Raw genomic sequence first — 66,031 nt, forward strand, 5'->3', positions numbered from 1 at the left:
CATCTCTGAATTCTTGGAAACATATTTCCTTATCACTTTCTACTTAATATTGTAATAGCCCCTGTGCTTTTAACCTGCTCTCAATCTACACCTTCAAAGTGCTTTCATATCCATTATTTTATTCTGTCCAACTGGTAGCTCTACCCAATAGTGTGACTGCTATTCTACAGATGAAGAAACCGAGGCTCAGAAATTCTTTTTTTTTTTTTTTAGTTGTAGATGAACACAATATCTTTCATTTTATTTTTATTTATTTTTGTGTGGTGCTGAGGATCGAACCCAGGATCCCACATGTGCTAGCCAGTGCTCCACAACCCCAGCCCCTCAGAGATTCTGGTTGAAGTCTGCAGCAGAGATCTTGTATTTTAAACATTTTCATTAAAATTTTGCCTTGTTAAATAACACTTTAACTATAAAAAGGCAGATAAAAAATAACATAAAACTTATTCAACATATCATCTTCCAGATATAACCATGGTTAACTTTTGGGTGTTGGGGGGGGTGACAGAGGGATACTGGACAGCCAACCAAGGGCCTCATGTACGCTTATCATGAACCCCACCACTAGATGCACCTCCAGCCCCATTGTTAGTGCTTTGAAGTAATGTTCCTCCAGCATTTTTTCTGTGCTTGAAGTGGCACCCCCCCCCTTTTTTTAAAGAGAATTTTTTAATATTTTTTTTTTTTTTTTTTTAGTTTTTGGCGGACACAACATCTTTGTATGTAGTGCTGAGGATCGAACCTGGGCTGCACGCATGCCAGGCCAGCGCGCTACCACTTGAGCCACATCCCCAGCCCCGAAGTGGCACCCCCTTTCTCCACAGAAAAGCCCGCTTCACCATGGCTAATTTTAGGACTGTTAGCAAAAGAGTCTCTGAGAAAGAGTTCAATGTAGATAAACTTCCTATTTTCATGTCGCCCTGTTTACTTGGCCATTGGCCGAGAAGATACCAGCACTCCAGGTGCTGGACACTCCCTTACTAGTTTTCACAAAAGTATCCAGTATAGTACTTTGTAGAAATGTACAAACAAGGCCTCTGGCCTTGAGCTGGGCTTCACAGAGATGTCTACATTTTTAAGATGAGTTACAATGGGGCTCCATGGTAACAGCTGGCAGGGGGAGGAAAGAAAGGGGAGAAGCAGCTCTCCCCTTCTCAGGTGCTGTCCTTGAAGAGTTAACTTGCCCAGAACAGTGAAAGAAGAAGCTGCTTTTATGTGAACTTCTGCAGACTGTGAACTTCTGAGCCCCTCCCCTTACACACTGGGTATAAAACTCTGAAACTACCTGAACCTGGGGTTCAGGGGATTAACTGATTACAGCAAAAGCTGTGCCCTCTGAGCCTGGCTGCAGCCAAATAAAACTGTTTCCTGCTATCTTCGATGCCTTCCCTCGTTTGTCCCTACAACATGCTGAGAGGCAGCATCAAAAGTGTTGATTGAACTCTGAAGCCTGTTCAGGATTCAGTCTTAGCTCTAGTTTCCTAACATGTAACTTCTCTATGATTCAATTGTCTTATCTGTGAAGGGGGGATTAAAAACAATACCTAACACTGAGTACCATTTAGTGTAAGGATGAACTAAATCAACCTCACTTAAGTACTCACAAGATGCCTAGCACATAGAAATCCCTGGATTACTGAATTTTTTTTTCTCTTTACAAAAATGATAAGAGCTGGGTGCAGTGACACTCACCTGTAATCACAGTGGCTTGGGAGGCCAAGGCAGGAGGATCGAAACTTCAAAGCCAGACTCAGCAAAAGCAAGGTACTAAGCAACTCAGTGAGACCCTGTCTCTAAATAAAACACAAAATAAGGCAGGGTAACATGGAGCTAATAATGTCTACTTACTGATCACAGTGGTTGAGTGCCCCTCAGTTCAATCTCCGGTACCAAAAAAAAAAAAAATGAAGAAGATAATAATAAATGGTATGAATTGTTTGTTACTTGTTTTTGTTCACTTTTGAAGCTCCATGTATTGTGAACGTTTCCATGTATACATATGTATGTGGTTGTGCACAGAACTTTCTGTTATGATTATCTGTTATTTATTTTATTATCTTCCACTATTCCAATTTTTGCTATTACATGCTAAGTGAAATATCCGTATAGATAAATCTTCATTTCTTTTTGTTGTTGCTGTTATTTCATATTATTTTATTTTTAATTAATTAATTTTTTGTTGTAATTTGTCATACATGACAGCAGAATGCATTTCAATTCATAGTACACAAATGGAGCACAATTTTTCATTTCTCTGGTTCTACACAAAGTAGAAATATTCATTTTTTTAAAATAAATTTCCTTTAAACAAATTCCCAAAGGTGACATTACTAGGTCACAAGGTAAGTAGATAAGGAAGTAGGATTTTGATAACTATTACCCAAATATGTCTTCTTCTAGAGACTACCTATCCACAGAGGTCCCCATCATCTGGGTATAAATCATGTCCCAGTTTCCGGCTTTGAGGATGCTATTCCCCTCCTTGTTATTTATTACTGCTTCTCTGACATTGGATCTGTAAGAGAAGTTGGTGAATGCGTGTTAGCCCGGCGTGGGGGTGCATACCTGCAATTCCAGCTATTTGGGAGGCTGAGGCAGAGAATCTCAAATTCAAGGTCACCCTGGGCAACTTAGACCCTGTCTCAAAATAAAAATTTAAAAGGGCTGGGAATGTAGCTTGGTGGTACAGTGCTTGTGCAAGGCCCGGGGTATAATCAGCCCCAGCACCCCCTCCCCACACACTCTCACAAGATCATGTTATACTTGGTCCTTTTATAAAATATGCCTGTGGGACAAATCTTTCTTCAGGGTAACATGGAGCTAATAATGTCTACTTACTGATCACAGTTGACAGCTTTCATAGCTGTCAATTTGGCAGTTAATGAGCCACAAACATCTGGAATTTTCCACTGACTCAGGCAGGCCAGTGTTTGTCCTCTGGCTCATTGCTTGCGTTTGGGAAGAGGCTGTGAATCAAGCTTCCATGGCCCAATGGCCTGTATTTTGTCATAGCAGAAACAAAACAAAACATATTGAGGGAGCTTTATAGATGATTAAAACCGCTCAGCCTAGTAGACACCATGGTGTGATTTCCACCCTGGGGAGTTTCCATCAGCCAACAGCTTCTAACGCACCGGGAGGTGAAGGACAGTCTGATCTCTTGATTCCAGTTCAATGGGGAAGGAGTTTTACCTGTCTCTTTGCCTTTGACCGTCATGCTTTACTTTGTTATAACTGTACTTATGCAATTCATAAGTACCGTCTTCCACATATTACAAGGTCTGCTCGTTAGATAACAGCAGTAAGTACTGAGCACTTTACTAGGGGCAAGACTAAGCAACTTGTGTGCATTCTTACCTCATTCTCACCACACGCCCCTGAGCTCAGCAGTATTGTTCTCCTCATTTAACAGATGACAAAACTGAGGTTCAGAGTGGTAGTTTCAGTGATTTACCCAATGCTATGGTTTAGATCTGAGGTGTGGAGACGATGAAACGATGAAGAACACTCAGAGGTGAAATGATTGGTTTATGAGAACCTTAACCCAATCAGTGAATTAATCCACTGGTAGAGATAAACTGAGTGGTAACAGAAGGCAGGTAGTCTGGAGGAGGTGGGTCCCTGGGGGCAGGCCTTTGGGGTACCCGTATTTTGTCTGTGTAGAGGGAGCTGTCTCTCTCTCTGCTTTCTGATCATCATGTGAGCCACTTCTCACCACCACATTCTTTTGCCATGATGTTCTGCCTCACCTGGAGCCCGAGGGATGGACCCAGCTGTCTAGGGACTGAGATCTCTGAAACTAGGAGCCCTCAAATAAACTTTTCTTCCTCTAATTGTTCTTGACAGCTCTTTTGGTCACAGTGGTGAGAAAGGTGACTAAAACACCCCAAATCACCCTTTCTTTTTTTTTTTTTTTTAATTTTTAGTGTTTATTTTTTAGTTCTCGGTGGACACAACATCTTTGTTTGTATGTGGTGCTGAGGATCGAACCCGGGCCGCACGCATGCCAGGCGAGCGCGCTACCACTTGAGCCACATCCCCAGCCCCCAAATCACCCTTTCTCTCTTCCCCTCTCTCTCTTTCCTTCTCTCTCTTTTTTCCTCTTGATTCGGGGTCTCACTGTGTTGCCCAGGCTAGCCTGGAAGCCTGGCTCAAGGGCTCCTCCCACCTTAGCCTCCTGAGTAGCGGGGACTAGAGAGACACATGCCGCTGTGCCCGGCTGTGATACTGAAATTTTTGTTCCTAACCCTTCTGCTGCCTGAGCACAATCTTCAGAGTTGCATGGCTCAGAGATGCCCAGAACACAGCTGGCTCTAGAATGAGCAAGCCACCCTCTGGGTCCAGGTTCTCATCAGCCCAGTACACATATATGCCATTGCAATCAGAAAGGCAGTAAAGGCCAGTCACCATGGCTCATGCGTCAACGATTTGGGAGGCTGCAGCAGGAAGATCACAAGTTGGAGGCCAGACTGGGCAACTTCATGAGACCCTGTCTCAAAACAAAATTTTAAAAAGTTAAATGAAAAAGACTGGGGATATGGCTCAGTGGTAGAATACCCCTGAATTCAATCCCCTGTACCACCAAAAAAAAAAAATTAAAAAGGTAAGGGAGCCTATACCTCTGGTCTGCATGTCCATCTTTAACCAGTACCACACTGTTTTGATTATTGTAGTTTGTAATATTTTTGAAATCAGGAAATAGAGGACCTCCAACTTCGGTCTTCTTTTCAAGATGGGGGTCCCTGACATTCTGTCACTTTTGCTAGACTGTATTTGCTAGAATTTAGTCACTAGGTCCACTCAAAAGGAGATTTCTTTCACAAAGGATGTGAGTCCCAGGAGACGGGGACCATTGAGAGACATTTCAGAGGCTACTTACCACTGAGCTAACATTTACTGGTGATTCAACATACTGAATCATATGGATACACACTCACGTAATCCTCACAACAACCCCATGAATCTGGAACGATTGTTATGCCTAGTTAGTCACAGAGGATATTGAAACCTAAAGAGATTCGACTATTTACCTACGGCCTTGCACCTGCAAAATGATAACACTGGGGTTCAAACCTAATCTGCCCAACTCCAAAGCTGTATTTTTGCCAGGCACAGCGGGGTGCTGTAGTAGACTCAGCTGCTTAGAAGGCTGAGGCAGGAGGATCACTGGAGCCCAGGAGTTCGAGGCCAACCTGGGTAGCATAGAGAGACCTTGTCTCCAAAAAACAAAACAAAACAAAAAAAAAAACTCTGCTTTTTAACTGTGGCACATATTGCTGCTATTCAATATGTCAGATGAACATGAACTGTTATTTGTTATAATTTAGAGCTTTGCTATACCTTTTGCAAAAGCCTCAGTTTACTGCTCGAAAGTACAATGAGCTCCTTCTGGGGAGCAATAGCATTAGTCGAATGGATTGGAGAAATCCCTCTATTTTGGTTCAGTGTCAACTTCTGGAAGTTTGCTACCCACTGTGGAAAAGGAAAGACAAAGCCACCCACACAAGCACATTGAGGGGTTCCCCTTCTTGCCACTCTGGAACTATTTATGTTTTGGGGGGGCTTCCATAAGAAGGGCCTCAGTCTGAAGGAAGCTTCCGGACCTATTGCATGGGCAGCTGCCTCTGAACTTCAAAATCTCACTCAAACTTCCCCAGAGCTTCTGGGTCAGGTCACACAAGAAAACTTTGTGAAAACAAGTTTCCACAGAGTTTTGGTTTCAAATAACTCTCCCCTCCCCCTCTCCCCTCCAGTCAGAATCTGACACTTAGAAAGTGGGAGGCCTCCTTCCCCCCCCTGAGGAATGTGTCAGGGAGGGTCCAAGGGAGCCGTCAAGGCTCTTTGCTTCTCTTTCTCCTTCTTTGGTGACCACATCTGCAAACTCTCAAGAAAGAAAATGTTGAGTTGGATTTAAAGCCCCAAATAGAAAGCTTGCATTAGAAGTGTGTCGGGAATGTTGGGAATTTTTTAAATGTGTTTTTTAAAGGTGATCTTGTTTTCAGCATGTTTTTATGAGCAGATATAATTGCCTCAGTGCTTCAACTTCAAAGAGGAATCTAGTCCATTTAAATGTTTTCCCTGAGCTCCAGTTGAGTTCTCAGCACTGGGTTAGACGTTAGCAAGGCTCAGAGGTGAATTAAGACATGGGCCTTGGGGCTGGGGACATAGCTCAGTAGGTAGAGTGCTTGCCTCACATGCACAAGGCCCTCTGTTCAATCCCCAGCACCACACACACACACACAGACATGGGCCTTGCCTTTAAGGAATTTTGCCAGAAGGATTCAAAAAAGGCCCTGCCCAGTACTGTACGGGAAATTATGAATAACCAAAAAATGTTTCCTCGCCTCTGCACACGGCCCTGCTTTCCTCTACAGAGCCTGTTCCTGGACTTGCACAATCTCTTTGGAGTTTCGACACCGGAGCTGGGGCCATGTGGTGTGGAGGGTGAGACAGCCCAGGTTTGAATCCAGCTCTGCTGTTCAGAGGATGCATCCCTGAGCATCTCTGGGGCAGCTTCCTCTTTGATACAGTGTGTGGCCTTGATTGACTAGTTATGTCTGCCATGGACAGGTAACTGCAGTGTCAGTATGTGGGCCTGGCACCGGGGTCCTGTGACACTGCATCTCTTTTCACAGGGGAGGACGCTGGGAGGCAAGCACCGCGGGGACCAGGATTTTGTCTGCTGTATTCACTGCTCTGTCCCCAGCGCCTAGCACAATGCCCACCAGGAATGAGGAGGCTCTCGGTAAATATTTGTTGACTGAAAGAGACAGAATTTAGAAGTAAATGAATCAACTCCAGGGATTTCAGATCTCCTAATTGCTGGCTGGATAATGGAAAATAAGTCCAAGGACATTTTTCCTAAGCTAAAAGCTTAGGATAAAATCATTTAAAATCCCAGGCCTCAGCCAGAGTGAAAAAAGGAACTGGCACCTGACCCCCGCCCCCACCATGGATCAGCTGACCCCAATACAATAGCCCCAGGAAATTCCCTATGAGCATTCCTGTCCCACACCCCAATACAATGAACCCCCCAAACTACTCTCCTGCCCCACCCTAAATGAAGCCTATATAACCCAGACCCTTGCTCCAGCCCCGCACCGTTTTCTGCCCTGAAAATGAGCCGTGCCAGATGTTCCACGAATCGACTCCTCTGCCCCCCTGAACACTGAACGAAGAAAAGCTTGCTGATCTGAGGTTTGCTTCCTGTCTCTCACCTTGGTCCCGTGTGCATCATTTGTGCTAACAAGTAGCATTGGGTTAGTTGCATTATTTAACCTCTCTGAGACTCACTTCGTTCCTTCATCCATTCATGTATTCATTCAACAAGTAATAGCTGAGCACCTGCTATGTACCAAGTTCTAGATACCAGAGGATACAGAAATGACTAAAACAGCCAGAGTCAGTGGCTCACACCTGTAGCCCAAGCTACTTGGGAGGCTGAGCCTCAGCACCTTAGCAAGAGCCTGTCAAAAATAAAATAAAAGATAAAAAGGGCTGGGGATATCTCTTCCTGGTAGAGCTCCCCTGGGTTCAGTCCCCCAAACAAAACAAACCAAGGTCACATGGCTGGACCAAGGCAGAGTCAAGAGTTAGAACTTTTGCCTTGGTCAGGCACAATGCACTGGGGATTTGCAGTGCAGGAGAGAGGCTGGGCTCAACCCCAGAACAGCACCAGCAATAGGAACTCACAGCCAAGAAGCAGGGTAGGGGGTCGGTGGATGGAAAGTTAGTAAACTAATGTGGGGTGGGGGGCAGGGGGTTCTGGCTGAATTGGTCTCTCAGGATCCTGCTGCAGGCCAGGGTGATGGACAGCACCTGGGCACGGGGGTGGAGGATGAAGAACCTGAGCTTCTTGGGTAATCTTGGCCGCAGTGGAGACAAACAGAGTTCCAGAAGCTCAGGCCTAGATGGAAAAGTTCACGGTATTCTGAGGACAGTTTGGTTGAGGACAGACTCTTTCCCTTCGTAGACTATGAAGTAAAACCATGAACTAATTCAAGCAACTTTCTTTTTCTGGATTTTTTTTTTCTCTTCAAGATAAACCTGTTTGCAGCTCCTCTAGCCAACTCTGGTCAGGAGTGCCCAGTCGCTTGGACCCTTGGGCATCTGTGCAGAGTGGAACCTGTAGCTGCCGAGTCCAGGTTGTTAGTCACCACTGACGCAGTCAGTGCAGCACCAGGAAGCCTCCCTCTGACCCATTCCCCTCAGCACTGTGTGGGGACTTGGATTCTGGCCTCTCTGTTCAAGAAGGTTCTTTCTGCCACTCCCTTCCCTTTGGGCCAACTTTTGTCCCCAGCCCTGTCTCTTTGTCCTTCCTCCACTTCCCTGAGTTCTTGCAGGGGTCAATGTGGGGGATATAAGGAAAAGCCACCCCTCCCCATGGTCACGCCTTGGGAGCTGCCTTCTCCTGTCCCTGTTTTCTGTGTCTTGCTCATGGTACCAACTAGGTGCCTGAGCCTCCGAACACATCTTACACCTTTTTGTCTCCCCCCAGCACCCCAGCTGCCATAAATAAATACCCCCCAGCTAAAGGGCAGCTGTGGCCAATGGAGGAAACAAACCAATGAAAATGGATTGAAAAGTGGGCTGTGTGAAGGGCAGACTTCCTGGTGGAGGAAGAACCAGTCAGGCCTGGAAGAAGTCAAGGCCAAGTAGATTGGCAGAGGGCAGAGGGCAGAGGGCACTGCAAACGGAAGGTGGGGAGGTAGAAGTAAGGCAGATCAGAACCCCAGACCTAGAGAGGAGGCCCTCCAACAAGCACTTCCAAATTCCAGTTTGTGATCCATAGGTGAATAATAAAAATTATTTCTTTGGCTTGTAATCCCACAGACTCAGGAGACTGAGGCAGGAGAATCACAAATTTAATGCCAATCTGGTCAACATAAGTGAGACTCTGTCTCAAAATAATTTTTTTAAAGGGTTGGGGATGTAGCTCAGTGGTAGAACACCCCTGGGTTCAATCCCCAGCAGAAAAGGAAGGAAGGAAAGAAAGAAATAAAGAATAAAAATATCAAGAAAGGGACTGGGGTTATGGCTCAGTGGTAAAGCACTTGCCTAGTATGTGTGAGGCACTGGGTTCGATTCTCAGCACCACATATAAATAAATAAGCAAATAAATAAATGAATAATAAAGGTCCATCAACAACTAAAAAAATATTTTAAAAAATAGCAAGGAGGGGGGCTGGGGTTGTGGCTCAGTGGTAGAGTGCTTGTTCAGAACATGTGAGGCACTGGATTTGATCCTAGCACCACATAAAAATAAATAAATAAAATAAAGGTATTGTGTCCATCTATAACTAAAAATATTAAAAATAAAAAAATAGCAAGGAAAATATAGCCTATCCCACATGGTAAGACTATTGCAGTTTCATGAAATTGATGTTACAATTTTGTAGACTATATATATATATATATATATATATATATATATATATATATATATATATAATCATTACTAAAATGAATTTCATATAAAATTTTTTTAAAATTTTAATTTTTTTCCTTGATGAAAATTTTCTTAGTTTCCTTAATTTCCTGTTCCCAGCCTGTTCATTCTCTAGACAGGGGACTGGGACTCAGAGGCAGGGTTAGGAGAGCCTAACTCTAGGGCAGGGATCACCTGGGTCTCTCCCAGGATTCTCTCTCCATTCCCTCCCACCTTTCTGCGCTAAGGGAACAGATAAGAGTGATCTCTTAAATACTATGACTTTTATTACTTATTTTTTTTGACTGTTTAAGGATACTCAGCATCTATTCATTCAACAAATATGTTCTGAGATCCTATCAAAGTTTGGATATTTGTGCCACGTACTGGGTAGGATGGAATTTTCAACAGTGATACAGGACTTACTGCCTGACATTTAGTTTTCCTTTGGTTTAATCATTAATTATTTAATTTAATTTATTTAACGTATTTAATTATTTAATTTGGTTTTAATTCTTTTGATTTAATTTGGTTTAATTAAGTCTTTGTTCAGATTGGGAATGCTGAGGAAAAATGACTCTCACCTTCTTTCTTTCTTTTTTAATGATAAGGAAGTACTGGGAACATAGCCCAGTGGTAGAGCGCTTGCCTAGCATGTGCAAGGCCCTGGGTTTGCTCCTCAGCATTATAAGAAGGAGAAGAAAAGAAGGAAAAAGAAGAAGGAAGAGGAGGAGGAGGAGGAGGAGGAGGAGGAGGAAGAGACTTTGTCGAAGGCTGTTGTAGTAGCAGAAAGACATTGGGGCTCAATTTTGAATACAGCAAGGACCAGTGGGGATTCATAGCCAAGGAGCAGAGTGAGGGATCAGTGGATGGAATTCACTAGCAGGAGACATCAGGGGTTGGGGACTCTTGCTAAAGACAGGCCAAGGATTTCTACATCAAAGGAGGGGCTTGAAGAACATGATATCATGGTGGGGAGATTGGTATGGAAAGTGCAATCCTTGTTCCTGGTACAGATCCAATAACGAGGACAAGGTTTTGGGGGGAAAAAAGAGAAGGAAGTTTTTATTGATTTGCTAGCAAAGGAGAAGGCAGCAGGCTCACGTCTCAGAGGCTGTGATTCTGTCTGGAGCAACAGTGGGTTTTTAAACATACAAAGATAAAAAGTTCCAAGTGTGCCTATCAGGAGTCATAATTGTCATCTAGAGAGTCGCCTCTGCTGGTACCAGCCCCCAGGTCTGAACTTCTTCATTCCTGAGGTTAGTGAGACAAAGGACAGATAACTCAGCCCAGGACAGAAAGATTGTTAATCTCCTTCCCCAAAGGTTAGAGACGGGGAGAGGGGAAAGAAAAAACAAAAACATCAGTTTTAAAATAAGCCACTAGTGATCAAGCAGCAAGGTTTCTATTTAAAGCATGAAGCTGACCCTGTTCCAGGATGGTTTAGCAGGATTCTTTGCTAAGATGGCTGGGGCCCGGCAGACCACGACAGGACAGAGCCAAAGTCCACACCCAGTTGAAAACACAAGGAGCCTAACTAAAGTAGAAGTGTCTGCATCTTATCTTATTTATCTTGTGTTTACATTAATCCCTGTTATCTATCTGGTGCTTTCTTTTTTCTTTTTTGACATTTAATTGCTAGACAGTATAAGTATTATGAAAACTGAGCTTTTCTTTAAGGACATTAAGTAACCCAGAAGAGAGGCCCAGACTCTTAGCCCTTGGGCTGTGTGGACTCTCAGGGCCAGAACCTATTTTGAAAATCCAAATCCAATCTTCTGCAGGGATCCACTTCATGCTTTAAATATAAACCTTGCTTGATCACTAGCGGCATATATATATATATATATTTTTTTTTAGTTGTTGATAGACATTTATTTTATTTATTTATTTTTATATGGTGCTGAGGATCCAACCCAGTGCCTCACACAGGCCAGGCAAGCGCTCTGCCACTGAGCCACAACCCCAGCCCACTAGTGGCTTATTTTAAAACTGACTTTGTTTTTTCCTTTCGTCTTTTCCCTCTCCTCCCCTCCAACCTTTGGGGAAACAAGGTTAACAATCTTTCTGTCCTGGGCTGAGTTTTCTGTGCTTTGTCTCACTAACCTCAGGAATGAAGACACCCAACCACAGACCCTTTTGGAGGGCAGGGTGCTCTGTCCTGCTGTCTGAGCCCTGTGGTGAGAGTCCAAGCTCAGAGCTCAGGTCAGCCCACGGTGTTGTCCCTGGAGCTGACCGCAGGGCTGGCGGGGCAGCACTACACCCACTGTAGTGCTTGGGCAGGTTTCAGATCCTGGAAGCCCAAAGTCTGGCTCCACACTGGGGTTCCATGGCTCAGCTCTCCAGTGGATCTCCGCCACCATCTCTCCTCTCCTCGGCCCCGACCAGCAAGCTAAGCCCTGAGCCCTAGGGCCTGAGCTCGTGGCCACCAAGAGAGACACATATAAAGCTGGCTGTGGCTAACCGCCCCTCCCCACCCGGTGCTGACAACAGGAGCCAGTTTGGGTTACTTCCTTTTATTATTTTGAAATTTCCAAAGTGTTTATAATTATTACTTCCTTATGGGGAAACTTTATTTTCTTAAGCAGACCCCTTCAGTCTAGGGCTCACCATCTTTGCACTCTGCCAGGCGCCCCCTCCGGGAACGGATTGTTTCTTTTATCTGCTGTCCTCCTACCCCCAACCCAGCTGACCCCATTTGGGATCCTTAACATCCTGGGTTTGATCCCCAGCATGGCGAAATAAATAAGTAAATAAATACATCCTTAAGAACTATGCTGTGGCCAGGCGTGGTGGCACATGCCTGAAATCCCAGGGACTTAGGATGCTGAGGCAGGAGGATCACAAGTTCAAGGCCAGCTTCAGCAATTTAGTGAGATCCTGTCTCAAAAAAAAAAAAAAAAAGGACTGGGGACATAGCTCAATGGTAAAGCACCCCTGAGTTCAAACCCAAGTACCAAAAAAAGAAAAAAAAAAGTGCTGTGAGCATTCTCTGAAGTCATTAGAGCTCTTTTGGAAAAATTCCATTTCTAATAATTTTATTATATTCCAACACGTAGGTACACCATGACTTATTAAATACATTAGATAATTCTTCTCTTATTGGGCATTTAGGCTGTTTCCTGGTCTCATTATCATAAATAATACCACTGTGAACATCTTTGGTCATACAATGAATTTCTTAAGGAAGATTTCTGGGCATCGATTACTGATTCAATGCTAGGGACATGTTTAAAACCATTCAGGGAGTGACAATAACTTTATACACATTTTCTCACGTGATACCTACATTACTCTAGAAGCTTCCCAGACAAGGAAGCTGGGGCTCAGAGGGGCCAAGGTTGCACATGTCACATAGGGACAGGGGAGCTGGTTACAAAAGGGACTTTCAGGCCCACCTCAGGCCTTGCTCAGTCTGTGACTGAAAATCACCTTGCTCTCCAGGTGATTTTGATGATGTTAAACTCAGAACCCTTGACAGTCTCCAGGTTCCTCTTTCAAGGTCCAAGAAGTGGAGAGTGAAACAAAGCTGGATTGTCCCCAGGCAGCTCAGGGCGGCTGCAGGGTGAGTTCCCTCCCAGAGGTCCATCCCATGAACGCATGTACCCGGCCTCTCTCTTGCTGGGTGCCTGTGGTCCCAGCTACTGGGGAAGCTGAGGCAGAGGATCACTTGCACCCAGGAGTTCAAGGCCAGCTCCAGCAACTCAGTCACACACACACACACACACACACACACACACCAAAGGTCTTTCTCCCCTCTTCACATACTCGCCAATATTCTTATTGTTTTCTTTTTCCTTTTTTCCTAATTGGATAAGTGAATCACCAACATTTTCTTTCTTTCTTTCTTTCTTTTTTTTACAAAGGTCTTGACATATCATGTTTTCACCAACATTTTCAAAGTGCCTTGCCAGGCCTAGTGGTGGTATGTGCCTGTTGTCTCAGCTCCTTGGGAGGCTGAGACAGGAGGATAGCAAGTTCAAGGCCAGCCTGGGCAACACAGGCAACATAGTGAGACTCAGCTTCATAAAGAAACAACAACAAAACTGGCGTATGGAGCCCCCTGGAGAGGATCTGTAGCAAAAATATGTAAAGACACACAAATCTTTTTCCATAGAAACATCCCCATGAACATCTATGTTTAGTAAATCAAGATAACTAGGAGATGGAATGGAAAGAGGTTGGTCAAGGGACATAGCATTTCAGTTAGCAGGAATTAGTTCAAGACATCTACTACACATGATGACTGTGGGTTAAAAACAATGTGTGCTGTGTTCTTGAAAATCACCCGGAGTTCCCCAATGGCTTGAGAGGCTGAGGCAGGAGGATCACAAGGTCAAAGCCAGCCTCAGCAATTTAGGGAGACCCTGTCTCAAAATTTGAAAAATTTAAAAATTAAAACATTTTTTAAAAGTGGGCTGGGGATGTGGCTCAGTGGCAAAGCGCTTGCCTAGCATGCGTGAGGCACTGGGTTCGATCCTTAGCACCGCATAAAAATAAATAAAGGCATGCTGTCCATCTACAACTACAAAAAGGAAAAAAAAAAGTATATGGGATGGGAAGTACATGAGGAGATGCATATATGTTAATTAGCTTAATTTAGCCATTCCATAATGTATATTTATTTCAAGAAAACATGCTGTACACGATGCTTCCTTTCTTAAAATAAAATTGTAATTACAAAAATTAATTAGATTTTCAAAAGAGATAACAGTATAACAGGCATTTGTTTTGTTTTGGTCCTGGGGGTTGAAGCCACAACCTCACGTATGCTGATCACATGTTCTACCACTGAACCACATCCCCAGCCCTTTTTATTTATTTATTTGTTTTTTGACGCAGGATCTTGCTAAGTTGCTTAGGGCCTTGCTAAGTGCTGAGGCAGGCCTCACATTTGCGATCCTCCTTCCTCAGCCTCCCAAATCACTGGGATTACAGGGGTGGCCACTATGCTCAGCTATATTCCAAGTTTCCCCTAGCAAGCTATCCCCTAGGCTTGCAGCCTCGTTTTGTTTTATTTTCCCAAAATAATCCAGGCATCAATATCCACAGCGGACTCCAAAGGGGTCAGATGGCCCAGACGTGAACAAGGCTGCTGCTTCCTGATAGGAAAAGTAGACCTCCCAGAACCATTCCTCCCTCAGTCAGGAACCGGCACTGGCCGCACGCTGGGCCCCGCACAGTACAGACACATCCACTAGATGGCAGCATCTCCCAGCACAAGGGCTAGTGAGGCTGGTTTTCTGCAGTTGATGAAACCAACTACTGGACCCTCACTCGCTAATGCGCCAGGGAAAAGACAAGAGGCTTCCTGCGTGGACCCATCAGCCCTGCCAGGGCACTCAGGGAACTTGGAGATCCTGGAGCACCCTCACCAGCCACACTGTCTAGCGCTGCCCAAGGTGGGTCTCAGGACCTGCGACCTCATCCAGGACCTGGTTAGGGATACAGATTCTTTGGTCTCATCCCAGAGCATCAATCAGAATCTCTGGGGGCAGGGCCCCCAGGGTGTTTTAACTGGTCAATCTCTGGTTGATTCAGTTGCTTATGGAAGTTTGAGAAGCACTTCTTATCTTCAACTTCCTCATTCTAGGAATGGGGAAACTGAGACCAAACAAAAAGAAATGACTGTCATGTGAAAACTTGACCACCCAAGGACTCAGGTTCATGGTGTTCCTTCTTTCTTCCCAAATTCATTCCTTTGCTCATCCTGCACCCAGGCTGCCAGCGCACACTTCAGACTGCGGTGGAGAGCCGGCCTTGGGGGTCCTCAACACTGTTCCTCACAGCTGGGGTGTAGGATCAGGATCTTGGAGGCTGCGATATCTGTTAGATCTCATCCCACTCATTCTGGTGTCTCCACTCTGCCGCTTCTACAGAAGTCAGACGGAGGTGCAGGAGGTCCCTAGTCCTTGTCTCCCAGCCTTCTTTGTTCTCTCTTGGCACACCAGGGCTCTCTATCCCATTCCTCAATTCCTTGCTCTTGGTAGAGGCACAAGAGCCGAGGCTATCATAATGCATTCCCCCACGGGGAGTTAATTTATCGAATTAAAAGTGCCCCCAGCACTAGGTTTGCACCAAAGGGGCCAAGGCTAGGCCTGGAGCAGGGCTTCTCAACCTTGGCATAGTAACATTTTGAGCTGGGTGAGTCTTGGCTGTATCAGGGTTCCTGCACGCTGAAGGATATTTAGAGCATTTTTGGTCTCTGCCCACTAGGCAGTAGTAGAACCCCCCCCCCCTACCAAAAATGTCTCTGAGCATGGCTAAATGCTCTGGTAGAGTCACCAAGTAACTTTCAATTTCAGATAAACAAGAAAGAACTTTTCCTTTGGGGTTTTTGTTTTTGTTTTCGGTACTGGGGATTGAATCCACGCTTAACTATTAAGCCACATCCCAGCTCTTTTTATTTTGAGACAGGGTCTTGCACTCACTTAGGGCCTTGTTAAGTTGCTGAGGCTGGCTTTGACCTTGTGATCCTCCTGCCCCAGCCTCCTGAGCCCCCGGGATTACAGGTGTGCACCACTGAGCCCGGCGAAATTTGTTTTTCATTTGATCGCATAGCGTTTTGTTTTTGATTTGGGGCACTGGGGATTGAATTTAGGGCCTCACACATACTAAGCGTGTGCTGTACCACTGAGCAGCGCCTCCCAACCCCTCACATAGCATTTTAAAAAGATTTGACTTTGTACCTGATTGTTCTAAAATTAAATTTGAAATATCTGGCAGTTGGGTACTTCCAGGTGGAGGAGCTGAGGTACCTGCTCACTTAGGCACCTGTAGTCCACTATTCCCCACAGTCCCCACCACTCCCTCTTGTCCCATGTCGGTACCCATCTCCCATTTATGGTGTCTGCCTGGCCTCTGTAGGCATTTGCACTTCTAAGCTCTGGCCTCATAGGGAGAAGGTCCTGGAGTGAAAGGCATGTCCTTTTGGGTGAATTAGGTAAGGCTGGCCCATTATCCCCATTTTGCAGATGAAGAAACTGAGCTCTGGCAGGCTAAGTGAATTGCTCAGTGTCGTGACTTCCAGGCCAGATCAGAACCCAAGTCCCTCAACTGCACAGCGTGGGCACAGGCCCCACTCCGTCCACAGTTCCTTGTGAAAAAGAACTCAACTACTGGGGCAAGAGCATTGTGGCACCAGGGACCCAGAGGGGAAGTGGTAACAGGGACGGAAGGACCTCCTCACACTCACTCATCTGTGACAAGTGCAAATGCAAGAAAAACCTGGCTGAAGGCAGCAGCTCAACGGGACCTCCGGACAGGACCCAGGACCAGGACTTGGGGGTGAACAAAAACCAGCTCCCAGGGTCCAGCCACCAGCAAACGTGAGTCACATTTTTAGCTGATTTATTTTAGACATCTTTCTCATCCCAGAAAGCCTGTGTTCTTGCCTTGCCCACTCCCTCCAGAATCAGAAGAAGCTGGGTGGGCCTGTCTGGGGCAGGGGGTGAGGTCACCTCAGGATACCTACAGGGTTGGTGGGTCCTCTCAGACAAAATCAAGAGTCGGCACGGACTTTTGTCTCACCAGACCCTCACATACAGCTGTATGGTGTGCTGGGCATGCCTCCGAGGGCCTTTCGTGGTTGGATTCATTTGATCCTCATGATTGTCCATGGTGAGCACTGTCTCTATCGCCCACTCTGCAGAGCAGGGCTACCACTTACCCAAAGTCACACAGGCATCAAATAAGGGCATCAGCGCAGTGATCCCAGCTACTTGGAGGCTGAGGCAGGAGAATTTCGAGTTGAGGCCAGCCTGGGCAACTTAGTGAGATCCTGTCTCAAAATAAAAAGGGCTGGGGGGCTGGGAATGTGGCTCAGTGGTACAGCACTTGCCTAGCACACGTGAGGCACTGGGTTCGATACTCAGCACCACATAAAAATAAATAAATAGAATAAAAAGTTATTATTTAAAAAAGGACTGGGGATATGACTCAGTGGTAGAGCACCTGGGTTCAATTCCCAGTACCAAAAAAAAAGGGTACTGATGAGTGCACCTTGGGGCCAGGGTCATGATTGAATCCTGACCTCGCCATCAGTGACTATGGTCTCAGGCAAGTCACTCTGCGACTGTCCCACTTTCTGTGAAAGATGGAACTGAGAACATCCCTCCCAGGCAGGACGTGGGGCACAGTTAAGTGATGGTGGCAGTGGGGTGGGTACCTGTGCTGGACTCGGTGATGGCTGTGGTGGAGATTTTGACCTCTCCCCATCTGCCCTTGCTGTGGATTAGAGGTGAGGATAAGATGAAGCCACCTTTCCCTAGAAGGGGTGGCAGGTAGATACCTTGAGGGCACGAAGCCCAGGACTCAGGGAGCCCAGGGAGAGGGCCTGGTCCCAGCTCTGTAACCATTTCATGGCTCAAGGGAGGTGGCCCCCTCACCTGCCCCAAGCCACAGGTTCGGTCTTTGCCAGTGAGCTGCCCCTTTTCCCTTTGGCCAGTCAGTGTGGGCAAGATGGCAGCTGGCCTCAGCCGAGCAGAGCCTCTCGCACCAGCCTCTCCTCTCTCCGCCTGTCTTACTCTTGCTCTGGGCCCTCAATGGACATCGAACCTTTTATTTATTCCAATAGAATCATGTTCAGTGGGACTCTGGGACTTCATCCTACTGGGCTAATGGGAAACTGAGCCTGGGTCTAGGCTGGACCTCCTTCTGCCCAGCCCCAGCATCAAATGCGGACCCTTGGTGGATGCCCATTGTCCTCCTGGGCTCGATCCCCTCCAGTCGGGCTGTGCCCGCTTCCCAGGCTCACTGGGGTCCCCCACTATTTGCCAAGACTTGAGACTACTTTGCTTTGTGCTTCACCTTGGAGCTGTGTCACCCAGCAACTCCTCCTGGAAGACGAGGTCCCCTCTCTTCAGGGAGCAGAGCCTGGTCCCCAACACTCAAGGGGCCCTGGCCAGTGGTCCCTCCCTGGTCTCAGGGCAATCTCTCCTTTCTCTTTGGTTGCCCTTCTCTCCCTGACCCCTGGCACGCTGGCTTGGCCCTCCCACTGAGCTCGGTCTCACCAAGGACAGGAAGAGGGTTATTTTTCAAATAGCTTCTGCTTTCACCTCCGCACCTACAAAAATGCCCCGAGACCAGAGATACAAAGGGCACTCTTTGAAGGGAGGGTGACAGCCCTATCTCATAGATAAGGGAAACCAGGCTCAGCAGCTGCGGTGACTTGGCCAGTGTCACGTGGACAGAAAAGAGAGGAGCCAGTGTGAGTGGAGACCAGCTCCCAGAGTCCAGGGCTTGTGCTGTCAACCGCTGGGTCACTCCAAGACCCCAAATGCCCTCCCCAGTTAAGTCAGGTGACCTCGGACAGGTCACATCACATTCTGAACCTCAGAGACTCCAACTCTAGAGTGAATCTCTGGGAGGAGGGCTCGTTTTCTTCTTTCATGATCATGGATGCTGGGTCTCACGGGGTCTTCCCCGCAGCCCGTCCCTGGCGAGGCGAGAAGCTCACAGGGGCTTCAGCCTCATCCGGGGCCACACAGCTGGTGGGTGCTCTGGATCCAGAGCCCTGCTGCACCGTGGTGAGAACACCTGGCAGGTGCTAAAGGTGCCATTCAGGTTCAAGGAGCAGTCACTGTCTTTACTGTCCCTTCAGACACCACAGCACTGACATCCCAAGACCCTGAGCCTAGCCTAGGAATGTGACTGGTCCTCCTCCCAGCACCGGACAGTCTCATCCCCAGGCACCTTGCGGTCTGCTCCATGCCAGGCCCTGAGGCTCTGGTCATTTGACTGAAGATCCCATGTTTCCACCAGCCGGCTGCCTGTGCTCAGGGACGACTGGCATTATCTTATTTCATCCTCACCCAGGACCTACCAGGGCATTTCCTTCTGCCCCAGACGTACACAGGGGAATTGAGGACTAGCCAGAGGGACTTTTTTGCCAAGACCAAAGAGCTAGGGCACACAGTGGGAGGCACAGCAGGGCACGGAGCCCCCACCTCCGCTCTGGGGCTAACCCAGGAGTGACCTACCAAGATCAGGGTCCCAGCGTCTGCCATCAGAGCCCAGAAAGGGCAAAAACACTTCCTTTTCCCTCCATATCCTGGGGAGAAAAAGGCTCCACCAAGTGCCCTGTCCCTACCCCATGCAGTGAAGACCTCAAATGCCAAAGACAGAAAGTGACAGGGGCGGGTCTGTGGGGCGGGTCTGTGGGGCAGATGAGAGCAGGAGGAGCCTCCTGGTGGTGCTGGAGCAAGGCTGCTGGGATCCCACACAAACAGGGAGGAGTGACTTCACGGGCTGGGTGTCCTGGGAGCTTTGTGGCTGCTCCTCTCCCCTCCTCTCCTTCCCACTTGCTCCCACTGCAGGGGAGGCCTGGGGTAGTCTACTTGCCCAGTGTACCAGAGACAATCCCCCCACACACCAAAATTGCTGCTCTTGGTGGCTCCCCTGTCTCCCTAGGGGTTGTGGCCACCCCATAGTTCTTCTTTGAGAACCGCAGCTGCATATGTGGTGTTGCCTCTGGTGGGATGCTCTGAGTCTGTCCTCTGTGCTTCCCTGTGGGTGGGTCTGGGTCCTGGGCAACCCGATAGGGCTGGAGGCCGGGTGGGGGTGGAGGAGGTGGGATCAGACCCTTGCTGAGAACCAGGAAAACTAATGCATGAGAAATGGCCACCAAAGGGGGGAGGAGCTCAGAGATCAAAGAAAGAGGTGGACAGATCCAGGACTGCCAGAGTGCAACTCATTAAGGGCTTACAGAAGCCTGGCTTGGGCGTCAGCAAGGCAAAAACGTCAACTAAGAAACAATCCAGGTGGCAGTGACCAGCACAAAACGCTCGGCTGGCTGTCTTAACAACTTCGTTTGTCCTAGAGGGTTTGGGATGGGTGCCAAGGTTACCTGGCGGACAAAATGGCAAATACAACCAAGATGGTTGTAGTCATGTCAAGACGGATCCCTACAAGGGAGGCACAGGAAGGAAGCTGCCTCCCAGCCTCTCAGTCCTCCCTCCCATGTGGCCAATCTTAATACCCACTGGACAGATGGGGCCACTCGGCTCAGAAACAACAGGCAATGACGGACCTCAGAGGAGCCCAAATCCCTTTCTCCCGTCTTTCCCACCACAGAGAGATGCTCCATAAGGTGTATATCATTCGAAGCCCACGGCACCTGTTGCCAGTGCCTAAAAAATCAGTGAATCATTATTTTAATATTTAAACATGTGGGGCGGGGCGGGGGTGTAGCTCGGTGGTAAAGTGCTTGCTTAGCCTGTGACGGGCCCTGCCATCAAAAGGTGAAAAAAAAAAGAAAGATATTTTGTCAATGTGAAAGCTTACTCACAAAAGCCACAGCTAAAGGTGACCAGGCAACTCATCGCTTCATGACTCAACCAGGCGGCTAATGATTTGCGCCCTGGAGTGGCTTTGGTTTGATCTGACCTCCCATTGTTTGTATTCTTGGTTGTTTAGCTTACACCCTTAATGAGCCAATGATTAAAGGCAGGAAGCACAAGCAGCACAGGAACTCTGAGGTTGAGAATTCCAGGAAACGAGAGGGAAAATGGCGATTCCTTTGGAAATTCGCCTCAAGAGTCATGAGTCGCACTTCTCTGATTGTATCATATCCCCGGTATCCGGACATAGCAGGGAAATTCTAGTACTTCGTGCAATTTTCAGGATTGATCTACATTTTCAAGGCACACACAGAGGTGCTCACAATTAGGGACCAAAGGCCGACTTTAATCTCTCCCTGTAACATAAAATTCTTTTTCAAAAGGTATAAATTAACTTTTTCAGCAACAGATACAAAAAAATTTTTTTGTCAAACCCTTGGGACATGAAGGAGGCCTCTCTCCTCAGTTATATTTCAGTCCACTGTAGTATACGTTTAGTCCCAAATAAAATGTCACCTTACAACTTGTCGAGCAGCCCTGCATTTTCTTCTCTTAAGAGTTTAAGTTAAACCTAACACACGTGAACCTGTAAAATGCAGAAAGGCCAAACTTTGGCTTCATAGGGCATGTATATAATTTTAAGGTTTAAAACAAATGCTGAGGAACCAGAAAGGAAAAATGCACTCATTGACACGATCACAACAGCATATCCCTTAATGACTATTAATGGAAGTGCCAGTCAGGGACAGTGCTCTGCATTTTCTATTTCTGCATTTCCATTCCATTTAATCCTCACGACAGCCCTGAGCAGAGGTACTTTCATTATGCCCATTTTGCAGATGAGGATACTGAGGCTCAAGGAGGCAAGGCCATTGGTCCAAGAGACCACAGCAGTAGTAATAAGGGGCAGAATTAGAATTCACAACTGTGCTCCAGGCTGCCTCTTAAACCTCTTGTCTACTTCTTTCTTATTCTTAGTTGATGCTTAGCTATGAACCACAGAACAGGAGGAGGAACAGGAAAGAACAGGAGCAGGAACAGCAAATTGAGATCCTGGTGTTTCAGAAACACTAGATCCCGATGTAGAGAGCCAGTCAGCGAAGGCCAAAGGGGCCATGAGACGGAGGAAAGAAGCAGACAGGTCCAAGATGGCACAAGTGCAGTTTATTAGGGACTTCCAGACAGGCGTGTGTCTTGGGTGCCAGCAAGATAGGATCCCTGTGCCCCAAGGCAGAAGGAAGAGGTTTATATTCTAAGCCTGACGAAGATGGGCCACAGCTTTCTGGAATGGACCTGGCCTTTCTCAAAAGTTATCAACAGGTTCAATATCCATTAAAAAACAGTGTAGGTGTGAATGGCCAGCACAGAACACTCAGTTGACTCTCTTTGGTTTTGGTTTCAGGGTGTGTGTGTGTGTGTGTTTTAATGGTGCTGGGGTTGTGTTCTACCATTGAGCTACCTCCCCAGCCAACAGCGAACTAGCTTAACAGCTTTGTTTGTCCTATAGGGTTTGGGATGTGTGCCAGGGTCACCTGACAGACAAAATGGCATTTCAGCCAAGATGGCTGTAGTCATGTCAGCTGGAGCCCCATACCAGGCCACCTTGCAAGGTAGTGAGACAGCTGGATCTGATCCCAAATCCCAGGCCAGAGATTGTCACAGGCTCCTTCTTCATGGTTCCAAGAACAAAAATCCAAACAGATCCACAAGTGCACATTAATTCTGTGATGAAGGGGCAGGTGGCACATGCAGGAGGACTGACTCTCACCCAGATGCCTTGCTCATCTTCCCAAGGTGTGAGCATCCACTCGAGGTTTAATTCACCCATCAACCTCTGTCCAGCGACCTGGAGCATCCTTGCTGCCCTGTCATCACCTCTCCTAGATCTTAGCTACCCAGAGCCCAGCGAACCAGCCCCTCCACTGATCCTGATTCCTCACTAGGTGGAGAACGGGAGGTGATAGCCAAACCCTCCCTGTCTTGCAGTGAAGATTTTGAGCTAGTGCACAGTGAACACTCATCCAGCTGCTACTATGTCATTGTCACCAGGCTGTTTCAGGGTGAGTCTCCCTCCAGGGCTCTGCACATGGCTTCTTCAGTGTCCACTTCTGTGGGGGGAGCCAGCCTGACTTACAACCTCCCTCCCCATGCAACCCTACAACAAAGCAGGATCGTGACTGAGGTGGGGATCTGGCCAAGCCAGGAGGAGGCAGATCAGCCTGGAGGGAAACCACAGGCCACTAAGAAAGGCCACCGCTGGGCTGGGGCTGGGGCTCAGCGGTAGAGCACTCGCCCAGCTAGTATGAGGCGCTGGGTTCAAACCTCAGCACCACATAAAAACAAAGAAATAAAATAAAGGTATTGTGTCCAACTACAACTAAAAAAGATTTTTAAAAACTTTGAGCATTCTTTTTTTTTTTTTTCCTGGTGCTGGGAATTGAGTCTGGAGTGTGCTAAGCCTACGCTCAGGCATTTTTAAAATGCATACTTTTACTCATAAACTACCTGTGCTCAGTCCTCTTTTGTCAACTTTGATAAACGTATCATAACATCACCTGGTACTCCAGAGAGATAATTATCATTTATCAATTACAAGTAAAATTTAAAAAAATTAAAGAATATATAATATAGATTTGAACAGGAGAGAAGAGAGACAAAGTGTGTAATAAGCATGTTGCAGAGGTACATGTCACAGAGGAAACTCCTGCACACAGCGGCAGATTCAATTTCTTCTTATACTTTAACCACAGCAAGAGTTGAACGCAGGGCTGGGGATGTGGCTCAAGCGGTAGCGCGCTTGCCTGGCATGCGTGCTGCCCAGGTTCGATCCTCAGCACCACATACAAACAAAGATGTTGTGTCCGCCGAGAACTAAAAAATAAATATTAAAAAAAATTCTCCTCACTCTCTCTCTCTTTCACTCTTAAAAAAAAAAAAAAAGAGTTGAACGCAGAAGCAGAATCCAGTTGCCTTCTCCTAAGCCAGGCAAGAAAGAATTTCAGAGTTATTTTCTATTAATGTATTTTTTTTTAAAAAATGTTATTTCTATTAACAGAAATAGGCTTGTTAAATGTAATTTTTTTCATTATCAATACTTATTGGGTGCCGATCATGTGCAAGGCACTATGCTAAGTGCTGGGGAAGATACAAAGATAAATCTAATAGCCTGTCCTCAAAGGGCTTACCGTCTAGCGTGGGAGCCTACAGCCTCTGGAGGAAGTAACTTAGTGTACTTAACTGCCTCCCTCAACCCCACCCCTCCGGACTTTCTAGACTTGGTTCCTTCCTTTTACTTTTAGTTCAGCAGCTTCACATAAGAAGCATTAATCTGGAAGGTTTTTAAAATGCATCCTTTTACTCATAAACAAAATTCATTTTCCTTAGAAAAAAATCCTGAATATTTATTGCGATTATGAAAATCCTCAAACATACACTTTTATGGGTCTTTTTTCCTTGTGAATCTGTAGTTTTGAAGTAAACAATTTTCCAAATTGCATGAAAACATGCCATGACTTTTTGCAATAAATCTTTTAAACCATTGGCCGTCACATGTAAATGTACACAGGCTCTCTGCTAAAAGCAAGGAAAGCTTTTGAAATGGATAGACGTTATATTTATAATCAAAGTTCACAGCTCAAGAGGTTTTTCCTCCATAAATCCATTACAAGTCAATGCAGAGTAGTATAAAATAACACCCCCATTAATTTTTGTTTTTTATTTATTTTATTTTTATTAGATACACATGACAGTACAATGATCTTGACATTTCATACGTTTGAATCAAATGGAGTATAATTTCTCATTTTTCTGATTGTACAGTTTGCAGAATCACATTGGTCATACACACCCCCATTAATTTATACACCCCAACTCCAAAGCTTTTAATTGGCTGGCCAGATCCACCAAATAACAGGAAAGGAAAATCAAAATAATCCATTTCCTATTATGCCCTTAGGACTTTTGAAAGCTTTTTGTTATTTTCCTTTCAACATAGAGAAACTAAGCGTAATCAAGTATGGAAATAAACATGCTAATTTAGCCAGTTTGTCTAGGTTAAACTGCTAAAGGATGCATGCTACATTTTAAAATTAAACCCATTTCTAACTGTAATTACTTTAAATAAGTATGCATTAATTATTCTCTTTGCTCAGAATAATCTCTAAGCTCAGACATTTCTGGTCTGAGCTCAGAGATTTTTAGGTTGTATAAGTCTGAAGCCTTGTGTCTTTGTAGAAGCTTGACGAGACCTCTTTAAAACACTGAGGCCAAGGATATGGTTATCAAACTGAACACAAGTCAAACTTTTTAAAAGTAGAATTATGGCAAACTTATAAAACTGTGCACACCCAAAAGACGAGTTCCTGAGACGCAGGTTCCTTATTCCCATGCTGGGGTATTCTTAATTCTGAGCAGTTTCCCTTAGTCGAGTAAAAATGAAAAACTTTATCCACATTATGCTGGTAGGGTCTATTTCTCTCCCTCACCAAACTCCCAAAAATTCAATGCTTGTCAAATAAACAAACTACAACTCAATTTCAATATTGATCTCTGCTAGAGTAAGAGATCCACTCACTCTAAAGGTCTAGTGCTATTAAACCAGAACCGATGTCTGGTTAATAGTTAAAGGTATTTTTAAATTACCCATTTGATTTTACAATACTGATAGGCGTAACCCACATCAAAAGCACTGGGGAATTTTAAGATGACAAAGGAGGCTGAGGCCACAGTGGGGGTTCCAGGCAATGATGCCCTCCTCTTCTCGGCCAGCTCCTCTGCTCTGGCTGACCACATCACCTCCAGACTGGCAGGACCTTCTGAGAGCTCATCAAAAAGCCCCTCCTAGAGGCACACCTGAAATTCCAGCAACCCCGGAGGCTGAGACGGGAGGATGACAAGTTTGAGGCCAGCCTTAGCAAGACCCAATTTCAAAAGGAAAAATAAAAAAGCACTGGAGAAGTCGCTCAGTGGTAGATTGAACGCAGGGGCACTTGGCCACCGAGCCACACCCCCAGCCCCATTTTGTATTTTATTTAGAGACAGAGCCTCCCTGGGTTGCTTAGCGCCTGGCTCTCCCTCAGTGGTGTAGACCCGCAGAGTCTATTGCCAATATTGGAAAGAAAGAAAATCCCGCCCTGGTGAGAAGGGACTGCTGCCCAGCCATCGGCTGTAGTTCCTCACAGGAGTGGAACTGAAGTCAGATGTGTTCTTGACCCAGGGCTCCTGTCATGATGGCAGGCGGGTGGCTGCTGACTGCGCCCCAGCTGGTCACCGCCAGGCTTCCACAGAAACAGGATTCCCTTCCTCTGCCTTCCGGTCCCAGCCTTCCCTGCTACCTCTCCTTTCCCTCTTTGACCCTCCCCCGCCCAGCCCAAGAGCACAACAGAGATGACCTGTCACTCTCACTCATTATCAACTAGCAAACAGCTTGGGACCCAGAGGAGAAACCTGTAACCAGCATGCCTTTTACAGAAGATGTCTGCAGCCGTCGCTGAGGAGGGCTCCCTGGCCCGCCCCTGTGGAAAGCATGGCACTGTCTCGATTAATCCTTGTGCCTCGCCACCACCAAGGAGGCAAGTACTGTCTCTCGGCTGTTCCCATTTTGCAGATGAGGAAACTGAGAGAAAGAGGTGAAAAAATTGAGCGACTTTACCGGAGGGTACAAAGCTAATAATACTTGTCGGAACCACGACTCCAAGGCCCAACAGCCCAGGCAGATCCTCAAGGTCAGGACTCTATTCGGCTGATGGGGATAGGACAAAAGTCTAGGGAGGCGTGAGGGAGCAAAACTGGTTAAAAGAAGAAAGAGTCAAAAAAGAGAAGAGGGATGTGACCTTCCCCTGGGAGTAAAGACAACACATGTCTGTGTCCACTGTCTGGGCCCCTCACCTGCCTCTGCACCTTAGGTTATGACAAGGTCAGAGTGCCGCTTGCTGTGGGTGTCTGGGTAAGTGACTTACCCCCTCTGAACCCCTCTGCCTGAGGAAAGGTGCTTGGTTCACTGGACAGCTGGGGTGTAAATGATCAAGTGTGATATGGTCGCAGGCTCCACTAGGCTGTTCTCTGAAAAGGAAGTTGCAGAAGCACAAAAGATAGCAGAAAGAGGAAGAAGATGTTTGAAAAGTGACAAAACCATCCTGTGGGCAGATCTTGAACCAGTGAGTCGATTCACCAAGCGTCTGTCTGGAGACAGAGAGGGGAGAATGGAGAAAAAGAATCACAGGAAGGGATCCTGGGGCTTCGGAGGAATTAAGCCCAATGATACCAGCGAGTTTCTCCATATCTCTTTTTTGTGTGTGTGTTGGGGGGGTACCAGAGATTGAACTCAGGCATTTGACCACAGAGCCACGTCCCCAGCCCTATTTTGTATTTTATTTAGAGACAGGGTCTCACTGAGTTGCTTAGTGCCTTGCTTTTGCTGAGGCTGGCTTTGAACTTGCGACCCTCCTGCCTCGGCCTCCCCAGCCGCTGGGATTACAGGCATCCACCACGGCTCTGGGTGTAAGTTTCTTTATATTTCTAGGCCCCAACTTCCCCATTTTTAAAATATGGAAAATAATAATAAGGCCTATTCGCAGGGTTGTTTTGAGGCTTACAGGAGGCAGTACGAAGACAGAGCTAATTCAATGCCCAGGACCCATCACCATAACCCTCCTGTCCTCCTTTTGGATGGCAGTGCGGGAACGAGACAGGGAAAGGGCTTCTCTGTGGAGCCACCTGGTGCCAGAGCCCAGGCTCCAACTGTGAGCCCCTGATTCCTCCTGTGGGCTCACACATTCTCTCCAGTTCAGCCAGACAGCCCCGTACTGCTCAATCATTTTAATGATTATTTAAGCTGCACGGCAAGAATGCAGGAGAAGCCAGATGCAGGGATGCAGGCTTGGGGTAGGAGGACCATGAGTTCGAGAGGAGGCTCGAGGAGAACTACTACCCGTAGAACTTTGTGCAGATTAATGCTGGAAGATTACTAAACTCACAGCAGTGTGCCTGGTTCATAGTAGGTGCCTAATGAGAGCAGGAAATGCTCACTAGAGTTACTTCATAGGATCCTCATAGGATTCTGTGCTCAAGTCATTCTGGGAACGAGGCAGATAGAAAGACCCCCACTTACTCCGGACTGACGCCCTATCACCATAGAGGCCAAACCATCAACATTTGGAAACCGATTTGACCTGCGAGAATAAGCCATCAGTAACAGATCAAGGTGACCTTCTGGACCTGCTACTCAGCAGCCCTGGATGCTGTCTATGGACAGCCCAGGAAGGGTGTCCTGGGCTTCCTTCCACCTTTTTTCTTTTGGTAGTGCTAGGGACTGAACTCAGGGCCTCAAGCATGCCAGGCAAGGACTCTCCCACTGAACTACATCCCTGGCCCCCACAGTTCATCTTCTAGTCCCCTGGTTCTTGGTTGCCCTTGATTACAGTTACAATAATTTTTTTCTGGGGTGTAGGCTGTGGTCCTTGACCCACATTTCATCCATTTTTATATCTATGTCTGTATCTGTTTCAAAGCCACCTACCTCCTCAGGCTGCAGATGTGGCTCATGGAGAGCACTTGCCTGGCATACACACAGGCCATGGTTTTGACTCAGGAGGCTGAGGTAGGAGGATCGAGAGTTTGAGGCCAGCCTCAGCAATTTAGTGAGGCCCTGTCTCAAAGTAAGATAAAAAAGGCTGAGGATGGAGCTCAGGGTTAGTGTGCTTACCTAGCATGCCTGAGGCTCTGAGTGGATCCCCGGCATTGAGAAACAAACTCAGAGCCTTCCTGAAAAATCCTGCTATTTTCCTACCAGGCCTTGGTTCATTTATTCATTCGATAAATCAATTTAAAAGTATTTAAGTGCTTGCTTTTCCCAGTCTTGCTGCTGGCTCAGGTGTTGGAAATCCCAGAAGGAGTTTATTAAAGGGATTGATTAGGAAAGCCAGCCCTGGGGCAGCTCCTCAGCTCTGTATTCAGGTTCTGTATTTGGCTTTCCATTAATACCCTCTGGGACTTATGTCACTGAAGAGATTTCAAGTTCCTTCTCCCCACGGTGCTCTCCCTCCTCCTCTGCCGGATCCACCTGAAGAGTGACTGTCCTTGTGGTCTGTCCCCAAGGCCAAAGGAGTCTGGAGAGCTGCTGACCTTCAAGGTCACGTCCTGCTTTAGAGCTCTGCTGAAGGAGGACTCCTGAGCCACAGCTGCCGTGGGCACGGGGTCCTGGAGTGGTAGCTCAGGGGCCATCTAATCACCTCACCTGGCTGGGCTGAGTTCTGCAGGCACACGGCTGCTTTGCTCTGGCCCCTCCTCAAAAGACCTCCACAAAGTCAGTGGAGGACACCTATAATCCCGTCGGCTTGGGAGGCTGAGGCAGGAGGATCACAAGTTCAAAGCCAGCCTCAGCAACTTAGCAAAGCCCCAGCAACTCATTGAGACCCCCTTTCAAAATAAAAAACAAAGAGGGTTGGGGATGTGCCTCAGTGGTTAAGTGTCCTTCGGTTCAATCCCTGGTGCTAAAAACAAAAAACAAAACAAAAGTCCTCCTCCAAGAATCAAATGAGGGCCTAACCTTGTGCTAGGCAGCATCTTTTTGGGAGAGAGGGGTATGTGACAACTTCACTTCCAGACCCAAATTGAAAGTTCAAGATCAGAACTTCATTGTCCAGAAAGCAAGGTGCAGAATGGACACAAATAATACAAAGTGGACAGAGATCCAGGGGGTAGGACTCCTCAAGCTTCGGCCAGCCGTGGGAGAAACCAGGGAAAGCTTCCTGGAGGAGGCAGGGGGCACTTTTTTTTTTTTTGCTTTGTTTTGTTTTGTTTTTGTGGTGGTGGGGAAGGAAACCAGGACCTCGTGCATACCACCACTAAGTCATTATCCGCAGATAAAAATAGATAAAATGTGGGTCAAGGACCACAGCCTATAACCCAAAACCCCAGAAAAAAAAGTATTGTAACTGTGATCAAGGGCAACCAAGAACACGGGGGACTAGAAGATGAACTGTGGGGGCCAGGGATGTAGTTCAGTGGGAGAGTCCTTGCCTGGCATGCTTGAGGCCCCGAGTTCAGTCCCTAGCACTACCAAAAGAAAAAAGGTGGAAGGAAGCCCAGGACACCCTTCCTGGGCTGTCCATAGACAGCATCCAGGGCTGCTGAGTAGCAGGTCCAGAAGGTCACCTTGATCTGTTACTGATGGCTTATTCTCGCAGGTCAAATCGGTTTCCAAATGTTGATGGTTTGGCCTCTATGGTGATAGGGCGTCAGTCCGGAGTAAGTGGGGGTCTTTCTATCTGCCTCGTTCCCAGAATGACTTGAGCACAGAATCCTATGAGGATCCTATGAAGTAACTCTAGTGAGCATTTCCTGCTCTCATTAGGCACCTACTATGAACCAGGCACACTGCTGTGAGTTTAGTAATCTTCCAGCATTAATCTGCACAAAGTTCTATGGTAGTATTTCTCCCTGTTTACAGGTGATGAAACAGAGCCTCAGAGAAATGCAGTAACTTGCCCAAGGTCACACAGCCCATTCATTGCAGAACCAAATTTGAGTCCCAGAATGTCTTGTTTCAAAGTTCATGACATTGGGATCCAACATGCTGAATTTCTAGGTGAAGACCCTAGGAGTTACCCCCCTTAACCCACCTGAGAAAAGAGAGGCTCGGAGTGTAGAAGGGACCTGCCCAAAGCCACTCAGTGACAGGGCAGGGACAGAACCCAGGAAGAGGAGACTGGGGAGAGCACATGCTCAATGTGCCACGGGCCCTGGGTTCCGTCCCCAGCACCAAAACCAAACCCAAACCCAAACCCACCCCCTCACCCCCCCGTGAGGCTGGTGCAAGGAACCTCAGCTTCCCACGGCAGGGTGGGGGTTCCAGGAGGACTTGACACACAGTCTGCAGCTGCCACCTTCTTTCACTTCACGTTTTCACTTCAGGTCAGAAAACCCCCAGGCACACCTTCTCCTGAGCGTTTCCCAGGCCTCAAGCCTCCCATGCCCAGCTCCCAAGGCTCGGCCTGCAGGAGCCCGGTCCAGGCTGCAGCCCCCAGACGGCAGGCCCAGCCTAGAAGCCCCCCTGGGGAAGGAGCGCAGGTGGTTCCTGGCCTTTGACTTTTTGTGAGTGGAGAACACACTCGGTTGGTTCTCTTTTAATCTCACATCTGTACAGCACTGGATCACAAAATGTTTTTGCATACATCAGTGGCTCTTTTTATCAGGTGTGTCTCAGGAGGGAGGGGGCTGAAGCGCCAAACCTTGGTTCTTGTGTCCTGATGAAAGAAAATTTAAAGTTCAGCAAGACACTGGGCAAGGTGGCGCATACCTGTAATCTCAGGAGGCTGAGACAGGAGGATCGTGAGTTCAAAGCCAGCCTCAGCAAAAGCAAAGTACTAACCAACTTAGTGAGAGTTGCTAAATCAAATAAGATATAAAAATAGGGCCTGGGGATGCAGCTCAGTGGGCAAGTGACCCTGGGTTCAATCTCTAGTACCACACCCTCCCCCCCGGCAAAAAAAAGTCCAACAGGAGTATTTTATCATGAGTGAAAAAGTAAGTCTCCAGCAAAGAGCTCTCTCAAGAGCGAGAGTGGGTGGCTGAGCAGAAAACAGCAGAGGAAACCGTTCTGCTTCCAAAATTATTACTGTTTGATGTTTAGCAGGAGAACTGGGGACCACCTGCTGCAGTCTTACCAATCGGGTATTCAACTCCTCCTTCACATGGGGCAGTGGAGTAGTAGCCATCTTATTCAGGGGGCTTCATCTGCAAGTCAACCCCATTTTTTTTGTACCAGGGATTGAACCCAGGGGTGCTGTTCCACGGAGCACCCTCAGCTCTTTTTATCTTTTATTTTGACAGAGGGTCTTGCTAAGTCACTTAGGGCCTTGCTAAGTTCCTGAGGCTGGCTTTGAACTTGAATCTTCCTGCCTCAGCCTCCTGAGCTGCTGGGATGAAAGGCATTCTCCACGGCGCCAGGCTCAACCCCATGTTAATGTGGGTATCGGGGTCAGTGACTGGACAGTTTGCCTTAGTGCACCTGTGCTACTAAAGAAATTTATCTTCTAAAATACGTTGAGAAACCTATGGCCTAACTCCTAGCTGTATAGTGTCCTCAGTAGACCCTGCCAGGAATCAGCCCATTGATCTTTCCTTTTTTACGTACTTCTTAACTGGCTCTCTTTGTGTCCACCTGTTTATTCTCAGGATTAGTCCACCCATTGTTCCGTGTTACCTGGTTGTTCGTGAAAGGCAATTCATGTGACCTGCTACGTTAGGGTCCCCCGTTGCTGCTCATTCCTACCTGCTTCCTAACAAGTTTCGTCTTGAAACTGCCCTGACTTGCACTGACAAAAAATACAAATCCTTTTCCTTAAAAAAAAATAAAAATAAAAAAAGCACAGATGTGTCATACACTTGGGGAGGATCAGTACCCCATCAGAGCCCACCCCTGGCCGGGGTTACAAATCATCAGTCAGCCCCAGTGACCTCCCTAAGGAGGAGGAGGCAGGTATCGCCATTGCCACTTCGTTGATGAGAAAAGAGGCTCAGAAAGCTGCAGGGATTTGCACAGGTGTGGCGGAGGTGGGACTGGCGCAGTCACCCCGTTCAGCAGGCTCTGGGCATCCAGACCCCCGTCCTTGCCTAGAGGCAGCTCCATCTAGAAGCCAGATGTTGTGACTCCGGAATTTCTATCTGCCCAAAGGGCCAGTGGACAGGGAGCTGGGTTTCCTATCACTCTGGGTGTCCTGCTGTTGCTAGATGCCGTCTTCTAAGGCCCTCCACCTGAATGCCTGTGCTTCCTGCCCTTTCCCACTCTGGATGGTAGCCACAGGTCGCCAGCCACACTGGGACTGAGCAAGGCACAGATGCCAGCCACTGCTGCCACCCCCAGCGTCTCTCTTCCAGGCTGGGCTCTGGGGGTGGGGTGGGAGGTAAACCATTCCCGGGGTGGAGGGGGCAGTTTTTCAAGGGAATGGAGAGAGAGCTCAGCTAGCACTGCTTTCTGACCTTGACCATGCTCTGTCAAGGGCATCTGTCTCTGGGCCACTTTCCAGCCTCCCTGGGTCGGGCCATCTCTGTTCCTGTGGCACAAGAGTCAGCAGGTGTGAATCCAATTCTAGCTTTGCCACTGATTTGTTGGGTGACCTTGGGCAAATCACATCCCACTGTTCTCTGTTTGCTCCATGATAAGTTGATGATGATGGATAAAATGAGGTTTTCAATCTGTTCCTTGGAGCCTGACAGTTCCACAGATGAACCTGAGCTCCCAACATAGTGGCCTGTTTTATAAATAGGGGTCCTACAATTGTCAGAGTGTTTGCTCCCTTAAAAATCTGAAAAACTACTGAATAATAAACTTTTTTTTTTAAGTGCTGGTGATGGAACCTAGGTCCTGTGCATACTGAGCAAGTTCTCCAACCACTGAGCCACGTCCCCAGCCCCAAACATAATTGCTCTTTTAAAACAAATTTATTAGTACATTATAGTGATGCAGAGTGGGGTTCATTTTGAAATACTAATATATACATGTAACATAGTTTGCCCCACCCACCTGTGAATCTTCTATCATAGGTAGATGAAATTAGATTATGGCTAGAAAAAAATATTCTGTATGGAATTTGTATGGGATCCGCCAGGGGTACAGACACACAGAGAAAGCTTCAATTGTAGGGTTTTATTTCAAGAGAGGAGAGACAGTACTAAGGTCTGGTAATTTCCCCTGGTCATGAGTATAGTATTTTTTTTTTCAGGAATTTCTTCTTTGTAGAAGATAAAAATCAGTAATCATTTAGTTTATTCTCTCTCTCTCTCTCAGCCTTTGTGGAACATTCTAGATGCAAACCATAAAAAGAGTTTAAGGTCCCGGATGTTTTTCTGGTCTTTCTGCATACCTTTCTTTTAATAGACGATGGGGTCAGGAGCTAAAGGCTTGGTTTTTTTGTCTTATGTACCTGTGGTGGTCCCTGACCATACATACTGGAAGGACAGAGTAAGGTTGGGAGTTGTGCATGTGACTGAGGGCTTGGAAGAGTCCTCACTGGGCAGGAGATGAGCCCAAATGGAAGGTCAAGAAGGAAGGTGAGGGCTGGGGGTGTGGCTCCGCGGTGGAGCACTTGCCTAGCATGTGCGAGGCCCTGGGTTTCATCCTCAGCACCACATAAAGATAAATAAAGGTATTGTATCCATCTACAACTAAAAAAAAAAAAGAAAAAATTTAAAGAAGAAGGAGGAGGAGGAGGAGGAGGAGGAGGAAGGTGAGCCAGGAGAAGAATCTTGGGGCAAAGATCTGGAGGCCAGAAAGCAAATCTCCTGGGGAACTGGAGTCAGCTCCTGGAGCCGGGCTGAGGTGCGGAAGAAAACCTCTACCTGGCTGGCTGCAGGCAGCAGGCACACTGCCCATGACGATACGACAGGAGTCCCATGTCACTTGGATTTTTCCAGTAACTACACAAAAAAAGATACAGGGCTGGGGATATCGCTCAGTGGTAGAGCAAGTGCCTGGCACGTACAAGGCCCTGGGCTCACCCCCCGGAAGTTCAAGGCCAGCCTGAGCAACAACTGTCTCAAAATTAAAAATGATTAATAATAATATTAATAATAATAATAGGCTAGGAATGTAGCTCAGTGATAGAGCACCCCTGGGTTCAATTCCTAGTATTGCCAAAAAGAAAGAAAGGAAGGATGGAAGGAAGGAAGGAAGGAAGGAAGGAAGGAAGGAAGGAAGGAAGGAAGGAAGCAAAGCAGCAGCCAACAAGGCTCAAGCTGAGTGACCAAGACAAATGTGGTTAAGGAGGTCAGAGAGGTAAGGACCAGAGCACATAAGTCCTATCAGGTCACTGTCAGGACTAAGACTTTTACTGTGAATGACATGGGGAACTCAGTAGCGTTTGGGGCAGAGGAGCAACATGATCTGACATGTTTAAAAGGATCGCTCAGGTTGATGTATTGAAAATCAAACCAGAAATGGGCCTGGAGGAAAGCAGGGAGCCCGGGTGGGAAGCTGCCGCACTCCCCTGGGAAGGGATGATGCCTGATTCCCAGCCCCACCCTGCCATGCTGGGGATCTTCCCCCAGGCCCGGCTCATGCTAGGCAGGCACTCCATCACCGAGCTACATGGCTAGCCCTCACTTCCAGAAATTTTATTTCATTCTTTTTCAAATCCACCCACAGCAGGCACAGTGACATGCACCTATAGTCTTGCCTCTGGGAGGCTGAGGCAGGAGGAGCTAGAGCTCAGAAATTCAAGGCCAGGAAGACAACTGAGCAAGGCCTCATCTCAAAAAAATAGGCTGGGCGGGGTGCACCCCTGTAATTTCAACTACTCAGGAGGCCGAGGATCACAAGTTCAGAGCCAGCCTGGGCAATGTGATGAGTCCCTGTCCCAGAATGAAAAATAAAGAGGGGTTGAGGATGTAGCCTAGCATGTGTGAGGTCCTGGATTCAATCCACAGTACCATAATAAATAAATAAAATGGGGGCTGGGATGTGGCTCAAGTGGTAACGTGCTCACCTGGCATGTGTGAGGCACTGGGTTCGATCCTCAGCACCACATAAAAGTAAATAAGTGAAATAAAGGTATTGTGTTCAACTACAACTAAAAAATAAATAAATAAATGAAAAAATAATTTTTAAAAATGTCTACCCAGACAATCTCTTATTCTGTGCTCATGTTTTCAATTATTGCTAATTATCCCAAACACATTTTTGTAAGTTTTACCTAATAATTATACTTTACAAAGCTCTTGGAAGGGTAATTCTGTTATCTGACATTCCTGCTAACGCTTGCTGTTGCTTTCACACATTGTGAAATTTTACATGTCGAGCCCAAATTCCACAGGCCTTTTTATGTAGTAATTTTGTGCAAGCTGCGTAAGCATATCTCTCTATAAAAATGTTTAGCTTGCTTTCTAATTATATCTTTTGTGTCTCAGACAATATTTACATGTCCCAAGTTTTTTCTTCAATATCACAAACTTTTCTATTAAAAAAGATTCATTATCTAAGATTCAAATTTTTTGTGTGCTAGGGATTGAATCCAGTGGTGCCTTATCACTCAGCTCAATCCCTAGTCCTTATCATTTTTTAAAAAAATATTTTAGTTGTAGTTGGACAGAATACTTTTATTTTATTTATTTATTTTTATGTGGTGATGAGGATCAAACCCAGGGCCCCGCACGTGATAAGTGAGCGCTCTACTGCTGAGCCACAACCCCAGCTCCAGTCCTTATTATTTTTTATTTTGAGACATGGTCTCACTAAATTGCTGAGGCTGGCCTCAAATTTGCAATATCCCTGCCTCAGCCTCCCAAGTAGCTGAGATTATAGATGTGTGTCACCACAACCAGCTTAATTGAATTTCTATATTTTATAAAGATAAAATATTTTATCTTCTATAGCTTATCTTCCCACCACTTGGGGTAAAAATAGTCTTATTTCCCTTCCCCAAACTGTTGTTAAAACTTCAGCACTTTACCAAAACTGGTGTGGGGGTGTGGGGGTGTGTGTGAGCGCGCACACACACACACAATGGAAACCCCCTTACATCATCTCCAGATTCCATTTCTTTGGGGTTTTGCTTTCCTCCTGGTTGTTGCCTCTGGGGGATTCCCCTTGCTTTCAAAAGGAAGTGTTCAGATGAGGGTTTTGTGCCTGTCGCCTTCCCGTGGTCCTGGCTGGCTGTCTATTTGAATGGACAAAGGGCAACATATACAGCCACAGTGGAAGCTGATTTTTCAACAGGGGTTGCATCCGCACAGGTCAAAATTGGACTGGAGTCAGTCGGATGATTGCACTGACTGAAAATTTCTCTCTTTTCCTTGTCCTGCAGCCGAGCCCTCTGGACCAGCCAGTGGACGCGGAAGGGCCCCCACCCATGGAGTTCTGCCTGGAGACAGAGGCAGTCAATGGCTCAAAGAATGACTTGAATTTCAACCCCATGAAGGATTACATGGTCCTCAGCCGTCCTCAGCAGGTGGCCATTGCCGTGCTGTGCACCCTGCTGAGCCTGCTAAGTGCCCTGGAGAACCTGACGGTGCTTTATCTGATTCTGTCCTCCCGCCGACTCCGCAGGAAGCCCTCATACCTGTTCATTGGCAGCTTGGCTATAGCTGACTTCCTGGCCAGTGTGATCTTCGCCTGCAACTTTATCAATTTCCACGTCTTCCACAGCGTGGATTCCAAGGCCATCTTCCTGCTGAAGATCGGTAGTGTGACCCTGACCTTCACTGCCTCGGTGGGCAGCCTGCTGCTGACCGCCATTGACCGCTACCTCTGTCTGCGCTACCCACCTACATACAAAGCTCTACTCACCCGTGGGAGGGCCCTGGCAACCCTGGGCATCATGTGGGTCTTGTCAGCGTTGGTCTCCTACCTGCCTCTCATGGGGTGGACCTGCTGTCCCAGTCCCTGCTCTCAGCTTATCCCGTTGGTCCCCGACAACTATCTCCTGGGCTGGCTCCTGCTGGTTGCCATTCTCCTCTCTGGCATTATCTACACCTACGGGCACGTCCTCTGGAAGGCCTATCAGCATGCAGTCAACTTGGCCGAGCACCAGGACAGACAGCTGCCAGGGATGATCCGCATGAGGCTGGATGTGAGGTTGGCCAAGACCCTGGGGCTGCTGCTGGCTGTGTTGGTCATATGCTGGTTCCCGGTTCTGGCCCTCCTAGCCCACAGCCTGGTCGCCCCGCTGAGTGACCAGGTCAAGAAGGTCTTTGCCTTCTGCTCCTTGCTGTGCCTCGTCAACTCCATGGTCGACCCTGTCATCTACGCCCTGCGGAGTCGGGAGATCCGCTCTTCGGCCCATCATAGCCTGGCCCGCTGGAAGGACTACCTGAGAGGCCGTGGTCCTGAAGGAAAGGAAGAAGCCCCCAAGTCCTCCGTCACAGAGACAGAGGCTGACATGAAAATCACCTAAGGACCCCTGTCAGAAGTCCATTCTGCTCAGATTGCTGAGGAGGCCTCTTCCCATTTTTAACCCAAGTCAGAAATCATTTTGTTCCCTAGATGAATGAGAGCGGTCCTGGCCCTCTCGACCTTTGAAAACCAGCCCCAGGACTTGGAACTGACCCCTTTGTGCTGAGGAGTGCTGGGACTGGTTCCTGGAGGGTGGCCTGGCCGTGTCCACCTGCACAAGTCTGGGGCTTTGTGAAGAGTGACAAAGTGCATAAAAGGCACAGGGCCCAGGACAGGCTCATTTCATGTCGGGTCAGGAAAACCTTCCCAACAAGTGGCTTAGTGCCTGCATCCCCCCAGAGACCACAGAAGGAGGGAGCATCTGGCTGGCTCAGAGAAAATGCGAGGAGGACTGTGTGTCCCTGGACCTTGGGTATCAGATGGGATGGCCAGCCAGGGCTTGTGTCTGACTGATCATGGGGGCCTCCTTTGTTCTGGAAGCATGAAAGCCCCTCCATCAGGTCACCCTTTCCCACTGAGGCCCAAGAAGTTGTGAGTTGATGAGGATCAAGGGGGTTGACCCACTTCTTGCAGAGACAAATAACAAGACTTCAGTTCAGGGCATCCTGTTAGGGTAAAGGCCCTCCTGATGCCCTGTCATCCCTGCTCATGCCATGATTACCCCCAGATCCCTGGGAGGAGATGGGAGGTACTGGAGACACAGATACTTCCAAAAGTCATACTGACCCATGACGTCCACCTGGTGGTGCTATGGGAGCAAGCAGTGTTCAGGGTAACCCAGCTGCAGGGAAAAGGAAGCTATTCACAGGTTCTCTAAGTCCCCAGAGTGTTCTCAGTCCCCACTCAATGCAGCCCCTTTGCCTCCACCAGACACCTAGAATGCTCAGCAAGTGGGAGGGGGCAAGGCTGACTTTCCAGTCTATTAACCGCAGCAAGAACTGACCCAGGCTTAGGAGGGTCTGCAGGGACCCATAATTTACGTGTCTGTGGGGCTGGGTTCCCAGCAGACAGGCCTCAGACAGGAGGCAAGAGGAATTGTTGGTGGCATGAAGGATCGCAAAAGGAATTCAGGCGCAGTCATTTGGGACCACAGATGCAATAAAAGAAAATATATTGACTAACCATGTTTCCATTTAATTATCCAAGACAACATTTTCCCCGTCCACTCTCTGTCCCATCCATCTTGTGAACAAGTGCTGGGCTCTGTGCTTGGGAGAGGAAATCCAGCCACAGAGACTCCACCCCAAGTCTCATGGAGCTTGTGTTCCATGTCTGCATAAAAAGAAAGTCAGAAAAAAAAAATACAAAAGGAGGAAATCAGCAAGGTCATGGGACAGGGGTTGATGAAGGCCACTTCAGGTAGGGTTGACCTACTGTGTGTACAGGCCATGACTATGTCCCAGGCCCTGGGGTAAGTGCGCTGAGATGCCTCGGTTCATTTAGTCTGCATAATAATCTGACAAACAGGGCCTAGTGGCCTCCAAAAGGCAGTCACTTGTCTGAGGTCACACTGCTAACAAATGTAATTGTCCCTTGGGGTCCAAGGGGGAAATCGATTCCAGGACCTCCTCCACTCCCTACAGATGCCGATGTCCTTGGATGCCCAAAGCCCTTATATAAGAGGGGTATTTGCACATAACCTGCGTGCATTCTCCCACATACTTCGTGCGTGCGTGTGTGTGTGTGTGTGCGTGTGTGGTATTGGGGATGGCTCAGCTTTACCACTGAGCCACATCCTCAGCCCTTTTATCTTTTTTTTTTTTTGAGACAGGGTCTCACTAAATTAGTGAGGTTCTTGCTTAATTGCTGTGGCTAGCCTAGAACTTGCACTCCTCCTGTCTCAGCCTCCCATATCACTGGGATTACAAGCATGTGCCACCACATCCGGCCAGATAAAATTAAAAAAAAAAAAAAACTTTTTAAATTTTTTAATCTGTGGTTTGTTAGATTCACACGCGCGGAACCAGTGGTTAAGGACAGCTGATTTCCCATAGCTGGGGTTTCCAGTCTGGTTCTGTTTACTCCAAAGCCTGCCTCCTTAAACATGACCTTCTCAGCTTAGTTCAGTCCAATTTGTCTTGACTACTGCTCATTAGGCCTGATGGTGGTTTTCTTGAACACCAGACCATTGCAACCCTAACTCAGCATTGTTTCTTAACATGTTCCATTCTGTACACCTGTATTAATTTCCTATAACAAATGTCCATGAACTAGGTGACTTTAAAAAACAGAAACTTATCTCCTCCCAATTCTGGAGGTCACAAGTCCAAAATCAGTAGGGCCATGATTCCTCCAGAATTGCAAGGGGAGGATTTTTCCTTGCCTCTTCTAACTTCCTATGGCTCCTAGTGTCTTTAAATTGTGGCAATCTCTGTCTCTTGTCTTCATATGATCTTTAAAAAAAAATTTTTTTTAGTTGTTGATAGACCTTTATTTTGTTTGTTTATATGCAGTGCTGAGAATCAAACTCAGTGCCTCACACATACCAGGCAAGTGCGCTACTGCTGAGCCTCAGCCCCAGCCCCAGTCATACAGCCTTTTTATCCCTTGTCTCTTGGTGTCTAATCTAGCATGATTTGGTGTTAATTTAATTAGCTACACCAATGAAGTCCCTAAATAAGGTCACATTCACAGGCTCCATGTAAATGTGAAGTTTTGGGGAACACTATAAAATGTTCAACCCAGTGCAACCACCAGGGACAAAGTCCACCCCTCTGGGCTGTGTTAATGACAATCATTAGCTTGTCTTCTCTGGAGCTGAGCTCTGTGCTTGCCTCTGTGTCCCCAGTGCTCAGGGAGAAGATGTTGACCTGGTCAACATCTGTAGAACTGAATTGTCTCTGAAAAGCTCCAACATGCATTTTGGAAAACCAAAATTTTATTTTCACTCACATTATGGCAAAGAAATGCCATTATTGTGTTTTTTCTGGTGCCAGAGACGGAGCCCATGGCCTTGTACATGCTAGACAAGTGCGCTACCACTGAGCTGCATCCCCTGCAAATGACACAAAATTTTTAAGTGATTTCTTATGTTCACTATTGTGGCACGTCTCTCTTATTCATTGGTGGCTTTCCCCCCTTATTTAGCAAAGAAAATGACCAAGTACGTGACAGAAAGTGGCACTCAGTAAATTTTTATTGAGTGAATACAACTAGATTTTAGGAGTCATTCAATCAAGTGCACTTCCACACAGAAGCAGAGGTTGTGGGGGGAGAGAGACAGGAAAGAGCACCCTGGATATCCCTGAAAGTTGTCCTCTGTGCTTAGGGGAAGAAACAGAACCAGACAAGGGGACAAGTCTTGCCCAAGGAGACCAGCACAGTGCCCAATGCAAGAACCCCAGGTTTTTGGTCATGCCCTTCTGCCCGCTCCCCAACAATGCCGCTCACCTATCCCGGTGGGTTGGCATTTTGGTTATGTGGGTAAGGACAAATGAAGGTCACAGTGTCCCATTTTTTCTCCCCCAAGACAAGTTCTGTATGTTAAAGGCCACAGGAAGGTGGGGGCTGTGGCTCAAGTGGTAGAGTGCTCGCCAGGCATGTGTGAGGCACTGGGTTCGATTCTCAGTGCTGCATAAAAATAAAATAAAGATATTGTGTCCACCTAAAACTAAAAAATAAATATTAAAAAAAAAAAAGGCCACAGGATGCTCTGATCACTAGATGTATGGGGGTGTTGTTTTTTTTTTTTTTAAGGTAACTGTGCTTACTCTTGTGACACAATTTCAACATAACCTTGCAGAGGAAGAAAAACAAAAAATAAAGAAAATACTACAGCCATTGTATTTCTGTTTTGCTCCCCAAATAAGGAAGTGCTTGGTTCTATCAACACTGGCTCTGGCCCCTCCTCCGCAGGTGGACAGAGGCACAGATTCCACTTCCCAGAAGATCTGCATCCTGGTCCCACTCTTGATCCAAATGAGCTGCCTGATCTTCCCCTCTCTGGGCCTCCGTTTCCCCCTCTGTAAAATGGGAAGAGTGTGGAAGGGATGATGGCGGAGGTCTATAAAGTCCCTTAAGGCCAGCTCCGGCATGCTGCTGTTCTCCTGCTGATCATGATGGGGGACTGACTGATGTTGTGGTGGGAATATGAGGTTAAAGGAATAAATCTATGAAATGGGCCCACTTTCCTGAGCCCACATGCTTTCTTTTCTAAAAAGCAATTTACCTACAGCCCAGCCTGGCTTAAGTTCACAGGAAACGTGGCAGTCCTCAGCAAATACTTGTTTCTTCTTAAAATGTGATTGTTTCATATGTTTAGTTGTAAATGGACACAATACCTTCAGTTTTGTATTTATTTTTATGTGGTGCTGAGGATCAAACTCAGTTCCTCATGTGTGAGGCAAGCTCTCTACCACTGAGCCATAACCTCAGTCCCAGTAAACAATCTCTTATCTGCAAGAGAAATTCAGGTCTGAAATGAGAAGAATATGAGTTACCCTGCTAAAGGCTGAGGGCAGGTTTATGACTCTTACACAGACCAGATCCCAGAACTCAAGAAGAAAAGGATAATCCCTCCAAACCATAAAATCTGTAAGAACACATTCCAGTTAGAACCAGTCAGCATGGACCGAAGTGACCTAGAATTGTCATATGGTGGGGAACTTGAAAGTCTGATGTCATCCTGCTGATAGTCAAAAGTCAAGGGGTGGACCTCAGTGCAATTCTCTAGAAACTTCCCTGGGGCCCCAATAAAACTGGCTGGCAGGAGGGGCATGTCATCCCTCTCCTCTCCAAGAGGACCCACTCTCTACCTTGAGAGTGTCCCCTTTCCCACTATCCTATCCCTTCTAATAGACTCTTGCGTGTTACTATGAGCAGCTTGTCTGAAATCTTTCTGGCCTGTTTATACAAGAATTGGGGTTCAAAGGAGGGCCTCTCTGCTGCCTCAGTTTCATGCAAGGCCCCAGCCCTATAACAATATGGGGACTGATTTGTCATATGGGACCAGGGACTTCTGACTTCCACGTGGGATCATGTGACTTCTGACTGGCCTACTTCCCACCTGACTGAGCATGTGTAACATGTGCCAACAGTAGAGGACCTAGGTGATCTCCCTGCCAGGCAAGGTTCATACAGAGCCTCCCAGGGTCACTGTCTTGGCTCTCACTTTGCTGAACCTGGTTTTCTACAGTGTAACTGATGGCAACCTGAACTCGGGTCATGTTTGGTTTTGCTTTTGCAGTGCTGAAGATTGAACCTAGGGTCTTGGACATGCTAGACAAGAACTCTACCACTGAGCTACACCCCAGCCGCGTTTTCATAGTTAAATGCTGAACTCTTTGAAATGCCTCAGAATTCCCAAAGCAAGCTAATTCAACAGCAAAATGATCACACCTGCTCCTTCTCCCTCAGTGCCCACTCTTCTCCCTCCTCACCCCTGATGAAGGTGTTGCAAGCAAGCTATGGCATACATAGACCAAACACATCTGTGTCTTTCCACAGTGTCAGAATTGTGGCAGTTTACTGAAAACCTGTGGGTCACCTGGTAGTCATAACCCAGACAAACACAAGTTCTTCTATTCCAGCCTTAATTTCTAGTATCTGTAACACTCAAGTCACACATCACTGTATGTGTGTGTGTTTACAGAAAGGCTAAGAAAGGGTTAAAGCAACCACAGCAGTTCAGGAAGCTGGAGAGCAGACACAAAAGCAAACTGTCACTGTGTGTTGTCAGAGAAGATTATGAATCAGCAGAAGAACTCTTTCAGGGCACAGAGCTGTCAAAGCACAGGAACTTATTCTAGTCTAGGCAAAGATCCAGAGGGAAGGCAGTTTCAGAGTGTCATCTTGGAGTGTCAGTTTGAGGCAGTGCCTGGTCATCCCAGGGAGAAGAAAACCCATCCTGCTAAAGCCCAAAGACAGAGATTTGAATTTTTATCACTGTGACGATTTTCCTGGGCAAAGCTCTTGAGGACTGATCATGTGATGGGGTCAGGGTGCTGCTCTATCCAGTCTCCTGGTACTCCTCCTTTTGTGGACCTTGAGCGAGGTCATTGTTGCATTCAGTGGTCTGTTTTTTTCCAATTCAAGTTTGATATGCCCATGCATCCTTGTGCTTCTGATTAATTCACTGAGTCCACAGGTGGTCATTTTCTTTAGCACACTGATTTACCAGCTGGCACTCTTAGGGCTCTTTGGTTGTGCTGGGATGACGGTGGTTGTTTACTTGTACAAACAAGGTGTAGAGTCATTCCACCTCAGCACTTAGGAGTAGTTGATGGCAAACTACTGCTCTACAAAATGGGGTAACTCAGGTTTAGGCATAGCCTGAAAACTATGGAGTAACTCTGGACAGGGCAGAGCCTGCTCTCCGCATAATGTTTCTTTCTATCATCCCTCTACTTCTTTTTTTTCTGCCGGGGCTGTTTCAATACCCCTCCAATCTGGTATGTTCTCAGGCTTCTCTTTGAAATACAGCTCAAAAGCCCCCTGTGGCTCCCATTTGCCCACTAAATAAAACTCAAGATCTAACTCCCCTACCCCTGCCAGATTACCGCAGCAAAGTGAATTATTCCCACTTTTCCCCTAAGATTCCCCAAACTCCATGATTTAACCTCGCAGTTAAACCCCCAGGGGGAAAGCTGTCATTCTTCCATCGCGGAGCGAGCTCAACACCGACCTGCTTGCGTCTTTCACCCTTTGACCGCCAGGGGGCGCTCGAGGAAGGGCGATCCGTGGAGGAAGCGGCTCAACAGCCCGTCTGGGTCGACCCGCCCCTTTTCCTTTCCGAGCCAATCGTTAGTCAGAGGGGTGGGGCCGTTCGTCAGCTTCTGCGCGTTCAGAGCGGACGGTAAGGGTGCAGAAGCAGCGATGCCGGAGGTGGCGGAGAAGTGGCGGTTCCGTGTCGCCGCACTGCTGCTGCTGCCGCTGCTACTGCTCGAAGTGGCCAAGTCGTCGCTCTGGGGTAGTGGGCGTCGCTATACCCCCGACTGGCGGAGCCTGGACTCCCGGCCGCTGCCGGTCTGGTTCGATGAGGCCAAGTTCGGGGTGTTTGTGCACTGGGGCGTGTACTCGGTGCCGGCCTGGGGCAGCGAGTGGTTCTGGTGGCACTGGCAGGGTGAGGGACTGCCCCAGTACCGGCGCTTCATGAACGAGAACTACCCGCCCGGCTTCAGCTACCCCGAGTTCGGACCGCAGTTCACAGCGCGCTTCTTCGAACCGGAAAAGTGGGCCGACCTCTTTATGGCCTCGGGGGCGAAGTGAGTGCCGGGCTGACCCGGGCAGCAGGAGGTGGCGGGTCGGGCCGCCTGCCCAGGGCCTGCCTGACCTTAGGGTACCTCCAGGTCTTGTGTTTTGGATGCAGAATTGAACGTGGCACACCTGATCTTAAGGAGAAGGTGCTTCTGGTTGAGGATTTAAAAATAAAAGATTTCAGGCCGGATGGTCTGGAAAGCTCTCTGTATCTACACCTGTATTATCCAAAGGGCGGTCGGTACCTAACGCCCCTTCCAGATCCCCTTCCAGATCCGTAAGACAACTGGGATTCTAAATCAGTGGTCTGGAGTCAGGTCCTAGTTCCATTGTGAACTTCAGCCTCCCTGCAGCCTCCTTGGATGGTGACAGAGGGAAACTGCACGGGTTGGTTTAATGTCTCTAAGGTGGAAAGAGAGGGAAGGGAGTCTGCTGCCCAGCTCCTGGGCGTGTAGTGTATTGGGGATGCTACATGGATTCTCCCTCTTCAGCTCTTCTCAGTACCTTGCTCATAGAAAATGCTCCAGAATGGTCTGAATTGTGTTGAAAACCTGTTGGAGCTTGCGGGGAGCTGGTTCAGAGAATTGGAAGTTTGGAGAGCCCCTATGTGGGAAAGGGGTGAAGGATCCATTTCTTTGTTGAAGGCAGGGCCATCCTGAAGAAGTAAGCCTTGAGGGCCCCTGAATGGACCCGGGCTAAGTCAGGAAGTGGCTTCCCTGCCTTCTGGAAATAGTTTCTGCTTTTGACAGCGGAGAAAGGGAAGTGGGTTGAATAGAGTAAGGCCAAAGCTTCGAGGTTCCCCTGTCCTGGCTTAGACCAATCTCCCCTCTTGAATCATCTGCCATGCTTCAGGTTTCTCTTTTTGATTTTCTTATACTAAAAGGAAATTACAATTGGCATTTAATGTTTCCAATTAAAGGTATGGGAATAAGACTTGAATAAGCAGAGCCAGTGTAATCTGTCTTCTGGCAGTGCTAGATACCCATAATTTACAACAACAACAATAAAATTAATATCTGGAGACAGCCTCTTTCCAAACCCCTTAGGATAAGGTGAGTAGCTCAGAGACAGAGGAAGGGGACTAATGTCCTAGACTGCAAACCTTAGGACTACAGGGTAAATACTTTCTCCACTGCATCAGGGGTCTGCAAACTGGCCAAACGGAATGGTCAGAGAATTGGAAGTTTGGAGAGCCCCTATGTGGGAAAGGGGTGAAGGATCCATTTCTTTGTTGAAGGCAGGGCCATCCTGAAGAAGTAATGCCTTTTTTTTGCAAAGGACTGTAATAGAAGAAGAGAAGAATGTGTACAGAGGAATGTGGCTCACGAGCCTAAAACACTATCTGGCCTACAAAATCCAGGAGTTCCAGTGATGCATCGTGTGATAGCGTTATCTATTTTTCTGCCATAAAAGTAAATGAAATACTGAGTCACTTGGTTATTTCAATACTTGCCCCTTTTCCATGGCCCTTTGGGTCTTTGTTACCTCTATACATAAGAAGTTCTATAGGCTTGCTAAAACATACAGCTTACATTTCTCCCATCTGCCATTGCCAATAGAGACCTTTCTCCTTTAGGGCAAAGGGTTAAATAAAGGTAATTGTTCATACCCAGAAGGGTTGAAGAATCTGAGAGCTGAGGTATACTTTTTTTTTTTTTTCTTACTCCTCTCCTCTCCTCTGGGCCTCCTCCTTGGCTGGAGACAAAGACTCTGATTTGCCAGCTGTGCTTCATTCCTGGAATAATACCCAAGGGTGTTGTGACTGCAGCAACATCCAGGTATCACTAATGTAGTCACCCATCCCAGTACGATTCCTGGGGTCAAGTTCTCCTGACCAGTTCAAAAGCCACAGGCAGGCTGGGCAAGTTCATGCTTGTGACCTGTTGGCCAATTCCTTTGCTCATTTGGTTTTGACATTCACAGGTATGTGGTCTTCACAACAAAACATCACGAAGGCTTCACAAACTGGCCAAGTCCTGTGTCTTGGAATTGGAACTCTAAGGACGTGGGGCCCCATCGTGATTTGGTTGGTGAGTTGGGAGCAGCTGTCCGGAGTAGGTGTGTGTCTATGGACAGCTACCCTGTTCATCTCTTTTCTTTCAGAGTTCTGTACCTAATATGCTCACGTGTATTCTAAGTTTGCACTTAACAAGGAGACTGAAGAGCTTCTAGCCTTTGAATTGTCAGTGTTTAAGTCTTAACGGTTTTCACGTGGCCACAGTGACACCTTTGGAGAAGTTCATGGAGGCTTCTGGTTGGGTGAAGCACACCCAGCGTAGACTACAGTGCTCCACCTGCATCCTGCAGAGGATCCCTCCTGGGAAGCCTTCCAGTGCAGGGCATTCACCAATGCCTGGTGGAGACCAGGGACTGGGCCTCTCATCTCTGTGTTCTCCTTAGCTATCAGCATAGAGCTTTACGCAGGAAGGGTTTGGATGATGGTAGGCCAAGTTTGGTACCGAGGTTAGCTAAAGCAGCAAATGTAATGATAGGAAGGACACACAGTTGATTCTAATTAATTTCCCTAATATTTGTCACTTAATAAGAAGTGGCTTCCCAAGATCAAAGAGATAGGGAGTGGCAGAGGTGGAATTTATTTTCTTGTTCTTGGGTGCTGGGGGTTGAACCCAGGGCCTCCTGTATGCTAAGCACGCAGTCTATCACTGAGCTATACCCCCAGCCCCGGAGTGGGGATTGGAACCCAGATATTTGCACTTTGTATCCTACAGTCCTGTACAGTGGAAAGGTGGTTTTATGCTGGGTTCAGCCTCAGCTGTGCTATGATTTGACAATGTGGTGTCCTGTTTGAGGGGTAGGCTTGCTATTGTGTATAAAGCATAGTGTGATTTGAATACATTTGAGCCTGTTCATTTATGCCCTGTAAGACAATCTCAAGGTACAATTTTTGAGAGTTGAGCTGGACACCACAAGGCTTGCAAAACCTAAAACATTTCCTAGACTTTAAGAGCAAGTTTGCCGATTCCTGTCAACTACTCATATTCAGTTCCTGATGCTATGCTTTAATCCTGATGTCAGTATTGATTAGATCTTAAATATTGATTTGATATGAACTTTGGAGACCAGGATTTTTATCTTCTATGTGCCATTTGGTCCCAAGTCACAAGATGACATCCTAACTTTAGTTCTTACCTGTGCATTACAGTCTTAACCTTTCTTCTCACTTGCAGCATCATAATGTTTTTGTAACACTACTTTTTTTTTTTTTTTTTTGTACTGGGGATTAAACCCAGGGCACTGAGCTACATTCCAGTCTCTCTCTCTCTCTTTTTTTTTTTTTGAGACAAGCTTTTGCTATACTTAGGGTCTTAGGCTAAGACCTTAGGTCTATACTTAGGCTAAGTTGCTGAGGCTGGCTTTGAACTTGGAATCCTCCTGCCTCAACCTCCCAAGTTCCTCGGACCATGATGGACCCATTCTTTTTTTTTTTTTTAATTGACCCATAATGTGCATCTTTATGGGTTTCAGTGTGATAATTTGATGTGTGTGTACAGTGTGTCATGATCACATCAGGGCAACTAGCATTCCCATCTCCTTAAATGTTTACCATTTCTTTGTGTTGGGAGTGTCACACTCCTCTTTTCTAGTTCTTTATAAAATATGTAATAAACTGTTGTGAACCGCAGGCATCCCTCTGTGCTGGGGAACACCAGAACTTCCTCCTCTTGGGTAGCTAGATGTTGGTACCTGTTACCCAGCCTCTCTTTTTCTCCCATCCCCATCCTTCCTAGCTTAGTACCCTCTCTTTCCTCTCTGCTATGAAACTCACTATTCATAAACCAAAACAAGCTTCATTCAGTGTGGGGTGAAGCTCGGTAGTAGAGCACTTGCCTAGCCTGTGTGAGGCTCTGGGTTCCATCCCTAGCACTGACAAAAAAGAAAAAAATACAACTAAGATATGAAAAATTGTGCTCTATATGTGTAATATGAATTGTAATGCATTCTCCTGTCATATATGACAAATTAGAAAAAAATTAAAAATATTTCTTATATATGGAAACAGATTATTCTAACCATATTTTATTTTGGGTATGTTAAGAACTATTAGTAAATCATAGATAAATAGAATAATAAACCTACATTCATACATTTCAACTATGTAGAAAATGTTGCAAATGATTATTTCAGAGTGATAGTATTTGGGGCATTTTGTTCTATATGCTTTTCTCTATTTTCCAATTTCTCGACAATATAGATATTTATGATTAATGATGAAAACTTTTTTTTTAATTGAACCCCAGGGTACTTAACCACTGAGCCACATCCCCAGCTCTCTTTTTTTTTTTTTTTTTTAATTTTTGAGATAGGGTCTCGCTAAGTTTCTTAGGGCCTTGCTAAGTTGCTGAGGCTGACTTTGAACTTGCAATCCTGCCTCAGTCTCCTGAGCTTCTGGGATTACAGGTGTGTGCCAGTGCCCCCGGCTTGAAAACATTTTTTTTTAAAAAGGAATATATGTTACTGAAATAATTGTCATAAAAATAGTTTAAATGACTTTTGATTGTGTGTGTGTGGTGCTGGGAATTGAACCCAGGACATTGGACTTTCTAAGCAAGTGCTTTACCACTGAGCTACATCCCTTGCCTTAAGTGACATTTTGGTGTTAAGGTATCTATGTGTAAAAGTAGTTATATTTATTATCAAAACAGTACATGGGGCTGGGGTTGTGGCTCAGTGGTAGAATGCTTGCTTAGCACATGTGAGGCACTAAAAATAAATAGGTAAGATAAAGATATTGTGTCCAACTACAACATCTGCAATAACAACAAAATAAATTAAAATTTAAAAAAAAAGTGCATGAGCTCCTGGGTTTGGTCCTTAGCATCCCCAAATGTACACTTGCGCGCGCGCATGCGCGCGCGCGCACACACACACACACATACACACACACAGTAACCAATATTTTTGCTTAAGTAGATGAGGAGAAATAATTTAAGGGCTGGGAATGCAGCCCCATGCTAGAACACTTGCTTACCCTGTGTGAGGCCCTGGGTTTGATCTCAGCCCTACAAAAAAGAAAAAGTGGGAGGGAAAGGGAAGAGAGAATTGAAGTAAATGGGTTTGGTCTCTCTCTCCTGCATGCCCTTAAGAGTGGATTTCACTGGGGCTGGGCCTGGGGCTCAATGGTGGAGCGCTTGCCTAACATGTGTTGAGGCACTGGGTTTGGTTCTCAGCACCACATATAAATAAATAAAGGTCCATTGACAACTAAAAAAATGTAAATACAAATTATTTGTCCTTTGCTTAATGACGGTTTCCATCTGCCTTTCTGTTTAAGGAACCTGCGCTACGGCCTCTACCACTCACTCTTAGAGTGGTTCCATCCACTCTACCAACTGGATAAGAAAAATGGCTTCAAAACTCAGAATTTTGTCAATGTAAAAACAACTCCAGAGCTGTACCACCTTGTTAACAGGTATGTTAACATACAGAAACAGAAATGATTTCAGCCTTGTGACTTTATCAATGAAATCAGAGCTCCTGTAGGAGGCTGTTAGAGGAGGAGGGAAGGCCAGGCCCAGTGGCCACTCAGAGGGCTGAGGCAGGAGGATCACAGGTTCGAGGTGAACCTCAGTAACTTAGTGAGACCCTGCTTCAAAGTAAAAAACAAAGGGCTGAGGATGTCGCTTCATTTTAGAGCCCTCCCAGGTTCAGTCCCCAATACTGCGAACATTTTTTAGAGAGGAGTGGGGGCAGGTATGAAAAAAATCTAGAAATTTTCAAATAATAAAAGTGGTGGCTGTGGTTGTATTATTAGGGCAAAATACACTTTCCTCCTACTTTTTGAAACTTCTGTAATGTGATTATATTGTCTTTATAAATTGAAACAATCTCCCAAAATCCAGAGTGGGAGTAAGTCAGGACTTGTCTTTCCTCCTTGCTTTCCGTTTTCATTACATTAAGGACCTTGGAGACGGGGTGAGTTGTCTAACAAATTGGGTATTATTGTCACTTAGAAGCCTTCAACAGATCACCCTGCTGGGTCTCAGATTCTCAGTAAGGTAGTGATAATAATTCCTTCTATGTAGGACTTAAGAATAATACATAGAATACATCCGTCACAGTGCCTGGGACTGAGTAAAGGTTACTGAGATCATCATTCTTTGTGCTGGCTGTGGTGGCACATACGTGTAATCCCAGCGATTTGGGAAGTGTAGGCAAGAGGATCACAAGTTCAAGACCAGTTTCAGCAACTTAGCAAAGTCCTGTCTCATAAATAAAATAAATAAAAAGGGGCTGGGAGTATAACTCCATGGTTAAGCACCCCTGAGTTCAATCCCCAGTACCCAAAAAAGAGAAAAGAAGAGAAAAAGGGCTGGGGGTTTAGCTCAGTGGTGGAGTGTCCTTGGTTTCAATCCCTAGTGCCACAAATACAAAAAAAAATTAAAAGTTGGGGCTATAACTCAGTGTAGAGTTCTTACCTAGTATGTGCAAGGCCTTGGCTTCAGTCTGAAGAACTGCAAATGAGAAGGAGGGAGAGAGAGGCCCCTTCCACTTCAGAATTTGCCACTAGTCTTCACCGTGTTTATTCCCAGTTGCCCTATTGTACCCGGGGCCATACCAGATGGTAGACCCTTGAACTTAAGGGGCAGCCCACTCTGCCTGAACTCTATTTCAGGACCATGACAATAACAACATGTCTTGGGTCCGATTCTACCCTGAGGACTTCTCTAAGGAAACAGTATCATTGTAGGAGGCCTAGAGAAGGCCTGTCCAGAGACAGATCTGGACATTACTAATCTTGTATGGCCTTGAATAAACTATGCAATTTTTCTAGAACTCAGATTTTTTATCTGTGAAATGGAGTTAATACACCACAGAGTCATGAGAACTAATAGAATTAGTGAGTATAAGCTGCCTAGTACAATTTTTTTTTTTTTTTTTTTTTTTGTACTGGGGATCGAACCCAGGGACACTATCATTGAGCTACATCCCTAGCCCTTTGTATTTTTTACTTTAAGACAGGGTCTCACTAAGGTGCTGAGGTTGGCCTCAAATTTTCAGTCCTCCTACCTCAGCCTCCAGAGTCGCTGGAATTACAGGTGTGCACCACCACACCCTTCTGTCAATACATCTTTTTTGGGGGTGGTTCCGGGAATTGGACTCAGGGGCACTCAACCACTGAGCCACATCCCCAGCCCTGCTTTGTATTTTATTCAGAGACAGGATCTCACTGAGTTTCTTAGTGCCTCGCTGTTGCTGAGGCTAGCTTTGAACCATGATCCTCTTGTCTCAGCCTCCTGAGTACTGCTGGGACTACAGGTGTGTGCCACCGTGCCTGGCTTCTCAATACATGTACCACTCTTTTTTTTTTTTTTTTTGGTACCAAGGATTGAACTCAGGGGCACTCAACCACTCAGCCACATCTCTGAACATTTTTGTATTTTGTTTAGAGACTGGGTCTTGCTGAATTGCTCAGGGCCTAGCTAAGTTGCTGAGGCTGGCTTTGAACTCACAATCCTCCTGCCTCAGCCTCCCAAAAGGCTGGGATTATAGGTGTGTGCCACTGCACCCAGCTGGAGCACCATTGTTAATTGGTTTTAGTTGCTGGAAGGAAACCAGATGGCATATTGCAACTCCTTTTTCTAGAAAAAGTTTGGGAGGAGACATACCAGAGAGCTCTTTGTTTAATCAGTGGTTATGATGACAAACTGATGTGTGGTCGCTGTCTCTTTAGTTTCTACATCATCCGCACAGCAGCACTTATATGGTACTTTCAGACTTTTAAAATATTTGTAACAAAGATCAGTCCACAAGATGGATGCACTCAGACAGTAACCTCTTCTTGGTCACATGTCTTCCAGCTACAAGCCTGACATCATCTGGTCAGATGGGGAGTGGGAGTCTCCCGATACTTACTGGAACGCCACTGGTTTTCTTTCTTGGCTCTACAATGATAGCCCCATCAAGGTAGGTGACTGCAGGACTTATTTATCTGTTAGGATAAAAGAAAACACAAGATCTGGAGCACTAACAGGAACAGCAGCAGCAACGACGAAGAGCTATACTGGCAGGGCTGGGCGCCTAACAGCTGTGAAACCTTCCTCCTTTACCCTCAAGTCCTGGAGAACAAGCCACCCTCTTCTCCTTGCATTCTTGGTTTTGATAACGTAGGTTTAAGTGGCATTTAATTCAGGTAGAATGGAAATAGCATATAGAGTTCTCAGGCCACTTACAGAGAAAAATAAACTTATCAAACAAATATTATAAATGAGAACAGCCCAAAATTAATATGTAACAAAAATTAAGCGATGAGAATAAAATGTGCATGTCTGTGGTCCCACCCACCCTACATCGGTTATGTAGTTTAATTCTCTAGGGGCAAGGTCCTTTCCCTCGTATTCAAACTTTGGTGGGTATACTGCCTACCCTGACTCGCTCCCCACAATCAACACTATTAGCCAGTGCATGATGGCTGCTCATTTATGGTTTATATTGTGGTGCTTTTACAAAGCAGCAGAAATCTCAATATTGATCATAGAAAATTCAATATTTCATATTCTAGATTTGTTGTAGATTTTTTTTTAAAAAATTTGAAATCTAAAACCAGTTTAAGTGTTGGGAATGTGACTAAGTGGTAAAGAGCTTGCCTAGCATGTTTGAGGCCCTGTGAGTTCAATTCCCAGAAACCACTGTAAAACAAAAACAAAAAACCAGCTTGGGGGCTTGTTTGTAGCTCAGTTGTAGCTGTAGTGAGTGCTTAGAATACACTAAGCCCTGGATTCAATTCCCAGCACCAAAAAATAAAAATAAAAGTTGAACTAAAATTCGTTAGTAGATTCATAAGCCTCTAAGGATCTTGTTGGGTAGCTATTACTAAACTTAGAATATGGGTACAAAGAAAAAGAAGAAAGAGACCCTGTGTGGTGAACAGAGAGATTACAGATGGTTTCCAGGGAGAATGTAGGGATTCCTAGGTGTGCAGTTCAACCCTAGGTAATTAACATAATTAACTGATATATGTCATAATTGTCCACATACCTGTCTCCTGTAAGTCTCTGCTTACTTTTTAAGGGCAACAACTGTATTTTAGTCACCTTAGATACCCCAGGACCTGCCACAGTTTGAGCCTTATACTAGTTGCTGAGTATATAGTTAATGAGTGGATGGCTACTGAACCAAGAATGGAGATGGTTTAAACCTCAGGTTTCTTTTCTTTTTTTTCCTTTTTTTAATTTTTCCTTCCAGGGTCCTGGGGATGGAACCCAGGGGCACTCTACCATTAAGCTATATCACCAGCCCTTTTTATTTTTATTTTCTTTTTAAGTTGCCCAGGCTGGCCTTGAACTTCGGACCCTCCTGCTTTAGCCTCCCAAGTAGCTGGGATTATAGGTGTGTACTACCATGCCCAGCCAACACCCCATTTTTCTCTGAAGTGGATTTTACATACACATTCAAGGTGTATACCCAAGAAGCCAGGTCATTTGCTATGTGGGGTTACCGTCAAGTTTCTGCAGTTCAGGAGCACAACAAAAAGAAAAAAGATTAAGCAAAGATGCAGGATTAGAAAAGGGAAGAAATATCAACTCAGGGCTGTTTTAAAAAAACCCATTGAGCCAGGCACAGTGGTACATGCCTATAATCCCAGCAGCTCAGGAGGATTGAAAGTTTGAGGCCTGCCTCAGCAATTTAGCAAAGCCCTAAGCAATTTAGCAAGATCCTGTCTCAAAATTTAAAAAAAAAAAAAAAAATTAAAAGAAGGGCTGGGGACATGGCTCAGTGGTTAAACACCCCTGGGTTTAATTCCTAATACCAAAAAAAAAAAAAGCATATCAAGACTCTGGGGTGCAGCTCAGTGGTAGAGCACTTGCCTGACATGTACAAGGTCCTGGGTTTGATCCCCAGCAGTGCTGGAAGAAAAAAAAAAAAAAAAACACAGTCAGGGAGACTGTCTTTTGGGCTGTCATAGAAACTCCACAGCAAACAGAACGTTTGGTGTGGACGTGTCTCTACCTATTTATACACCAGCTTTGCAGATATATGGGGCTGTAGATGGCTCCCTACTTCCTCAAGGATTGATTAGGAGCCAGCTTTATGGCACACAGTATGTGGAGCCCTGCAGTTTCAGAATTGTCGGTTTCTGCTCTTAAGGAACTGCAGTCTGAAGGGAGTGAGAGGATGCATTGTAGGGTGATCAGTAAGACAATAGAGGTGTGTCCTAAGTCCCCACAATCTGCCAGAAGCATGGGGTACCCAGTTAGACTGTGAGTATGAAGAAGTTCAAGGCTGTGTCTGTCCTTGAAGGACCGAGTATATAGACAGGGGTGCAGATCCTCTCAGGCTGAGAGGGAGGTAAAGGAGGCAGGAATGAGGGCTTCCTGAGTGACCATTCTGTGCCAGGGCCATGATGCTATCATTTTTATCCTTTTGAAAGTCCCCAGGAGGTAGGTAATTTTCCTTTGGTTGGTTTGTAGTCAGTTGAGTTTTGTTTTTTGTTCGTTCATTTGTTTTTACAGATAACTAGACTTACAAGGTAAAATCACCTGCCTGAGTTCCTCTGACTCACAGGTGGGACCCTCAGAGCCCCTGGTGAACTCACCCTTTGAGTTTTTGGTTTTGTTGTTGTTGGGTTTTTTCCTTGACCCTTTCAATTCTGAAGATGTCCAGATATTAATAATTGAGCATAGGACCTTGAATCAAACTAGCTACAAACAACAAATGTTTTCTTTTGCTTTGGTCCTCAACTAGCTTCATAGGAAGAATGTCCATAGTAATGTGATTGGCCTTAAAACAGGCAAGAAAGTAGAATTTTATTTTTATTGAATGTCCTTCTGCCAATTAAGAGGTGATAGTGTTATTAAAATACACTGCTATATATTAAATATCACAGTAAGATATTCTGTGTAGTGATTTCTCTTAATCAGCTAAATCTTGAAAGAAGAAAATGATTATTTGTTGGCTTTAGGGTTGTGTAATAGTAGGTGACCTGAGCTGGACTCAGATGCCTAATTCCTTGTCCCAGCTTTGGAAACTGCCCAGGGACAAGACCTCAGATGAGTCTTTCCTCTACATTCTTCCTCTTGTAAAGTGGCTGGTCCTCAAAGCAGCCTCTCCTGGCTCTGCTATCTATCATATGTCTCTGGACAGGGTCTCATCCTCAGCCTCTGGTGACATTTGGGGCTGACTATTCCTTTGTTTTGGGGGCTATCCTGTGCCCTACAGGGTGTGTCACAGCATCCTAGGCCTCTGCCCACCAGAAGGCAGCAGCACCACCCCAGGTGGGACAACCAAGAATGTCTCTGACCTTTCCCAGATGCCCTGCCAGGACTAACCCTAACCCTAACCCTAACAGATCTGTCCCTATTTGAGACCTTCTGCTTTAGGTTCACTGTTCCTACTTCCAAGTAGACTCTTATCCTATCAAACTGCGTCTTGAGGAGGAACCAGGTGGTGTTACTCCAATGACCCAGCCCTTCCTCCTTCAGGCTAAGGTGGTGGTAAATGATCGATGGGGTAGGAACACTTCCTGTCACCACGGAGGGTTCTACAACTGTCAAGATAAATTCCAGCCACAGAGCTTGCTGGACCACAAATGGGAGATGTGCACCAGCATCGACAAGAACTCCTGGGGCTATCGTCGGGACATGATCATGGCGGATATCTTGAGTGAATCTGAAATCATATGGGTAAGTGCCCTCCAAGTTATTTTTAACTATTTTCCTCAAGTGGGATGGAAGCATCTGGATAGAAGGGCAGGTTGATAGAACCCTCTAGAGCTACCGAACCCAGGAACCGAGACCTGTCCTAAGGAAATAATTGCAAATACCGAAGAAAGTTTTACATATAGAAATGTGCTCCCAGGATTATTTTTATTTAGTCATATGGGTGGTTTCAATTTCTTGCAGCCATAAAGAGATAATGAAGTAAATTTGACAATTTTTTAAACCAGTAAAATGTTGAACATAATAGCGGCTATTGCTCAGTTACTGAGTGAAAAATATCATGTATTGTAGCTGTACAGAAGGAACCACATGGGAGCTGAGTGCAGTGGCTCATGCCTGTAATCCCAGATACTCAGGAGGCTGAGGCAGGAGGTTTGCAAGTTTAAGGCCAATGTGGGCAACTTAATGAGATCCTGTCTCAAAATTAAAAGAGAGTAGAGTGCCTTTGGACTCAATCCCCAGTACCACAATCAATCAACCAATCAATAAAAATAGATGAAGCCAGGTGTGGTGATGCACACCTATAATCCCAGCAACTTGGGGGACTGAGGCAGGGGGATTGCAAGTTTAAGGCCAGCCTCAGCAATCTAGCAAGACCCTATCTCAAAAAGTGCTAGTGGGGGCTGGGGCTGTAGCTCAGTGGCAGAGCACTTGCCTCGCACCTGTGAGGCACTGGGTTCCATCCTCAGCACCACATAAAAATAGACAAATAAAATAAAGGCATGCTGACCATCTACAACCAAAACGAAAAAACTTTTTTAAATGTGCTAGGGATGTGACTCAGTGGTTAAGAAACTTTAGGTTCAATTCCCAGTACCAAAAAATAGAAAAGTCAAAAAATAAAGATAAGATTAACTGCACAGGAAAAAGACTGAAAGGAGATAGCCTAGGTAAGTGGTGTGGAGTCTTTGGAGGGCTGTAATGGATTCTTCTTTTTTTTTTTGGTATTAGGGATTGAACTCAGGGTCACTTAACCACTGAGCCACATTCCCAGCCCTATTTTGTCTTTTATTTAGAGACAGTATCCCACTGAGTTGCTATTGCTGAGGCTGGCTTTGAACTCTTACCTCAGCCTCCTGAGCCACAGGGATGACAGGTGTGCGCCACCACGCCTGGCTGGATTCTCCTTTTTAAAATATTGTGTATCCAACCCAAGTGTTTCTGTAACCTTGAAGGGCACTTGCTTGAGGTCAGAGTGAACACACACACACACAGGCCCCAGTGCAGGAGCCTCGCAGACTACCTCTCTTTACAGCAGTCCTTCCAAAGGGGCACCCTGTGGCCCACATGATGAATGTCCTGAAGTCCCTTGCATCTCTCCTAGCCCAGTGTCCACAGCAGCCATTCAGAATCTCTCCTGTCTGACCCCTGTATTCCCTGTCAGTCTGTCTGTCTTTCCACACTCCTGTGGATCCGGCCACTGCAGAGTGCTCTCCTCTCCTGCCCCACTCTCTCCTTGTGGTACTAGACCCAACCCTTCCCGCTGTGCCCGGCACCATGAGAAGCGCAGTCTCATGAGAAGAGCCTGTGACCTCGCCCTTGAATTCAGTTAACATGTTCTCCATCTTATAGCAGGATCTTTGTTTTCTCATGTGAGCCCATCCTGCTTCTATAACAACAAAAATATGAATGATTTTTAAATGTTCAGGGATATTTGCAAGGCAGGAAGGAGTGCCCTCGAGTCTTCTCTGGCTCGGTGTGTATTCTAAGCATTAAGCCAGGGTTTCACCATGTCCTTCTTTAGGAACTGGTTCAGACTGTGAGTTTGGGAGGCAACTATCTTCTCAACATCGCACCAACCAAAGATGGATTGATCGACCCCATCTTCCAAGAAAGGCTCCTTTCTGTTGGCAGGTGGATGAATGTCAACGGGGAGGCCATCTATTCCTCCAAACCTTGGCGGGTGCAATTCGAAAAGAACGCCTCTGTGTGGTAAGTCTCATCTTGTGATGTGCACAGGAACAGGGTATGGCCCAGTCCACGGTGACCTGCCAGGCTAGACGTGGTCTTGAGGAAACCAGCGGCTATTGAGCCGTACACTCTGTGACCCAGTTGGGTTATGTCTTAGTACCCCAGGATGGCGGGCTGGGAAGGCAGGCGGGGTCTGGCGGACAGGAAGGAGCCACAGTGCATTGGTCAGTTTGGTTGTGATTCTCACCCTGTGTGTTAGTCAGCTTTTTATTGCTCTGATCAGAATCTGACAGTAACAGCTTAGAGAAGGAAAAGTGTAGTTTGGCTCATGGTTTCAGAGTTTCAGTCCAGACCCAAAAGACGTGCCCCCAGGGACCTGTAGTTACCACCAGTAACTAATCCAGCTAATGGAGCACTCCACTGATTGGGTCACAGCTCTCATAATCTAATCATTCTACTGCTAAACATTCTTGCATTAACACAGGTTTTGGGGGACATCACATGTCTAGATCAGAAGACCCTGCCTTCTAAAATCGTACTAGTTGATGCTCATAGAACACCTACAATGCACAGGGCTCCATTCTAAATTGTTTCCATGCATACTTGGACTTCAGGAGCTAGTGATTTGATATTAGCCTTGGTGTTTTCAACTGCAAAAGGGAGTGATGATACTTACCTTTGTAGAGTTGTTTGAAGACTAGCTAGGTGTAAAGGTGCACACCTGTAATCTCAGAGATTCAGAGGCTGAGGCAGTAGGATTGCAAATTCGAGGCCAGCCTCAGCAACTTAACAAGGCCCTCAGCAACTTAGTGAGACCCTGTCTCAAAGGAAAAAATAAAAAGGGATGGGAATGTGATTCAGTGGTAAAGCACCCCTGGGTTCAATCCCTAGTACCAAAAACAAAAAAAAATTGTTTTTAAGACTAAATGAGCTAATATGTATAAAGCACCCAGCAAACTCTAAGTGTTCAAAAAAATATAACCTCTGATGTCGTATCCAAGAGCCAAAGAGCTTGGGTCTTCAGATCAGGGGAAACACACTATTCCTTCTTTTGGCTGAGTTTTTCTATTGAGTGATTTTCACCCTCTTCCCTAAACATAATGAAATCTCAGGACAACAAACTCATCTTCATTGCAAACCTTGCCCTTGCTCTATTCCCTATTTTCTCATGAATTTGGAGTGGAAAAAAAAAGATTTGAAAATAAATGGCTTCAATGTAAAACCACTAGTGTAAGAGATCAATAAAAATAAAACTCAAGGGCTGAGGTTGTGGCTCAGTGGTAGAGCATTCACCTAGCATTCATGAGGCACTGGGTTCGATCCTCAGCACCACATAAAATAAAATAAAATAAAATAAAGATATTGTATCCACTTAAAACTAATATATATATAAAACAATATAGTAGAGGGGGGGAAAGATATCAAAAGAGTTTTATAGACTGCTGCCTTCCTGTAGCCCTTAATTGGTTTTGCATTATTAGTGCTTCTTAGAAGGGAGAGCCAAGGTCTTGGATCTGGTAAGCAGTTGAAAGCAGAATTCATAAGATTATCCAGGTGATAAACAGGTATCTTTGACAATGATATCTCTTTTCTTCCCAGGTATACCTCACAAGAATTAGCTGTTTATGCCATTTTTTTACGTTGGCCAGAAAATGGAATCTTAAACATCATATCCCCCATAACTACACCAAATACAAAAGTAAGAGCCCACTCAGTCCTTTCTAAGATGCACCTTTTTCTAAAGAACCGGCAGGGCTTCTCCCCACCTCCTGTATTCTCCAGGTTCCTCCCGTATCCACGCCCGTCAGAGGTCTTCCCTGCCCCGAGCCAGCATGGCACTGCCGGCCACAGTCTGTGCGGGCAGGGGCATCACTGGGTTCCCCATTCCCTTTTGCTTCCTGCAGATCTCAATGCTCGGAATCCAGGGGGATCTGAAATGGGTTGAACGCCAGGACGAAGGTCTCCTCATCTCTCTGCCCCTGTTGCTGCCCTCTGCTCTCCCAGTGGGGTCTGCTTGGACTATAAAGCTGGTAGGAGTGGAATGACCGCAGGAGTTCAAGAGGCTGGGGACTCTGCCTGCTGTGTGCTGCTTTGATTTTCTTTTTTAATAGTACCATCATTATAATAAAGTAATTTCTTCCCTATCCAGAGATGGCTTTTCCAGAATGTTCTAATCCACGAAACTGATCACATTACACTGGTGATTAATAGATCAGAAATCCATTGCTAACATTTCGCTCTCTGGTCAGCAAAAGAAGGGACTGGACAGTTAAACCGAGTTCACCCACTCCTATATTTGGGGATTATCTACAGTGGAAATTTCCTTCCATTTTCGGTTTAACCTTCCACTTAGAATTTTACATAGAAAATAAGCTAAGCCACTTGCTGCCTGTGGGAGGAGGCAGGCAGGGTTTGGCAAGCTCAACTACCTGGTCTTTGGCCAGCATCAGGTGTCAGCAAACTGTTTCCCAAAAGGACAGGAGAGCCTGGAGGGGAAGGAAAGACTTGCCAGGCTGCTGGTGGTCGACTCTCAGACATTTCTGAGCAAACCAAGGGCTCTGAAGTCGAGTATGCTTACAGTGGAACCATTAAGAGAAAGAATGTGATTCTGCCCTGCTTTTTAAAATATGATCAAATAAATTTATAAGTCAAATCATTTTTACCAAAAACCATGTTGTAGCTTTCTTTCCCTTGTTTCAATTTGGAGTGCTGATAGCTTTATGATCAGTTTCTGGTTGGTTGGTTGATTTTAAAGAAAGAAAAAGCTTGTCAGGCCTCCTAAATGCAGAACAAAGAATGCAACCCTGTGGTTTTGCATCCTGCTGCTAGCTTTTGGTATCTTTCTTCTGAGTGATTACCAGTTCAGCTTCTTGCATTACTATTTATCTAGTCAGTCTTTCTATTTTTTGGTACCAGGGATTGAACCCAGGGGCATTTATCCACTGAACCACATCCCCAGCTCCCCCCCACCCACCCTTTTTTGAGACAGTCTTACTAAATAGCTTAGGGCCTCCCTAAGTTGCTGAGGCTGGCTTTGAACTTGCAATCCTCCTGCCTCAGCCTCCTGAGCCACTGGAATAACAGGCAGGCACCACTGCACCCAGTTTCTATTTCTTTTTTATTTAAGATATATTTAGAAATCTTTACCCAACAGTTAAAGAATATTTTTCTCAAAATAAAGATCCATGGACAACTAAGAAAATATTTTAAAATTTTATTTTTAAATTAAAAGAATCTAAAATACCAAAAAAGCAGTATCAAATGACCCACATAGTGGTTTTACAACTGTCATTGTTCATGCTTATGGGACAATAATAACTTGGGGAAGAAATCTTCCTAAGGAAAATGTTTCATTTTCTTTTAATGGTTAACGTCGAAAACAAGTCTGAAACATAACGAGCAGCGTAGTATCAGCACAAAGAAATTAGGAAGAACACACCAAAGAAGGCAGAAGTATCTCTAACAGAAGACTCAAAAGGAAGAGGTAAAAGAAAACTCCTCATAAAAAAGACAGTAGACCCAGGAGGTTTCACAGGTCAGCCACAGGAACCTGCAACAAAGTTGGAAGTTGTACAGCTTTTCAGACTATAGGAAAAGGAAACACAACTCTCATGATATAATCATTTTGATGCCACAATTAAGATGAGAGATAAAAGAATAGCCCTCTCCATACATGAACAATAATGCAAAAAGTTCTAGGCAAAATATTGATTGGCAAACTGAATCCAGGAAATATTCATGAGAACATAAATCAGGGCTGGGAATGTAGCTCTGTGGTCCAGCAAGTACCTGGCCAGCAGAAGCCAGGTTTGACCCCAGCGCCACACACACACACACAAATCACATCACAATTGGCTACTTCAGGAATTCAAGGTTACCTTCACATTTTGTGAATTTTGATAATATTCAAAATATTTGGGATTTTATAAAAAGATGACAAAGCAAGTCTTTCTAAAAGATATTTAGAAGTAAGTCTTTGCAATCGGGAATATGGTGGGGTGTCCCCTATCACTGTATTCCATGTCTGGGGGGAGGTCCTAATAGATGCAGTAACACAAGTAAAAGAAAAAGGGGCATAAGGAGCAGCAAGGATGAAACCAAGCTGTCATTGTTCTCGGATGATGTTAACCACACAGAAAACGAGTCGTTGAATCAATAAAAATCAATTGCACTTCTTCAATCCAGGAATTAGGAAACCGGGGTGGGGGTGGGGGTGGGGGATCCCATGTACCATAACAAAAGACTTCAAGACTCTAAAACAAAATTAGCAAGAGACTTCCCACCGTCGCACTCCAACGGCCTCCAGTTTCCAACAGCCCTCTCCCAAGGGAGCAGGTGCAGATGGGCGGGAGACGCGCGGGCCCAGAGCTCGGGCTCAGGGCTCCGCCCGGGGCTTGGGCTCGGGCTCCGCGCAGGGACTGCCCGGAACGTCTCGCTCAACCTCGTTGAGTGACTCCACAGCCGAAGTAACTCTTCGCGGCGCCAGCTGTGTCCCCAGCTCCTGCGTCTTCCAGCAGGTACCAAATGTCTGGAGCGCTTGGGGGGCGCGAGTCCAGCACGGTTCCTGCAGGACCGTAGCTCTGACTTTTGGAAGATTCCATCGCAAAGCCCGCCCCTGCTCCGCACTACCTCAGTGTTGCATCTGGCGTCTTAAGTAAATCCTCGCCAGGGTGCTTGCTATGAACACGGATGGCTCTTCAGTTCCTTTAAAAAATGATTCCCAAAATGTAGCTCCAAGGATATCGATGGGTACATTTGTGCGGCTGGGTATTGCTTGAGAAAGGCTGCTATAAAAACAGATCCAACTCCTTTCAAAATCGAGTCCCCAACTGTGTTCCCCAAGTCGCCAAGACCAGATTGCGTCTCCAGTCTAGAGTAAATCCGTGATTTTGGATCGCGATTCCAGATTCCAGAATGGTTAAGTGGGAGTCAAGTGTGGTCCAACTCCTCACAGAATCCAGGTGCGCGATGTGATTCTTCCTCTCAGCCTCCCTGATCAAGGAGAATAGTCTGTGGAGGGTGACAGGCCTGGATGGTTTGCTGTGAAGACTTCCACAATAGAAGTCCAAGGGGTGTTCCCCCCCTCCAGCGTTCCAGACTGTACAGATGTTTCTAGCAAATCTGCATCTCCTAAATCCCCGCTGGAGGGTCTTTCTCAGTGGCAACAGTCAACTGAATGCCTTACAAGATTTGCCATCAACAGGAAAGTCTGAGGTCATTAGTACTGAAATTACCAGAAGAGGTCAGCACAGTTTATAATGAAGAGCTAAATTGGAACCCCTTACATAACGGGCCCATGGTGTGTCTCCATTCCTCACCTGGGGACCTTGGTCTCCATTCCTCAGCTGGGGACCTTGGGAGGCCACTTACTCCCATTTGCCATGAGATCCTGCCTAGTATGAGGAGTCATTTCTGCATGGTCCTGATCTTGGCCAGCTATCAATGTGACCCCATGAGTCTGTTAAAGGGCTGGAAATGTTGCAGGTGTGGCTCCCAGGACTAGATAGCCCTGCCCCTGTGACTGCCTGGAGACTGTCAAGCCCAGGACCCTGGACTGGTGGAGCCAACCTCAAGCAACCAGAAAGACTGGGCCATGGAGGCCCAGGGGACTCTCTTATGGGTTATTTTGGGACTTTTCCTCCCTTTATTTAAGCATGTTTCTTACCATTCTTTAAAAACAAATTTTTGAGACATAACTAACACTGAGATAAATACTGAAATAAACATTGTCCCATTTAAAAATGTACAATTCAGTGGTCTTTAGTATATTCACAGATTAGACTTCTAACTATCACAATAGTTATAGAACAATTTCATTCTTAAAAGAAACCCCATACCTATTAGCAGTCATCACCTCTTTCACTCAACCCTCTCCCAGCCCCAGACACACACTAATCTGCTCTGGGAACTTGAACTTGCCTATTTTAGGTACCTCTTATAAATGGAATCCTACAATATAGGGTCTCTTGTGTCTGGCTTATGTGTCATGTCATGTTGTGGCATTTATTGTTACTTTATTTCTTTTTATGAATGAATAATAACCCATTGAATGGATTTAGCACATTTATCCACCACTCGAATGAAGAACATTTGGGTTGTTCCACTTTTAAGCTAATTGGTATACCTATGAAAGAAATTACTCTTAACAATGGTTTTATCGTTTGCTTGGGTTCTGGGGATCGAACTCAGGGGCACTTTACTACTGAACTACATTCGCAGCCCTTTTTATTATTTTGAGACTGGGTCTCATTAAGTTCTCAAGACTGGCCTGGAACTTGGGACCCTTCTACCTCAGTCTCCAGGTAGCTGGGATTACAAGTGTGTGCCACCATGCTTAACTAATCTTTTTAAAATTGTGATTAAAAATATGTAACATAAGCCCCGCAAGGTTGCACACACTTGTAGTCCCTGTGATTCAGCAGGCTGAGGCAGGAAGATCAAAAATTCAAGGCCAGTGGGGGCAACTTGTGAAATCCTGTCTTAAAAATAAGAATGGCTAGGGATGTAGCTCAGTGGTAAAGTGCTGTCCAGCATGTGGCTCTGGTTTCAATCCCCAGTGCAGAGTGTATACACATATACACACACATTTAATTTAAGCATAAAATTTGTCATTATAAGCTTGTGTGTGTGTGTGTTGTGCTGAGGATTAAACCCAGGGCCTCACATATGCCAGGCAAGTTCTCTACCAGTCTCAAAAAATAAGAAATCAGGGGCTGGGGTTGTGGCTTAGTGGTAGAGCACTTGCCTAGCATGCATGAGGCACTGTATTTGATCTCCAGCACCACATACATACAAACAAACAAAATAAAGGTATTGTGTCCATCTACAACTAAAAACAAATTGAAAAAAAATATAAGACATCATACAATAAACATTCTTTTGTATCTGGCTTCTTCACTTAGCAGATTTTCAAAGTTTATTTATGTTACATATGTCGGTACTCTTTTATTTATTTAGTTTTGCAGTGCTGGGGGGATGGAACCTAGGGCCTTATGTGGGCTAAGCACTCACTCTGCCACTGAGCTACATCTCCAACCCACGATTGTTTTCTTTGATCCATGAGTTAGGGTTTTGTTCATAATTTTAAAAGATAATGTTTTCGTATTTCTAAGTTAATTGCATTATGGTGAATTAATAGGATACATATGGCACAATTATTTATTTGTTTCATGGCCCAGAGTATCATAAACTTTCATAGAAGTCCACACTGGCCAAGTTGCACTAATATAAAAAGTCTGCTACCACTCACAAATTTTGCAGAGAAGAAGGTGTGGGATTTAAGCATTATTCCGAGTTGCAGAAGGGAGGTCAGTTCCTCTGCTGTTTGTGTTTTGTGAGACAGGTTCTCCGTGTTGCCCAGGCTTACCTCAAATTCCTGGACCCAAGTGACCCTCCTGCCTCAGTCTCCCAAGTATCTGGAATTACCATGTACCACAGCATCTGGGGAGGGGAGGGGTCCTCTGCTTTTAAGGAAGAGCTATAAATAGAAATTTACTGTTGTGCATTAGAAATGCAATTTGAGTACAAAAACCTTTTTCCTGAAAACAACTGGTATTTCAATTATGGTTATCATACACTTATTGCCTAAATTGAG

The 66,031-nt window shown here is 46.0% G+C and overlaps 2 protein-coding genes across 4 annotated transcripts; both read left to right on the plus strand.

Moving 5' to 3' along the window:
• Positions 1–16,585: 16,585 nt before the first annotated feature.
• Cnr2 (cannabinoid receptor 2) lies at positions 16,586–38,775 on the plus strand. Of its 3 annotated transcripts, none has more exons than XM_046418818.2 (3): positions 16,586–16,755; positions 26,184–26,336; positions 36,567–38,775. In XM_046418818.2, the coding sequence occupies exon 3, from the start codon at positions 36,612–36,614 to the stop codon at positions 37,653–37,655; it is 1,044 nt and encodes a 347-aa protein (XP_046274774.1). In that variant the 5' UTR covers positions 16,586–16,755; positions 26,184–26,336; positions 36,567–36,611; the 3' UTR covers positions 37,656–38,775. The 3 variants fall into 3 exon arrangements, with proteins under 3 accessions (XP_046274774.1, XP_046274775.1, XP_046274773.1); XM_046418819.2 differs by having other exon boundaries at positions 26,236–26,336; XM_046418817.2 differs by lacking the exon at positions 26,184–26,336 and having other exon boundaries at positions 16,588–16,755.
• A 5,645-nt stretch (positions 38,776–44,420) lies between these two features.
• Fuca1 (alpha-L-fucosidase 1) lies at positions 44,421–60,581 on the plus strand. The gene is made up of 8 exons (XM_046418753.2): positions 44,421–44,856; positions 46,772–46,906; positions 50,142–50,279; positions 52,669–52,774; positions 56,290–56,490; positions 58,271–58,458; positions 60,037–60,136; positions 60,342–60,581. The coding sequence occupies exons 1-8, from the start codon at positions 44,468–44,470 to the stop codon at positions 60,480–60,482; spliced, it is 1,398 nt and encodes a 465-aa protein (XP_046274709.1). The 5' UTR covers positions 44,421–44,467; the 3' UTR covers positions 60,483–60,581.
• Positions 60,582–66,031: the final 5,450 nt, after the last annotated feature.

Source organism: Marmota monax, unplaced genomic scaffold (assembly GCF_021218885.2).
Source record: "Marmota monax isolate L192 unplaced genomic scaffold, Marmota_monax_Labrador192_F-V1.1 WCK01_AAM20220418_F8-fsc00008, whole genome shotgun sequence".
Lineage (NCBI taxonomy): Eukaryota > Metazoa > Chordata > Mammalia > Rodentia > Sciuridae > Marmota > Marmota monax.

Excerpts from the sequence above, each read along its gene's own strand:
- Fuca1 (XM_046418753.2), top strand. The coding sequence starts at position 44,468 with ATGCCGGAGGTGGCGGAGAAGTGGCGGTTCCGTGTCGCCGCACTGCTG. Across the intron at positions 50,280-52,668 it reads CTGTACCACCTTGTTAACAG|CTACAAGCCTGACATCATCT; the intron begins GTATGTTAACAT and ends CATGTCTTCCAG. Across the intron at positions 60,137-60,341 it reads TAACTACACCAAATACAAAA|ATCTCAATGCTCGGAATCCA; the intron begins GTAAGAGCCCAC and ends TGCTTCCTGCAG.
- Cnr2 (XM_046418818.2), top strand. The coding sequence starts at position 36,612 with ATGGAGTTCTGCCTGGAGACAGAGGCAGTCAATGGCTCAAAGAATGAC.